The 66,006-nt window shown below is 49.5% G+C and overlaps 1 protein-coding gene across 1 annotated transcript; it reads left to right on the forward strand.

Moving 5' to 3' along the window:
- The first annotated feature begins 19,125 nt into the window (after positions 1-19,125).
- On the forward strand, positions 19,126-53,504 carry ITGA5 (integrin subunit alpha 5). The gene is made up of 30 exons (XM_036759854.1): positions 19,126-19,663; positions 27,720-27,850; positions 29,762-29,874; positions 29,964-30,084; positions 30,707-30,768; positions 30,853-30,898; positions 31,066-31,191; positions 32,100-32,144; positions 32,286-32,329; positions 33,785-33,841; positions 33,997-34,049; positions 34,560-34,768; positions 35,206-35,397; positions 36,173-36,218; positions 36,394-36,495; positions 36,723-36,778; positions 37,593-37,747; positions 38,295-38,432; positions 39,471-39,538; positions 40,522-40,672; positions 40,783-40,875; positions 41,247-41,326; positions 41,485-41,565; positions 41,659-41,764; positions 44,674-44,820; positions 48,252-48,332; positions 48,478-48,591; positions 50,713-50,814; positions 50,979-51,101; positions 52,373-53,504. The coding sequence occupies exons 1-30, from the start codon at positions 19,275-19,277 to the stop codon at positions 52,454-52,456; spliced, it is 3,315 nt and encodes a 1,104-aa protein (XP_036615749.1). The 5' UTR covers positions 19,126-19,274; the 3' UTR covers positions 52,457-53,504.
- The last annotated feature ends 12,502 nt before the right edge of the window (positions 53,505-66,006 follow it).

Consider the following 66,006-nt stretch of genomic DNA (forward strand, 5'->3'; position numbering starts at 1 on the left):
GAAAAAGATATAAAACCAGGGGTTGGCCTTCTGTTCTTTGGAGCTCTTACCCACAGCCATGGTGGCGCGTGTGACTCTGGGCCAGCCCTTGTTCTGAGCTCCTGGGCTGAACCTAGATGTTGGTAACTATGAATTGTATTGGGTCTGTCTGTTTGTAATTTGTTTAGGGCTCTCACTCGTGATGGTGCTGATGCAGAGACTCCGGGCAGCTGTAGCTAAGGAGCCCTCCAGCTCGTAAACCCAGATGCTGAGACTTTGTTGAACTCTGGTAACTATGTATTGGAATTTGAATCAGATAAGGTCTGTCTTTTGATGTTTGTAATTTGTTTGTATTTTGTTTAGAAGTTCAGGGTGCTAGATTTTTCCCCTGAACTAAGTGAATGATATTTGTATGCTGAATTAAAGTAAGCTTGTCAACCCCTTCACATAGCTTTCCTTAGTTAAGCAGATCAAAAGAACCTGTGCTTTTGCAGTGTGCTGGCAGCTTTCTGGGTGCCGGCTGTTGGTGGATCTTACACCCCCACAGAAGCTGCTAGCTGGATTGTTGAAACACTTACTAGCTGAATTACAACAAAAATTTTTGCATAACTTGAGGATAGGCTTAAAAAATGAGTACCATCATTTAGTATGCACAGCCAAAAATGTACTTATTCCAGCTGGATCACCTTATCTTTGTGAGGTATCTTTTTTCACCTGTGACAGCCATTAAGACCAAGCATTGAAATAAACCGACCTTAGAACCAGACCTTTGAATGGCTGCATCACAAAGGGTTAAACCAAGATGTTCAAAAGTAATTAAGCATATTCAATTACATTGCACTCCCAAATGAGTGAAAGTAATAATTGGTGATTAGTAATCATATTTTAGTGAGCGAACAAAGGTTAGCAAGATTAGCAATTAGTAATAATATTTTGAGAGCAAAAAGAGGTTAGTAAGATTAGTAATTGGTCATTAATCATATTTTAGTGAGAGCAAAAAGATTTTACACTATTAACAAATAAAATACTATTTTCAAAATATTGTTCTGCCTTGATTTCATCCTTTTTAAACGTCTATTTTTTTTAAATTTTATAAGATATGTAATTCTTAGTACTGTAAGTAGTAAAGTAATGTAGGGAGCTGGTTAGGAACTAGATCTGAGATTTCATCGATAAAGAAAGCTGCCAGTGAGAAACTACCTCGAGAAAAACAAGTCAAAACATTCTTTGTAACTTCTAGTCTGGGAGAGCTACCCAGAATTCAGAAAAGTGAACTGATTCCCCTGGGGTCACATAGCTGACATACATTCAAGACCCATCTTCCTGGTTTGGAGATGAAGTCTCTTGCCATCATGGTAATCTTACCAGGCCAAGCGCAATACTAACATGGTGCCTCTCTAGTTGCTTTGTTGCTCGGTCGTGTCCAACTCTGTGACCCCATCTGGGGTTTTCTTGGCAAAGACACTGGAGTGGTCTGCCATTTCCTTCTTCAGCTCATTTTTACAGATGAGGAAACTGAGGCAAACAGGATTAAGTGACTTGCCAAGAGCCACACAGCTAGTAAGTGTCTGGGGTCAGATTTGAACTCAAGTCTTCCTGACTCCAGGCCCAGGACTCTAGCCGTGTACCCACTCTAATGCCTAACTGCCCCTCTAGTACATATATTTAGTTTATGAATAAGCAAATACCCCTATATCGAGGTGGGGGCTCAAAAATGTTTTATAAATAGGGGTGCACGTCAAAAAAGTTTGCTAATCACTGGTCTAAACGTCTTTATTAATTTCTCAGCCCTGGATTGACCAGATTAGGGACAAACAAGCTAAAGATTCGGGTTCAACTCCCACCCTTGCCAATTACTGGCTATGAAACTTTAAGCAAGTCATGTGACATCTATGAGCCTCAGTTTCTGGAAATCTGTAAAATGGGGTAATAATTCTTATACTACCCGGCTGTGGTGAAGAAAACGCTTTTGTTTTGTTTTTTTTTATAAACCTTAAATGGTGTACGAATGAGGGCTAGTTTTATTGTTATAGGTCAAAATGGGAGCTGCGTTGGAAGCTAAAGAAATGCTTGAACTGAATGCATGTCAAAGGCTAAGGTGAGGACAAAAGCAAGGCCAACCATCGGGAGGAGGCTGCTGAGAGAAGATGGCAGCCGAGGGTGATTCAAGGCTTGGGGGGTGTTGAGGAGATCAGTCCAAGAAGGCATCCTGGGTTTGAAAGGAGGGCTGTTCCTTCCCTTCCCGGGCTGCGAACCCCCCTTTCCCTCAAGCTGAGCTAAGAGAAAGAAGGTGATTAGGGGTGGGGTGTGGGGTCAGAAGGGAACCAGCAGTCTGGGCTCTAAGCCAAAGGAAAAGGCCATTGTCTGTGCTGCTTTCTCTGTTTCCTGCACCCCTTCCCCCCACCCCAACTCCAATCCCAGGCCTGCAACTCAGTCTGGACTCCTGCCCCCCCTCCCTCCCATCTTGCTCTCACCACTACCCCCCCCCACTACCTAGCTCTGCCTCCCTCAAAGAGAAACAGGATCCCAAGGTCCCCCCACACACACCTCCCCTCCTGTCCCGCCACAGTTAAAGGAATAAAAAAATTTCAGACCCCTTACTCCCCTTCCCCCCACAGCCACTCCCAGGAGATCAGGAGGGATAAAACCCAGTCCTGAGCTTGGAGATCACTGGGGGACAATGTTTCCGGGCTGTCGGTGAGTATCCTAGTTTCTCCTCCCACCTACCCCCACCCCATGCTCCCAGCCCCAATCACCGGAAAAGCTAGGGTTTTCTTGCAGAAGAGAACAGCAGCTGGAAAGTGAGAACAGGGAGGAGTGTGTGTGTGTGTGTGTGTGTGTGTGTGTGTGTGTGTGTGTGTGTGTGTGTGATGGGGAGTGGGGGTCGTCTGTGTGGGTGTCTGTGCCTCTGAATCCCTCCCAGCAGTTTTATGTGTGTGAGAGACACATAGTAATTCAACCAGACTGGGCATGGGCCAGGGTCTGGAGTATGACTGGCTCTGGTCTTCCATCCCAATCAGCAACCCAGCCTGTGAACTCTTAGCTCTAAATGAAGACACCTACCCTCCCATGCCTGGTCCCCAATCTCCAAATTAAGCAGAAAGAGAAAAGTTAGGTCTTCTCCTCAGTAGCACCATATTCATACAGGCCACGGAAGATTAATGTTTAATGGCCCACTTCTTGGCCCCTCCCTTTCTGTCATCCCTGCCCCGCCCCAGCCCCCCAATATCTGCACAAACTTAGCTGACATACCCGCTCGGCTTTTGGCGGGGAGCTGAGCTCAGAACGGAAATGGGCAGTTGGGAGGTGTGATTTATGCCTCTGACTTCACCCCAGGCTGGAGCCCAGACCCACGGGACCTTCCCTGACCCTCCTCCCCCCAGCTCCCCTTCCACATGTTTCCCCTTCCTCCCTTCTCAGAATCCCAGACTCCTCCAGCTGATCAAAAGTCAAACCCCACCCTCCTCATCACCAGCCCCCAAAGTCCACAGAGTTTCCATTAAGACCTCTCCAGGAGGCAAGATGTTCCTGCCAGATCTCTTAAGCCCTGGACAATAGAAAGTCCTTCTGGACATCTAACTCCCATCCTTCAGGCTACAGTATCACTCCCATTCTGTCTTGTCTGGTCCTTTAGCTCATAATTCTACTTCTCTGCTTCTGTCTCCTTGGAAACTCCTCCCCGCCCCAAGAAGCTCCCCCACTGCCTCTCACGTCTCCTCAGAAATCCCCTTAAAACAATCCCACATCTATGGCTCTTCTGCATCAGGATGTCAGGGGCCCATTTGTGCACTTACACACACACACACACACACACACACACACACACACACACACCTTTTCCTCACAGACTTGCTGAGTCCCTGGCTTGTAAGGAGGACAGGGGGACCAGGAGCCAGGAGCTCCATGTAAATTAAGAGGAAACGTGTTCCAGGACCTCTTCTTTAACTGAGTCTTGGTACTGGTCATCCCCCTAGGCCTAGAACATCCTCCTCCTGCCTCTCCTAGGCCTACTAGACTCCCGACTTTTCTTCAGGATTCAGCTCAAATCCCACCTTCTGCAAGAGGTCCCCATCCTCAATGTCCCACTCTGAGATTACCTTTATACACACAGATGTTTGCTGTGCTCCCCATTGTATTGTTAACTCTTGGGGGGCAGGAGCAATGATCTAGCCTTTCTTTTGGTCTCCAGCACATTGAGGAATGACTGGAACCCAAGATAGAAATGCTCAATAAAGTTGACAACAACCGACCATGATGCTGTAGGACTGACGTTACCTCCTGATAGACAGGACTCAAGATGCAGAGTGAGACACATCTTTGGACATGACTAAGGTGGGAATTGGTTTTGCATAAACTATGATTATTTGTTACAAGGGTTTTATTTTGCTTTATTGTTGTCTTGGGGGGCAGGAAATCTATCCTGGAGATAGATTTGTCTTTGGGTGACTTCAATCTGGAAACTCAGAGTGGGGGGGCATTTCAGACAATGATGCAATGAATATCGGTAACCTCCTGAACCCATGAGTACTTCTCAAGCCACTGAGGTTCAGGGACCCCACAAACCAGATAAAGAGAGAAATACAGAGAAAGAGACTTATGAGGAGAGAAGAGAAAAGATTGACACCCCCCACCCAGGTTCTAGCCCATCACCTCTCCTTTCTTCACGGGGCTTCTTCCATCCTCTCCCAAACTCAGCCCTCTGGTTCTGGGCACCACACACCCCTCTCTCCTCTCCTTGAGGGCCCAGGCCCAGTAAAGGGAGGGGGAAAGAGAGAGATTGAGAGAGAGAGAGAGAGAGAGAGAGAGAGAGAGAGAGAGAGAGAGAGAGAAGGGTTTGGACATTTTAGGACAGAGGAGCCGTTATGGGGAGATGAGACAAATGAGGTTGAGGCAGCAGGGGAGGGGACCCAGAGCTCTCCTTGAGAGAGGAGAGAAAATAAATGCTTTTTAATTTTTTAAAAAGGAAAAAGAAAATATATTTGAAAAGTACATCAAAATAAAAAATAAATGCTTTTTGACTGACTGATGTGGGGTGGTGACTGATTCATGGCAAAAGCACAAATCTGGGAATCAGGTGACCTGGTTTTTATCCCAGCTCTATCATTTAAACACCTTGGCAAATAGTTTAATCTCTCTGGGCCTCTATTTCCTCATCTGTAAAATGGAGAGATTGTTGCGTGGGATAGAGGTTAGCCTAGATGACCTCTGAGGTCCCAGTCTAGTTCGAACTCTTACCCTCCCCCCACCCTTCTAACTGATTTTAGTTTTTGTTTTACAGTTTTAATTTATGAAACTCTCTCACCATGAGGGAGGTGATTCAAGTATCATTACATCCATTTTGCAGCTAAGGAAGTTGCATCTCAGAGACTCAGAATGGGAGAAGCCTATCAACTTTAGAAATCTAGTTCAGTCCCTATTGGGAAGCATGACTTGGCCACAGTCACTCCACCAAGACTCAGCCCACATTGGACTCTTCTCACCACACCATAGCTGCCTCTCTAATGGGGCCCTCATGCTTACAGGATGCTTTTCAGAGTTGACATCAATTATTTTATTTGACATCCACCCAACTCCTTTGAGGTAGGCAGGACAGCTATTATTATCCCCATTGGACAGACGGGGAATCTGAAGCCTAGAGACAGGTTATCGTGACTTGCCCCAGATCACATAAGTAAGAAGTTAACATCGCAGCTGGGACAGGAACCCAGGCCTCCTGACTCCCAGCCCAGAGCTCTTTCTAATACATTCTATTTCCTATTGAAGGCAGAATCCTCTTGGTTCAGAGGGACTCAGGGGTGTGCCTCCCTTACCCTCCCAGAGCTCATGCCTCTTGCCAGTCTCTTTGAATTAGAAGCTCAAACCTCTGGATTCTAATTTCTGTACAAACTGCTCTCCCCGCCCCCCAAGTGGCGGAGGGAGGAAAGGGAGGTCTGGGTCCTCATTCTTAATTCCCCTTTCCTGCCTCTCTCCCTAGAAGACCCCTTTCAAGCTGCCCCCAACCCAGCCCCCTAGGGTCCTGAGCTCATCTTGGTTACTTTCTGTTTGTTTATTCCCTGGCTCCCTCACACAGACGCCAGCTCCCCCCATCCTCCCTCCTAGAGTTCACCTATAGATTCACAGGATGTCAGAATTGGAAGGGATCTAAGAAAGTCTTTTGGTTCTTAATAAGGAGACTGTAGATGGATTTGAGGGATCTGTGAGCTTGGATGAAAAAAAAATTACATCATTATTTTCACTAACCACTAACTGAAGTTTAGCATTTCCTTTAATTATGAATTTTTCAAAAATAAGATTATTATAAGAAGGGATCTATAGGTTTCATCAGACTATCCAGAGTCCATGCCACAAAAATGGGTAAGAATACCTGATTGAGTCCATCTATATGATCTGAAAAATCGGAAGCCCAGAAAAAATGAAAGTATTAAAGATTAGGAGCCCAAGCACATGGGTCCCATCCCAGGGAAACCTCTCCCTGCCCTCAGAGCCCATAAAAACCCCACTTAATCCACCCTCCCCCCAGATCTCTCCCCAACCTCTTCTTCCTCTCAACAGTTTTTCTTTTCTGTTCTGTACTCCTCCCTCCAGAGGTTCCAACTAGCTAACCCTGTTTATTCTTCTACGTGTCATTTGCCTACGGGGATAGATTTATCTTTGGGTATATTCAATCTGGAAACTCAGAGTGGGGGGCATTTCAGACAATTATGCAATGAATATCGGTCACCCCCGAACCCATGAGTACTTCTCAAGCCACTGAAATTCAGGGACCCCACAAGCCAGATGAATAAATTCACCAAAATAGGCTGAGACAGAAATACAGACAAAGAGGCTTATGAGGAAAGAAAAGATTGACACCCCCCCACCCAAGTTCTAGCCCATCACCTCTTTTTTCTTCATAGGGCTCCTTCCACCCTCTCCCAAACTCAGCCCTCTGGCTCTGGGCACCCCCCACCCCTCTCCCCTCTCTCTGGGGGCCCAGGCCTGGGAAAAGGAGGGAGAGAGAGAGAGACAGAAGATTTGGCCATTTTAGGACAGAGGAGCCGTTATGGGGAGATGGAGACAAACGGGGTGGGGGCAGCAGGGGAGGGGACCCAGAGCTTAGATATTCCTTATTGGGAAAAGCCCCTATCCTGAGAGACAGAACCCAGACCTGGGCACCTAGCCAAGTTCAGGGAGCTCTCTCTCTGGGCTCCAGCCCCCTGCCAGTGGGGACTCCGCCCCACCAAACCAATGCCCATTAGGGGTCTCAGGTCTCAAGAGACAGACACTCACATCCATTTCTTTAAGACGCTTCTCTGGAGAATACCAATATAGATCACTATTCTTCCTGCCCAATCTCCCAAGTCAACTGAGATAAAATTCTCAACCCTTGATAGGAAGACTTGCCCTGAGCAAGTCCTCGATTCTCGGTCAAAGCAGTCTGTCATAATGGGTGTGTTTGGAGAGGGGGTAGGAGGAAGAAGGACTTCTCTAGGGAATATTCTAGGGCTGTAACCTGTCTTTCTGATGCTCTGTAGGTCCTACTCCACCTCCACTTCCCTGGATGAACAATTGTCTGGGAGAGACCCCTAATCTCCTGTCCCAAGGATGATCTAGGAAGGTGGAGGAAGGCGCCCGAGGGGCTCCTCAGTGTGAATGCAGTCAGCTTGGGGGGGGGAGGTGGGGAACGGTGCATGGCAAGCATAGAATAAGGGTGAGTAACTATTCCCGCTGGGATGGGGGGGCCGTGACTAATCAATGGTAGAAAACACACATTCCTTGACTTGGAGTGCAATGGTTGGAGGTGAGAGATGGGGGTGGGGACCCAGAGGGAGAGGGCAGAAGGAGCAAGGATGGCCATGTAGGGACACTGAGAGAGGAGCCTGGGGGCAGGGCAGGAGGCAAGAGTTGGAGGAAAGGGGTTCTCTTTCTAGTCCTGCCCCTTAGGACAAGAAGAGTGGGGATAAGCACTGGGCAGCCAAACCCCTGGTCCTAGCCCTGCCAAGGGGGAATCTCTGCTCTGGAAACCAGTAAATTGAGGGCTAGGCACTCATTTGCATGCACTCCAAATGCACAGCTAGCTGTCTGAACTCCCTCCTCAATACTCACAACCCCTCTCATCACAGTGTCCTCAGCCCCAGTTGACCAAGCTTCCTGGTAAAGCTCCCGACTGCCAGGAGCTGGTTGGGGGACTTGGGCAAGCAATGCAGAAACAAGATAGGGGGTAGAGTTTTTGTGTCAAGGACGGAGGACCAGCTCCTTTTGAGGAGCCAGGAAAGAGAGGGAACAATAACCATGAATTTCCTGCCTCTTCCCCCCACCCAAGTCTTTCCCCTGCCCCCAACTAGACTAGAAGGGTAAGAATTGGGGGAGGAGCCTGATGGAAGGAAGCAGGTCTTTGGGAGGCCCTTCTGAACCTTCTGGTTTAGTATCCTTCACCCTCATGGTGATCCAGGTCATCCTTCTGCCTTTTCCCCAAGACAAGCCAGACAGACACCAGAGATTTCCTCCCAATGTGAGGTCTCTGGAGAAGAGGCTTCCTCCTTCTGGAAGCTCTTGCCTGACTTCCCTTCCTCCACTGATGCCTCCCTTCTCCTTCCCCTGTCTCTGCTCACCTTGGCCCCTTGTGGAGTGTGAGGGCATCTGTCCAGCAGGAAGAGGAAGAGAGAAGGAGGGAACCCACTCACGCTCAGTACCTACAGATTGCCCTCAGTAATAATTATTCCTGGAATGTTAGATGGAAGGGACCTAGCGCTCAGCTAGCACCACTTCTTCATCTCATGGATGGAACCAGGAAACAAGGAAAGGAGCAGAGAGGAGAAGTAATCCGCCTGGGTCCGAAAAGCTAGTAAGTGGCAGAGCTAGGGTTTGAACTCAGTTCCTAATGACCTGGCTAGCACTCTTCTCAATACACCAGACTGCACCCTTGACCTCCCACTGCTAAAGACAGGGGCATCAGATCACACACACACACACACACACACACACACACACACACACTCATTTAAGCTACACAAATTATATATATGAACACAGGCACATGCAACCTGTAGATACATACATGAGGTGTTTGAGTGCAGGGTTACATGCAGAAACATACATGTATAGGATCCTGGGGGTATTGGAATTCAGAGTTGGAAAGGACCTTTACATAAAACCTAGTTAGCCCCATGGAAGAACATGTATAGACATGTAAACAGTGGGATAATGGAAAGAACCCCCAGTCTGAGAGTCAAGACGTGGCTTCTGCCACCTGTGTGAATTTGGGCAAATCCTAAAAGATCTTTCTAGGTCCTCTTTATAATTAGTTCCTCCCTAAGGTCACTTCTATAGTTTTAATTTCCTTCATGTTGAGACAGTCACAGGTCTGAGGAGGATCAGGTCAGTCAGTCAGTCAGTCAACAAACATTTATTAAGCACATCTATGTTCCAGGCACTGTGCTAAGTGAGCACTGGGGATACAAAGAAAAGCAAAAGACAGTCCTGCCCTCAAGGAGCTCACAGTCTAATGAGGAAGACAACAAGCAAATGAATATCTACAAACAAACTAGACATGAGATAAATTGGAAATAATCAACAGAGAAGACAGAGTGATGGGGAAAGGCTTCCTGTAGAAGATGAGACTGTAGCTGAGAATTGAAGGAAGTGAGGAAAGCCAGAAGGCAGAAGAGGAGGGAGAATATTCCAGGCCTAGGGGACAGCCAGGGAAAATGTTCTGAGGCAGGAGATGAGTGTCTTGTCCTAGAAACCCTATGGACAGACGATAGTCATCACATACAGACACACACAATAATCACATTGGGGCATGCATCCTCTACATGCTTTCTAACGTGACCAGGAAGGCAGACTGGCAGATATACAATAGGTATGTGAATTCAGTTCTTGATCCCCCAACCTGACCTAGCCCTGATCTGTCTCTAGATCCATTTCCTCAAAACCTGTTTTGAAGGACCCCAAGCCACTGTTTGCAACAACAGAGAACAGGGGTAGGGAAAGGAAAACAGATGCCTGGGCCCTTCACCCCCAAGTCTACTGGCCTTGACACTTAGTCATAGGATTAGGATTCTTGGAGCCCTGATCTTTCCCTGAGGTAAGGGCAAAGAAAATGCCCATAGTGGGAGTTGGGAGAGATGAGCTAAGCAGGCCTGAACTGGACTGGGGGTGCTGCCATCAGACTTTCCACCTCAGCCCCGCTACCCCAGGGATCCAGGGAGCCTTCGAAGGACCAGAGGGAATTGTGACTCAGGAGCAAAGCAGCCTTGGACCATTTTAGGAGGAGGAGGATGGGAGACCTACAAGGAAGGGGAGGAGATACATGTCTCTAAGGATCTCTAGTCCCTTCCATTCCTGCCCATCTTAAGAAAAGGGAAAAGGGAACTGAGAGAAGAAACAGCAGTCTGGGGGACAACACACCTAGGATGCAGATTAGGCTTCAAAAAGAAATTTGCCAAGTCGGAGACAGTTGTAACTGAAGGTTGAGATGGGAGCAGAGACACTGAGCAGAGGTAGAGAGAGGAGTAGATGGGGTCCCAGAGAAGGGGAGAGGTCAGTGAGGAGAGCCCAAGGATCTTGACTTCTGGTCACTCAAATTTCTTCCTAGGAAGGCGGTAGGAGTGAGTCCTAAAGAAGCAAAGAAACAAACCAAAACCCCACATTTCCCTTAGATGTTTCACTCTGTCCTTTCTCAGTCCCCACCTTCCCCCTCCCCATACCTCTCCACTTCTTGAAGGTCCCCCACGTCCCTACTCTCAGTCAATGCATTGCTTTCATTCCCCACCCCCACCTCAGTCCCTCCCTCTCTGTCTCTACTTCTGTCTTTGTCTCTTTATTATGTATGTCCCTTCTTTTCCTCTCCCTCCCTACTCCTTCATCCCGTCATTCATTCATTCAATACTCATTGGCTGCCTACTTCATGCAGGACATCGATCTAGGTGCAGTCAGGGTTCAAAGGAGGAAGAAACTAAGGCATCATCCCTCCAGTAGCATTGGAAAGTCTAGGAAGTTTTTAGTAAGAAGGACCTGGGGGGTGGGGTGAGGTCCAAGCCCTGGTTCTGCCCCTTCCTAGCTGTGTGACCATAAGCAAGTCACAGGGGATAGTGACTGAGGCTACCAGTTGGCACAGATAATGGAAGGCTTCAAGGAGGAGGCATGTGAATGAATGGGTAGAATTCAAACAGCTATTTATTGGGTAAGAAGATGGTCATTCTAGGCCTAAAGCAATATCACAGCAACTAGACAGAATGAGCTCCCACATTTGGGGTTGTGGAGGAGTCAGAGGTAGAGAAGTAGTGGGAGACAGGACCGGAGATTTAATTTGGCTTCATTCAATTAGCACTGGGGAGCCAAAGAAGGTTTTCATGCAGGCTGGTGATCAGTTCAGTGTTGTAAGTTAGGAAGATTAATCAGGCAGTGGTATATAGGCTAGATGGGAGAAGGAGAAGAAACTGCAGGCAGAAGATTCCCTATCTCACTGGTTTCTCCTCTTTTACCCCCTCCCTCTCTCTTTTGCCTTCCCCTTCCTCCCTGACTTCAATTGTGTTGCCTTTCTTTGCCCTGGTCTTTTTCTCAGATTTCCTCTCCATTCGGGGGAAGGGGGCAGAACCACGTTCCTCCCATCTCCCCAGGAGCACACCTGGCCATAATCTCCACCACCACCACCCCCCCAAAAAAAATCTCTCCCTTTCCTGGTCTCTCTCTCCTCCCCCTCTCCAGAGCTCCCCTTCCTGAGCCCCCAGCCCTGCCTTCCCTCCTCCCTACCACCCTTCCCAGAACATCTGTAAGCAATCCTCCTGCTAGGAGGGGGGAATCTCCTCCCCAGCCAGCTGTGGGGGTGGGGCTAGCTATAGCTGGCTGGGAGGAGCCTAAGGGGAAGGCCTGACCTTCTGAAAGAGCAGAGATGTACCTTTCCATCTCCACACCCAAACCCAAGAAACTGTTCCCTTCCTTAGGCTGTCTTAATCTTGGGCTGTCCTAAGATCCCAGAGCCAGAGCTGGAAGGCACATCAGAAGCGATCTGGTCTGATACCCTCATGTTACAGAGGCCAAGAGAAATCAAGTAATTGCCTTCGATCACATAAGTAGTGAACATCAGAAGTGAGATTTAACCCAAAACCTCTGACTCCAGAGGCGCTACTTTTGCCCAGGTACGAAGGCTCACGATATCCCCCACACACACACACACCTCCATCACCAGCATCATTATCACCACCACTCCTGGCCTGAGGGCCTAGGGTCTCCAGAAATCTAACAGCCAAGTCCTCTCTCCAGGAGTGGGGGCCTAAGAAGACAACAGACCCAGATCAGAGGCAGGAAAGGATGGAAAGGTCTCTGCCTTACCCCCACCCCAGCCCACCCCATCCCCCCAACACAGGCTGGCCAGCCTGAGCTCCTAGTGATAGCCAGTACTTACAAGGGGTCAAAGAGGCTTTCTCTGTCTCCTTTCCCAAGTCTTTGAAGTCGGGACCTGGGGCTGGAGATAAGAGCTAACCCTGTGAATGGGGTAGCAGTGGGGGTTGGGGTGGGAATGGGGGGTGAAAAAGTCTCCCAGGGATCTACTAAGCAGAAAAGGAAAAGAAAGTCAGGGGAGGGAAAGGATTGGTACCCTGGGGCTAGAAATATAATTTTTTTGCGTATTCAGACCAGAAATGAACTAAATATAAATGAAATGCAAAACAACTCCCCTTCTCCAGGGACTCGGGAGTCCTAGGGAGCCAGAGTCAGACCAGAGGGATCTTCGAGAAGTCTTTCATTTCCCCTTGGTCCTCTAGGACTGTGTTCTCACCCCCTTGGGGATGATTATGGCCTCAACCCACAGGGCATGCTTCATACCCCCTGAAACCCATTGTCCCAAGACTCCAGCTCTGACCTGAGTCTTGGGGTCTGTGAGCTAGGAACATTAGGAACATCTGTGATCTCCTCAGGGATCCATTCCAGCCTAGCCCCTGGTCCCCTAGCTCCCTAAGAGGTTAAACCTCTCAGTGGGGAATGGAGTCTATTCTTAGCTACACAGAGGATCCCTGGAAAACAAGTGTGTTCATTTCGAGGTGATGATGGACAAAGAGGAATTTGTAGCCAAGGAAGGAGTGAAGGAGTGTGTGTGTGTGTGTGTGTGTGTGTGTGTGTGTGTGTTTTTTTCAGGGAGTCTGAATTAGGAACATAAGCTGAGGGGGGGAGTGTCTAGGCACAGGGAGAAGATCCAGGCATTCCTAGAGTCTAGCCCAGAAGCTAAGACACTAGCAAAGCCAAGGGATATGGAGTAGTGCTGGCACCATCTCCAAGCAGCGGCACTGCATAATTGACCTTGGAAAGGGCGGGGTACTGGTAATACTTCACACCCACCACCCTAACCACCTTAATTCCACCTTCCCAGAGGACCACAGATTTAGAAGTTATCTAGCCCAATATTCTCATTAAGTCCTGAAGAGTTAAGTGACTTGGGTAAGGTCACATAGCTATTTAAGTTGACAAAGTCCGGATTGGAACCCAAGTCTTCCAACGTCAAATTAAAAATTCTTTCTATTATTCCACACTGAAAGAAGTTGAATAACCAGAGAGAAACACCTCCAATTATCCTAATCTTCCTTTGCTTAGTGCCCCCCTACCTCCACCGCACCCCCCACTTCCACCTGCCCCAGGGATGAGACTCTGCTCAAAAATCAGGGATGGGGGAAGGGTAAATTAATGAGTTGGATCATCTTCAGCCCTTCACAGCCCCAAGCGGATGTACTTAAAGATCCCAGTGTTCCAGGTCTCTCCCTGATGGGCTCCAGATGTGAGCACATCTGGGAAGGCCATCCCAGGAAGCTGGGTGATCCCCACCCCTTGCTCCCACCCCGGAATAGGTTTTTCCATATAGCTTCCAGACAGACCCCTGAGCAGAGAGATCCCATCCATCCAACCTGATCCTTCCCAGAACTCAATGAATGATCAGAAAAGTAAGGCCTATAGCTTAGAACCCAAGGGAAACAGGAACTGAAGGTGGGGATGTTTGATGGGAGAACCTGGGAGCCCAGGGGCTCCTCCATTCCTACTTCACTTCCTGTTTGTAGTCATTATATTCAGCCATGGAATCCTGCCACCTCCAAAACAGTGGAGAAGAAAGGAAGGAAGTTTAGGAAGACTGTTCATCAAATGGCTTTTTTCCTAGACTCCTGGCCTTTGTCCTTCTCCCACATTTTCCCCAAAGGCCCTGCCCCTTTCCCATCAATGTCCCCCTAGTCCCTGCCACCTCTCCTCTCTGCCCTCCTCTTTCTCCCCATCCCCAGGCTCTTCCCTACTCTTTCTGAGTCAGGGCGAAACTGTCCCACCCTGGAAAAAACTCCCCCTTGGGCATATGAGGGTCTCAAGTCTAGCCTATTTGGGAGAGGATCCTTCCACGCACAAGAGGATTCAGGCATCTTGACTCCCAGAATGCCTTTCTTCTTTCCCTGATTCTTGGGCTTTGGGGAAGCTACAGCACAGTCAGAGGTTTATTTTTAGGTCTGGAACGTGAGGCAGGGGTTTCTCCTGGGTCAGACAGGGTGGGAGTGGGGATAGGGACTGTAGGAAGTGACTCATAGATGATAGAGTCATCTGTTCTCCAAAACAGAGACCTGAGTCAGGGCTAGAGGCAGAGATAGAACCCAGTCATCTAGATCGTCTGACTTGCTACTTTACGTGCATCACTACATGTACCACTTCTAACCATAGATGGGAGTCAAATAAACAGAGGGACAGAGAAGGAAATGGATTTGCTAAAGATCACACAGATGGTAAATGACCATGTCAGGATTCAAACCCATGTCTTCTGGCTCCAACTCCCTTTCCATTATACTACCCAGGCTCAGGTCCCCACTAGGACCCTTCTCACTGTTCCCCCCTGCCTTCTTTTCCACCTTACTAGCCAAAGAACCAAGGTAGCCAATTTCTTCCTACTCCCACCAGCTCTCAGCCTCCAAGGCACTGGGAAGGTAAGGAGGATATGGTTATTTCACTTGGGGAAAGCTGCCTTTGTACCTCAGGCATCTTTTCCAAAGTTCCCTAGTAGAGGCCTCTGTGTATCTCTAGTCCACCCCACTCTCCCCCTCCAAGGGCCTGGGAACCAACTATTTAGAATTTAAAAATCATCTATATTGGATTGCATGCTGTCTTGAGGGGAGGATAGAGAGGGGGAGAAAATTTGGAAGTCAAGGGCTTGTGGAGTTGAATGCCATAAACGAAAAATAAATTAATTAAATTTTAAAAAATAGAAACCATCTAGTGCAATCTTGATAAAGTCTGAATCTGAACCCAGGTCTTCCAACTTCAAATTAAGGATTAATTTAATTTCTTTGGAGATCCTGTGTTTATTCCAACCCTTCTGTTTGGCAAGCTCTTTGCAAAAGACCCCAACCAAAAACCTGCCCAATTTATCAGCTTCCTTATGCTTTATAGAACTCTGGGCCAGCCCCCTGACGCTAGAACCCTGAGATTTAGAACACCCATCATTAACCCTCCCCAGTGTTCTGCATAGAAACTCACTATGCTGGATCTGCTGAAGAAGCATGTAGTAGGAAGAATATCTGGAAGTGTGGATGAAAATGTGGGTTAAAATCCTGGCACTACCACTTCTTATCAAGGTGACTACAGGAAATCATAGTGGAAAGAACAGTCAAAGACCTGGGTTTGAATCCTGGTCTATACCTGGAGTCAGGTGCAGCCTGGGGTCAGCCTCTTTTCTGCTCTGGACCTTTGTTTCCTGATGGATAAAATGAGGCAATTGGTCTAAATGATCCTAAGGGTCTCTTCTAGCTCCAAATCTTAGGATCTTATAACTTTCCAGGGTCTCGCTTTCTTCATCTGTAAAGTGATGCAGTTGGCCTAGGGGATTTCCAAAGATCCCTCCAGCTCTAATCTCCTGTGAATGTCATTCTGTGAACCTTGAGAAAAGCCTAACACCGTTTCTCCCCAAAGTCTCCTGTTGAAATTCACTCTCTTCTTTCTAGAACTTTGCTCTCCAAAGGTGGCAGGAGCCTAGAAACCTGGTGACAGCAAAGAACCTGGACAATGTCCAGCCCTTGCCCTTTAGGCCTCCCCCCCCCCTGCCCTCCCGGCCAAGGTGACTCTGATTAATAATAGTGTCAGTCATTACAGCCAATCATTGTCACCTAGAAGCTAAGACAGAGAGAGCCTGTGAGGCAGAACAGAGGGACCTCAGAGAGAAAGAAAGTGGAACACAGACAGGAGAGGTGAAGCAAAGACATGGAGAGAGGGCCAACAATAGGGCCTTCCCAGCACAGTGGGCTGGGGGGTCAGGAGATCTGGATTCTAGTCCTGACTCTGCCCCTTCCTAATTTAACTGCTTAACCTTGGTCCTTAGTCAGCCTACAAGCATTGATTAAGCACCTACTATGTTCCAGGCACTGTGCTAAGGGTTGGAGATTCAAAGAAAAGCAAAAGATGAGTTCCTGATCTCAAGTAGCTCCCAGTCTAATAGAGGAGACCAAATAAGACAAAGACAGGATTTACAGTAAATAATTAACAGAGGGAAGGCACTAGACTGGGGGGATGGAGGGAGATCAGGAAAGGCTTCTCATAGAGGATGAGATTTAGCTCATTTTCCTTATCTATCGAAAGCACTTTAAGGCTGGATGACTTCTCAGGGTCTCTTCCAGCTCTAATATTCTTGTGATTTTTCGGAAGGTCCCCTTGACTATCTTTCTGAGCTAGCCTCCAGCCTTGCGAAGGAGGCACACATGCCACCCCATTGAGGAAGGATGTCTTAGGGCACATAGAAAAGTCCAGGAACAGAGAAAGGGAGGGCCCGGCAGGACTCAAGGGAGGGGAGGCAGGAGGTGTTGGGGCCACAGGGAGAGGACTTATAAGGGCAGAGAAAGCCAAGAGAGGAGGGATATTGGGGAAAGGAACAGAGGCCAGCCAGGGAATGACTAAGGGGCTCCTGGTATAAACAGGAGCAGAGAAAGGGCAGGGAGCGAAGGCTGTTTGGCTTGGCCTGGGATTGGGGGCTGGGGGGTGGGGTAGGAGGAGGACCTGGACAGAACATTGTGTCCACTCCCCCCCCCAGACTCCTGGGAAGAGTTGAGTCACACTCTCATCCCCTCCCCCCCACCAATACACACACCCCAGCTCCCAAATTCTGGGAAAACCCGAAGAACCTACCTAAACTGGAGACTCAGAATGAGGCTGACTCATTTGCATGCATTTTGCATATTATTTCTAGGCTTACTGAAATACAGGGTCTCCACAATGCCTCTCCCCCACATCCCAACCTAAACCCCACTACTTAGGTAACTGAAACCTTCCAAAGTTCTTACTGGCTTCACTTCACATCTATTTCTGGACCCCCATCAGATGGGTAACCTCAGTTTACACTCCTAAGAGGGGGTGCTGGTGATTGCAGATGTGAGGCTGGGAAGAGGGTGCTTGATTTACCTTCATGCTGGGCAAATTGACCCCTCTTTGGGTTGCAGCTGGCCCTGGGGAGAGATTCAAGCAATGGATATCTGAAATAGCTGCACTGTTTGGGATAAGAGGTGAAATTTCACTAGTGAGGGGTGTGAAGGAGGGGATCCCTTCTCTGCCCATATTAGTTCTGGGCCCCCAACAGGGGGAATCTGTTGAAAAAATGGATCCATTTCCATCTGAGGGTAGTTTCTGAAATAGAGAGAGGAGCCCTGAAGAGAGAGGGAAGGTGGGCCTGAGAGGGATAAATAGGGGTGAGGCTGTTCTTCTAGCCTCCGTGGTCCCTGCCCCCACCCCCAGGTTGAGATAACGTCCTGAATTCTGGGAGGTGACATCATCGCCAAAAGCTGTGGGGGGTGAGGAGGAGGGGGCCTCCACTTTTCGACCCTGTGTGTTTCTGTTTCTGTTTCTACAGGGGGCTAAGAGATAGTATCCATAGCCAAAGCATTTAAGAGCCAGGAGATGGTGGGAAAAGAGTCCCAGGGATCCCTTTGGCCCTTCAGAAAAATTGCCTACAAACGCCCCTCCCCCAGGATGGGAATTTTAAAGGGCAGAGGGCTACAAGGATGGAAGGGTCACTCCCTCTTCCAACACACATTATTATACAACCACAATTCAATTTAAGTCAATTCAATAAGCATGTATTAAACAGCTACTATGTTCTAAGCACTGAGTCCACAAAGAAATATATATATACATATATATGTATGTGTATATGTATATGTATATATACACACACACACACACAATGGCTAGCATTTATATAGTACTTTAAGGCTGGCAAAGCAAATTATACAACCTCACTGGAAACATATGTATAGATACTTATATATGCATACACGTTATATATTAATAATTAATATATAATATATATTCTCAAATTAAACAGTCTCCACTCCCCTCTCAACAGTTCATTCTGCTGCTAGGAAGGGAGAAATCTCAAATTCCCAGAAGTAAAGGCATCAGATGCCTGGGGACTCAGCTCTTGGTTCTGGGCATTGAGTTTATAAAAAAGGTAATAGCTAGACTTTGTATAGCACTTTAAGGTTTGCAAAGCACAATAACTGGTAAATAGATAGACAATAGATAATTGAGATATAGATATAAACTCACTTGAAACATATACGCAGACAGATGCAAATATAATTTCAAATGAAACAGTCCCTGCTGTCCCTCAACACTCTATTCCCCTGCTAGGAAGGGAGAAATCTGAAATTCCCAAATGGAAAGGCATCAGATGCCTGGGTCCTCAGCTCTTGGGGGGAGCTCTGGCCCTTAAAGCAGCCTCAGATCTAGAGAAGCCCAGTTTCTTTGCCAAACCTGGTGCAGAGAGCCTGGCACCTAGAATGCCTGGGTCCCAACCCCAGCTGGCTTGGACCCAGGCATCTGGTGGCCCCGGAAGGCAAAGAGGGAATCCCAACTGGCTGAATGCCAGGGGTTCCCCTTCTCTCTACAGCCCAAGGACTTTCTCCTGAGGGAGATAGGAAGGGAGGCCACTGAAAGCGAGATGAAGAGATTAGAGGGGGGCCCCTCAACCCCACCCCGCTCCAGCCTGCTGTCCTCTACCCTCCTGAGGTGGTTCCTTTCCTCATTAGGAAATTCTCCTCTCCCTTTTTCCTACTCCTTTTCCTGTGCGTTTACGTTCTACTTCTGGAGGGGAGGGGAGGAGAGGGGAGGAGAGGAGGAGGAGGAGGAGGGAGAGAAGGAGGAGGGCGTAGAGGGGGAAGCAAGAAAGAGAAGAGGGAAGAACTCAAACCTACCCAGTCTAACCCAGTCCAGACCAGGCCAGCTCCACTGGGCAGCTAAGGAACAGGGGAGCAAAGAGGAACCCCACCTCTCCAGGGTGGGGGGCGTGGGCTCCGCGTTCCAAAGACCCAGGAATGCCCCCCTACCCGCCCCCCCGGGCGGCGCGGGGAGGGCTCAGCCGGGAGTTTGGCAAACTCCTCCCTGAGTTGAGTCATTCGTCTCTGGGAGGTTTAGGAAGCGGCTCCGGCTCGGTGGCCCCAGGACAGGGAAGACTGGGCGCTATGGGGAGCCGGACTCCTGGGTTTCTGTTGCACATTCGGATGCTCCGCTTCGGCCCTCGGACCGGTCACCGGCTCCTGCAGCTGCTGCTGCTCCGCCCGCCGTTGCTGCTGCTCCTGCTGCTGCTGCTGCAGTCTGGAGTCGGGGGCTTCAACTTGGACGGAGAGGCCCCAGCCGTGCTCACTGGACCCGCGGGATCCTTCTTCGGCTTCTCGGTGGAGTTCTATCGGCCCGCGGCCGAAGGGTGAGTGTAGCAGCGAATTGGCGCCCTGGCCCACTTGGAAAAGGAGCTGGGAGAAGTTTGGAGAGGCCAGAATTGAGATCTGCGGGGCACCAGGACTGAAGTTTGAGGATGGAGGGATTCGGTTAGTTTGGAAGGACCGGGGTTAGAATTTGGAAGCAAGAGGGTCTGGAGCTAGGAGGTCTGGGGCCGGGGAGGAGGAACTGAGGCTGAACTTTAGGGAGACCACAGTGGGAGGCGAGGGCTCGAATCCGAAAGGACTAAGGCTGCGGGGCAGGCTTCTAGATGAAGGAGAGGGAGCCAAATGAGCAAGGACCAGGGCAGATTTTGGAGAGCCATGGCTGGACGGCGGAGGATGTGTGTGTGTGTGTGTGTGTGTGTGTGTGTGTGTGTGTGTGTCTGTCTGTCTGTCTGTCTGTCTGTCTGTCTGTCTGTCTATTTGGGGGAGGGGCAGCAATGGGATTTGTGGGGGTACTGGAATTGAATGGGAGGGATGAGTTTGGAAGGACCAAGGAAAAAGTTTGAAAACGTGGGGCTAGACTGGGAATCCCCCGAGGCTACGATAGGATGGGGAGGGGGGAAGGGATGGGAGGGAATGGGGCTGAAGTTTTGGAAGACTTCGGTCCAGAGAGTATCCAGAGAGCCTGGAACTTAGAGAGGTGTGTGGGGCGAGAAAGCTGGGCAGGACTCTGACGGGGTCTGGGCTAGGGGGTCTGGGCTGGGCTAGTAATGGTGGGTGGGGAGAGGAAGGGAGCCGAGGGACTGGTGTTTAGGGACGGCTAGGAGGGGTAGTGGCCAAGCTGGGGCACCGGAGGCCAAGAAGACTGTTGTGGCGGGGCCAGGGGACCTGGAGTTAGACGGGGCCATTGTGCTGGAGGTGGGGGTGGGGGCCAGGGTCGGAGCCAGAGAGTAGGGAAAACTTCTGGGGGAAGTCAGGAAGTGGCGGCCTGGACAGGGAAGGGTGGTGGTGGAGGCAGCATAGGGCAGGGATAGAAGGGTCAGTCGGGCTGAGGGTGGGGAGGGGACTCCTTTCTCAGCCCCCCTTCTTCCTCCCTCCGCTAGTCTGCCGGCTGATCGCCGGGCTACTGTCGCCTCCTCTTCTCCCCTGTTCCCTCAGAACGTCCTGCACTTCCCTCCAGTCCCAGACCACTGAAGTCTTTGCGCTGCCCCTGGGCAGGAATGGGGGTGTCCAGGGGAGACCTGGGGCGCTGGGAGGCGCCAGGACAGGGGGCGGGCTCAGCCCCGGGCGGGTGTGTGTGTATGTGAATGTGTATGTGTCGGCAGGCGGGGCGCGGGAGGCAGCTTCCCTTTTCCTCTCACTTTCCGGAGGAAGAAAGAAGCTGATTTCCTGTAACCAAACAGTGGGAGCTGGACCTGGGGCTAGGAAAACCAGGGTTCCAGACATCTGTCTTCTCAGGAAGCCTTGGAAAGGGGCTGTGGGAAGGGAGGGGTCTGGGAGACAAGGCCTTGAGGAGGAGTGCTCCCTCCAGCTACTAACCTACCAAGATGACATGAAACCACCAGACTCTGGGTACCAAAAGAACTTGGTATCTTACACCCAAATACGTTTCCATCGTGTTCCACTCCTGCCATCCACCTGAGATGAGTGTGGAGAAGTACAGGGTTCTTATCTTGTCTCTGCAAGTGTGGATCAGAGCATGGTTTCTCTCTGGGACTGAGGAAGACAAGAGTTTGGGATTTCTTATCCAGATTTAGGGAAAGAGTGTTGATTGAAGACTTATGCCCTTCTTCAATGAACTCTTTTCTCCCTGGCCCCCCAGTCTGTGGGAGAACTGCCTCCCATTGAGCATAGCATGGAGTCCACCCAACACACACACACACACACACAGAGAGAGAGAGAGAGAGAGAGAGAGAGAGGAAAGAATGGGTTAATCCCATTTGGTGTCCTAAATGGGGGCTTCCCTGTTGTCTATGGGGAGGGAGAGAGGAGGGTGAGAAAGAAGAGGGGATGCTTAGGCCCCAGCTGTTAGTTCTAGGCTAGTTGAGGTCCACACCCACCCCACCTCCCCTCTGGCCTCTTGCCCAAACCCCATTGCATCACCCTGGCCTGGGACCTCTGCCAGGCCCGACTTCCCCCAACCCCCCCATCCTCCCCCACATCTCCAGTGGGGCAGGGAGAAAGGGAGCCACTTTCCTGTGGCCAGTGTTCTGCTGGGAGGGAAGAAAGGCAATGGAGGAGCTGGGAAGTTATATGTCTGGAGCTCTAGGGAGGAGATGAGAGAAAGAGAGCAGGATACCCGGGTTCTTCTAGGAGGAAAAGGGGGGGGGATGGGGTACATAGTTCCCAGGTGTGTTTTTAAAAGGAGCTATAAAGGAGAGAAGAGAAAAGGCTGAGCTGCAAAACAGGGTTCTTTGTTTCCTGTTGGGGTCAGGGGAGAAAGGAAAAGGAGGAAGAGCTTACACCCAGATAGCCTGATCCCCAAGGAAAGAAATGACTTTCTCTTCTTGCCTTTCCACCTTTCTCTCCCTCTCTCTCCCTCTTTCTCCCTCTCTCTCTCTCTCTCTCTCTCTCTCTCTCTCTCTCTCCCTCTCTCTCTCCCTCTCCCCCCACCTCTCTCTCTCATTGTCTAAAACCCTTTCTCAAAGCATGACAACATATCCCACCTCCCTGCCTTCTTTCAGCCCAGGTACACACCCTCTTGGGCCCCCAACTCTCATGAGGAGCCAGATGATTCCTGCCCTCTCAACTACATCCACCTTCCCATCACCCCCAGGGTCTTCTCTCCTGGTGAACCCTGAGAAAGGTCCCAGAACTAGGGTTTGGGGATGAAGATTCTGGATGGAACACTGGGCCTGGGCTCGGGCTCCTTTGTTTTTTGCCTCAGTCATCTCTATACTTAGTTTTACTTTGGAAGGATTTTTAGGGTGGGCTAAGCTGTGGAATTTCCCCTCCTCGTCCCCTCCAGGGATTAGAAGAACCAGGACTCAAACCCAACCATATACTGGTTAGTGTTAATGATGGGTCCTCAGGGAGGTGGACATCCACATTCCCTGGACACTGCCCAGTCTCCTGACCTTGTTCAGGCCAATGGAGTCAAACAATAAATAACCTTGTATTGAACAGGCTTGTTAATCAATAGCTTGACTGGGGAGAGAGGAAAGACATGGTTTCATGGTAAATTGGAAGGAGAATTGGACTGGAAGTTTGAAACCCTGGGTTCTAGCCTGAAAATTCCACCACTAACTTGGGGGGCCTGAAGCAGGTCACTTCATCTGCTAGGCTTCATTTTCCTGATATACGTTAGGAGTGGGAGAGGTGGGTTAGATGATCTGTAAGAGCTCTCCTAAGTGTAAGAGTCTTTATTATGATCCTAGAATTTAGAAGTTCTGGGGCCCTGGGATATAAGAAACAGGACCTGGGATAAGGAAGGGGCTAGGGGGTGGGGATAGGGAGGGTCAAAGGCATCCAGGACCACCCAGTGACTCCATACTTGAGTCATTGTGTGCAGACTTCAGGAGACTTCAAGAGTCCATCCAAACCTAGCTCTTACCTCCCTGAGTGTCACAGGCTTTGTCCTAGGAAGCACCCTGGCTAGGGAGCCCACCCACCTCTCTCCTGCCTTATCCCAAATTGTCTTCTCCAATGAATCCAAAGCTCTCTCCAGTTGGGCTGCTTCACATAGTAGAGGGGCTGGATAAATTGGTGGGGGAGAGGCCTCATCACCCATCCTTCAACTTCAGTGGGGCTATGGACCCTGTGGATACCCTGTGACCTGGTATTGCCCAGGCCTGACTTCCAACCCCAGCCTGCACTGTTCTCTGGCCAGTCAGGTGCCAGTTCTGTGGGAATCAGAGCCTGAGTTCATGCCAGGACCAACACTCATCTCAGAGGGCAGGGCTCCAGGGTTCTACTGAAAGACAGTTTAAAGTGCCCCTTAGTCATGCCACCAACCACCCAAGCAGCAGAGCCCAAGAGATCCAGGAAGAGGAGAGAGGAAGGTTGGGAGACAAACGGACTAGTGAGAAGTTGGAAACAAACAGGAAACAACCAGTAGTAAATATTTTCTCTCCTTGAAACAACCCCCCCATCGCCTTCCTCAGTTACTTTCCTTTGCCCCACCCCTTCTTCTGTCCCTCTAAGCCATAATTCCAGTTCTGTTCTTTGCTCTCCTTGAGCTTGTGTCCCAACTCTTAGACCCTTCCATGGGCAATGCTGGCTGCCCCTGGCTTTCCCTTCTGGCTCTATTCATGATTCTAACGTGCCTTGAGACTCAGGCTTTCCTCCCTGGACCCAGGACTAGGTATCGGGGTACTACGATCTTGCCCCTCAGAGGGACTTCAGTTGAGGAAGGAAGGTAGCCTGCCCTATCCGAACGCATCACTCGCTGCCTAAGCCTGGGAGAACAACTGGACCTTAGGGGAAAAGATGAGGCAGGGAGAGCTGGGAGGACAGAGAGGAGACAGAGACACAAACAAGCAAGCAAGAACTGGAACAAGGGCAGAGGGATGGAGCTACAGCAGGCACAGAGGGAGAGGAGACAGAGGTGCAATGGCAGAAACCAAGAGAAACATGGAGGGGAAGAAAAAGACCAGTGATGGGAAGGGAGTGGGGGTGACAAAGCCAAATGCCACATGGTGACAGACAAGAAGGGACAGGCAGGATAGTGGATGGAGAGACAAAGAAGCACACAGAGAGGAAAGATAGGACAGACAGACAGGCAGGCAGGATAGGAGACAGAGAGACAAAGAGGAACACAGGGAGGAAAGACAGGACAGGTAGGCAGGACAGACAGACAGACAGGCAGGATAGGGGACGGAGAGACAAAGAGGCACACAGGGAGGAAAGATAGGACAGACAGGCAGGCAGGCAGGATAGGGGACAGAGAGACAAAGAGGCACACAGGGAGGAAAGATAGGACAGACAGACAGACAGGCAGGCAGAACAGACAGACAGTCAGGATAGGGGATGGAGAGACAAAGAGGCACACAGAGAGGAAAGATAGGACAGACAGGCAGGCAGGCAGGCAGGATAGGGGACAGAGAGACAAAGAGGCACACAGGGAGGAAAGATAGGACAGACAGACAGGCAGGCAGGCAGAACAGACAGACAGTCAGGATAGGGGATAGAGAGACAAAGAGGCACACAGAGAGGAAAGATAGGACAGACAGGCAGGCAGGCAGGCAGGATAGAGGACAGAGAGACAAAGAGGCACACAGAGAGGAAAGATAGGACAGACAAGCAGGCAGGCAGGATAGGGGATAGAGAGACAAAGAGGCACACAGGGAGGAAAGATAGGACAGACAGACAGACAGGCAGGCAGAACAGACAGACAGTCAGGATAGGGGATGGAGAGACAAAGAGGCACACAGAGAGGAAAGATAGGACAGACAGGCAGGCAGGCAGGCAGGATAGGGGACAGAGAGACAAAGAGGCACACAGGGAGGAAAGATAGGACAGACAGACAGGCAGGCAGGCAGGATAGGGGACAGACAGTCAGGATAGGGGATGGAGAGACAAAGAGGCACACAGGGAGGAAAGATAGGACAGACAGACAGGCAGGCAGGCAGGATAGGGGACAGAGAGACAAAGAGGCACACAGAGAGGAAAGATAGGACAGACAGACAGGCAGGCAGGCAGGATAGGGGACAGACAGTCAGGATAGGGGATGGAGAGACAAAGAGGCACACAGGGAGGAAAGATAGGACAGACAGACAGGTAGGCAGGACAGACAGGCAGGCAGGCAGGATAGGGGATGGAGAGACAAAGAGGCACACAGAGAGGAAAGATAGGACAGATAGACAGGCAGGCAGAACAGACAGACAGTCAGCATAGGGGACAGAGAGACAAAGAGGCACACAGGGAGGAAAGACAGGACAGGTAGGCAGGACAGACAGACAGGCAGGATAGGGGACAGAGAGACAAAGAGGCACACAGAGAAGAAAGATAGGACAGACAGACAGACAGGCAGGCAGAACAGACAGACAGTCAGGATAGGGGATGGAGAGACAAAGAGGCACACAGAGAGGAAAGATAGGACAGACAGACAGGCAGGCAGGATAGGAGACAGAGAGACAAAGAGGCACACAGAGAGGAAAGATAGGACAGACAGACAGGCAGGCAGAACAGACAGACAGTCAGCATAGGGGACAGAGAGACAAAGAGGCACACAGGGAGGAAAGACAGGACAGGTAGGCAGGACAGACAGACAGGCAGGATAGGGGACAGAGAGACAAAGAGGCACACAGAGAGGAAAGATAGGACAGACAGACAGGCAGGCAGAACAGACAGACAGTCAGGATAGGGGACAGAGAGACAAAGAGGCACACAGGGAGGAAAGACAGGACAGGTAGGCAGGACAGACAGACAGGCAGGATAGGGGACAGAGAGACAAAGAGGCACACAGGGAGGAAAGACAGGACAGGTAGGCAGGACAGACAGACAGGCAGGATAGGGGACACAGAGACAAAGAGGCACACAGGGAGGAAAGACAGGACAGGCAGGCAGGACAGACAGGCAGACAGGCAGGATAGGGGATAGAGAGACAAAGAGGTACACAGAGGGGAAAGACAGGACAGACAGACAGACAAGCAGGCAGGATAGGGGACAAAAAGACAAAGAAACACACAGGGAGGAGAGACAGGACAGACAGACAGAGACTGGCAAGCAAGCAGACCAATTGATACAGAGAAGAGAAGCAGGAACAGAGGGCAGAGCAGGCTGCCTTAGAAAAGAGGAATAGAAACGGTGACAGAGAAACTGCCTGGTACAGAGAGGGAATTCAGAAAAAATTCTCCCTGACCACAAGCACTGTCCCTTGTCCCCCACCCCATTAGTAGATGGGAACAAATGTATGGCCCTTTGGGGGCACAGAAGGGCAGGAGCAGGACGAAGACTCAATGGCGATGCAGTGTGAAGGTGGAAATGTAGCCAAGAGCTGAGATGGGAAAGGAGCCTGCAAGACCCTGAGCCCCCAAATCCAGGAGCTCAGTGAGGAGTGAAATTGGGCAGGGAAGAAGCCACTCTGCCCCTTCACTTCCCCCTCCTCCCTAGCTCTTCTCTCTTCCCTCCTTTCCCATTTTCAGGACTCACATTTTCCTCCCATTCTCCCTAGGCTGGGAGGCTGGATGGATCCAGGCCTTGGGAGGGGTTTTGGCTTCAGGAGGCTGAGCAGAGGTGTCAATGTATTTATACCAGAGTCCTGGCTGGGTGAAGCCAGAGTCGGGTGTCTTGTAGGATGGGAGACAACGATCCATAGGGGATAGTTGGTCCTGCACAATCCTGATCGCCACAGTTCCTCCCCTTCTCCTTTTCAGGATTGAATTTTTGATTCCCTCTGGGAATTCTGGAGGAGGGAGTGAGTACAGGAGGGACTAGGAGGGTTGGGATGTAGGAAGGTATGTTGGGGGGGGGGCACAGGGTTAGTGACAGCAGCACATGGGGACTGCCTGGCTCCATCCAGCTTGTGTCTCTGGCATCTGCGGCATCTCCCAAGATATAAATACCCACCCAGTGGGCATCTGCCCCTCCCCAGCCCCAGGGTCTGGACTCCTGGGCTCTTCTTGCCTTAGAAGTCCATGAGGTCTAGAATCATAGGAGATGGATCAAGGAGCAAAGGTCTTAGAGAGAGATATGGTGGAGGGTGGGGGGTGGGGAAGAGGGGGAAGAGGGGGAAGATTGGAGAAGACAGGATAAGAATAGATGGGGCCAAGGAAGCAGGGTGGTATATAGTACAAAAAGGTTGGGACTAGAAGTCGGAATGCCTGAGTTTGATTCCTGGCCTTGCCAGTAACTAATTGTATGTCCCTTGGCAAAGAATTTCTTTTCTCTGGGACTCGGTTTCCTCTTCTGTAAAGTGGGGGTAATTTTTTTAAAAATATTTTGTAAATGGCAAAACATTATAGAAATGAGTTATCCTTTTAAAAGAAGGAAGTTAGACTGTAGCCTTATTTTAACAATCTCTAAGGTCTTTTCCTGTGCTAAAGTTCTGAGACCTAGAGATGATAAGGGGAAAGGGACAGGCGTGGGAGGGAGAAGGGGGTTGAGGAGGGCGCCAGCGCTGGGGAGCCGCCCCACCCCCTGATTAGCCCCTTCCCACAGGGTCAGTGTCCTGGTGGGTGCTCCCAAAGCCAACACAAGCCAGCCAGGGGTCCTTCAGGGCGGCGCCGTCTACCTCTGCCCTTGGGGCCCCAACTCTGCCCAATGCACCCCCATTGAGTTCGACAGTAAAGGTAATGGGTTGGGGCCGGGGGAAGGGGGCGGGTCTTGGGTGGGGATCGATAAGAGGGTGGAGCCTGGGGAGGATGAGTCTTGAATGGGGCCTGAGGGAAGGGGTGGGGCCAGACTCGCTTAGGGGAGCTGGCGGTGGTGGGAGGGGAGCCAGAGGTCCGTGGATGCCTAGTTCGATGCCTGGAGTGAGGCTGGGAGAAACCATGCCCTTCTTCCTTTCCGCCCCTCATCTTTTCCCTGGCTCCTTGTGTGGCTTCTGCCAGTGGCATTGACGATGTGTTCCCAGCCCAGCCTTGGCGAGGCGGGGCGGGCATGATTCAGAAACATGTGGCTCTCATTTCCCCTGAATCACCCACAACTCAGGGAGGCCAGAGAAGAGACAGAGACCCAGACAGTGAGAGGGACAGGAACAAGGAAAGCCATAGAGACAGGGCTAGCTGGGAAGAAAGTCAGCCAGAAGATGAACGGGCAATCGAAATGATAAACGAGCGATCGCAATGATTAACAGGCGACAAACGATGGGGGCGGGGGAGTCAAAGAGAACTGTTGGGAAATAGATATTGAGAAAGTAAGACAGAAACTGAAATAAGAACAGGAAGGGGAGAAATACAGAGATGCAAATTTAGGAGAAATCCAAAAAGAATTGTAAGAGAGACATATAGGGAAAGAGCTAGAGATACCAGCTGGGAATCAGACACAGGAGAGAGAGAATGTGGAGAGATGGAGATGGCAAGGCAGAGACACACAGAAAGAGGGCTGACCTAAGACACAAGGGAGAGAGGTGGAGAAGAAGTAGAGATGCTGACTGAGTGCTCTTTAATAAATTCTGCCCCAAAAATCTCTCTTTGTATCCATCCCCTTCTCTTAACAGACTCTTAACTGGTTTTCCTGCCTCCAGGTTCTCCCCATGCTAACCTTTCTCATGCATCTCAGATGTATTTGCAAAGCACTGCTTTGATCGTGTTACTCCCCTGCTCAAAAGCTTTCAATGGCTCCCGCCTTCCCTTCATGATCTGACTCTGAAATTCAGCTGTTCAGGTTTATCTACTATGACTAGCCTTTACCTCGTTTATGTTTCAGCCATCTCTCCCTGAGCCCTCACTGTTTCCCTAAGGCATCCTGTGTTTTCCTACCTCCCTACCTTTGCTCAGTACAGTCCTTCCTGCCTTCCCCTTTGCCCTCCTCACCTTCGGTGCATATTCCCATTTCTCGCTGGGCCTTTTAAAATCCTCCTCAACCATTATGGCTTAGCTTAATGCCACCTGAAGACCTTCACAAGTTACCCTGGCTGGACCATCTATCTTCTTGACTCTCCCTGTGGACACTCTTAAGCACTTTGTGTGATGGTTATTTGCAAATGTCTTATCTTCTAGACTGTAAGCTCCTTGAGGGCAGAGAGAGCCTTATTCACCTTCATATCCACCACAGGGCCCAGTATGTATACAAATATATAATATATATGAATATACAGAGATATAAGAATATATAAGATTAAAGTTTTAAAGATAAATAGGCACAGATAGTTGGGGGGGGGTCCAGTTGCACAGATCCTGACCTGGGGGATTTCTTCATTGCCTCTAAATTCTCGGACTCCCAACCCTAACCCTGGACAGCTTGGCTGAATAAAGGCATCTTGACCCCAACTTTATTGGAGAGGTTAGGGGAGGGGAAGCATGGTGGACAACTCTGGAAATCCCTCTCTAAATGGGGAGGTGTGAGTCAGACTAGGAAACTGTCTCTCAGATATCCTCTTCCTCCAGTTTGTCTGCCAGTGACTCAGGAAGGGCCAAGGCTAGAAGGTGCTTGGGGATCCCCAGCCAGAGGGCAGAGACTTCCAGTGGAACAGAGAGGAGTGTTGAAATTCTGGGCCCCAAGCTTTTCTCCCTTATGCCCATCTCACTCTTCCCTCTCAGGCTCTCGGCCCCTGGAGTCATCCTTGTCCAGTCCTGAAGGGGAGGAGCCTGTGGAGTATAAGTCCCTGCAGTGGTTTGGGGCCACAGTCCGAGCCCATGGTTCCTCCATCCTGGTGAGGGGCACAGTGGGCATGTCAGGGAGGTGGGGTGGGCTAAGAAGGGAGTAGAATCCTAGCTGAGCAGTGCCTCTTGGTACCCACAGGCTTGTGCCCCTTTGTATAGCTGGCGCACAGAGAAGGAACCCCTAAGTGACCCAGTGGGCACCTGCTACCTCTCTACAGACAACTTCACCCAGTTTCTGGAATACTCACCCTGCCGGTCAGGTATAGGTGGAAGGAAAATCAGAGCATGACTGGGGGGTGCGGAGGAGGTGGGGACAGACCTGGGACACCATATCCTTGAAACTCTTTCTTGCTCTACAATGACTAGGAAGCAGTTTGGAGCAGTGGAAAGAATATTGGTTCTGCACTAATTCATTATTGATGGAGTTGTGAACTGATCCAACCATTCTGGAGAGCAATTTGGAACTATGCCCAAAGAGCTATAAAAATGGGCAAACCTTTTGACCCAACAATACCACTGCTAAGGCTGTATCCCAAAGAGATCATACAAATGGGAAAGGGACCCACATATACAAAAATATTTATGAGACTATTGGCTCTGGAGTCAAAAGATATACCTTTGTGACCTTGGACAAATTCCCTCCCCTTTCTCTGCCTTAGTTTTTGGTTCTATATGATGAGGGGGTTGAACCAGATGATCCCTAAGGTCCCTTCTGCTATAAATACTACAATTCCCTGACTATGCCACCCTTGGCCCCCCATGCCCACTCCCTCCCTTCTCACCCTCTTCTCTTGTTCCTCTTTTCCTTGCCACATCCACTTCTTTCTGCCCCTTCCCTCATTGAGTAACCCTGTCTACATTGTGCCTCCTCTCTCCCTGCAGACTTCAGCTCCGCCACAGGGCAAGGTTACTGCCAAGGGGGTTTCAGTGCAGAATTCACCAAGGTAAAGAAGATGGGAGAAGGGCGGGCACAACCAGGCACTGGGTTCATTTCATAACTTCTGTCCCCCATTCTTCTGCCCATGCAGACAGGACGTGTGTTGCTGGGAGGTCCTGGTAGCTACTACTGGCAAGGTGAGCCCCGGCCCCTGACTCAGACCTTTGCCCAGTGATCCCTCGGCCCCTTTTAACTCTGTGTCCTGTTCCTGGTACTGAACTCCCTCTAGCTTTCCCCTCCCCTCCCCTCCCCTCTCTGATCCATCCTGCCCCTGCCTACCTCCTACCTTCCCCTTACCATCCAGGGCAGATCCTGTCGGCCACCCAGGAGCAAATTGCAGAGTCCTATTACCCAGAGTATCTGATCACTGAAGTTCGAGGGCAGTTGCAGACCCGACAAGCCAGCTCCACCTATGATGACAGCTACTTGGGTGAGGAAGGTGGCTTGGGCCTTCGGAGGGGGGATGCTGAGAAAGCTCCAGCTTCTCCTCTCCCCACTCTACGAATAGTATGAGGGCTCTGGTCCCTCCCCTCCCCCTCTTCTATCTACAGGCCTTTGCCTCTATCTACTCCATTCCTGGGAATGGCTGCTTAGGTAGAGACTTCTCTTGAGACATTGAAGTATCTAAGGCTGGAGTCAGGAAGACCTGAGTTCAAATCCCATTTCAGACACTTACTATGTAACCCTGGGCAAGTCACTTAACCACTTTCAGCCTCACTTTCTCATCTGTAAAATAGGGATGATCATAATAGCATCTACCTGCCGCTCAAGAGTTGTCGTGAGGATCACAAATTAAAGATATGTGAAATAAAACATATTAAACACCTCACAAACCCTAAAGTGACATATAAACACCAGCTATTATTCTTATCGAGTAGCAGTGGAAACAACCTGGTACAGTAGAAAGAATGCTGGATTCAGAAGAGACTTGAGATCATATCCCAGCTCCCAAATTTGCCTTGAGCAAGTGACTTCGCCTTTCTGGGCCTCAGTCCTCCCATCTGTAAAGTGGGCACAGCATTGGCACTACCGCTACACAAAAGTGTTATTCAAAACTTTTTTTGGAGGGGGAAAGGCAGGACAGTTGGGGTTAAGTGACTTACCCAAGGTCACACAGCTAGGAAGTGTGTCAAGTGTCTGAGGTCACATCTGAACTCGGGTCCTCCTGACTCCAGGGCCAGTGCTCCACTCACTGCACCACCTGGCTGCCCCCTATTCAAAACTTAACTCAATACTCTCACAACCAAGTAGGCCAAGTGGGAATTAGGGAGGAGTGGGGGGCAAAGAGGAGACTCCCAGAATAAAAACGCTAATGTCTCTGCCCATTGTGTCCCACAGGGTACGCAGTGGCTGTGGGTGAATTCAACGGGGATGCCACAGAAGGTAAGGATGCCACCAGGCCCAGGACTGCGGGAGATGAGTGGGGGAGGGGTTATAGGCCTCAACCCTGGAAGAGGCAAGGATTAAGGCTTCTAATGCCCTTTCCTTCCCTGCTTACCTAAGATGTTTCTTTGCTGCTTGCAGACTTTGTGGCTGGAGTACCCAAAGGGAACCTCACCTATGGCTATGTAAGACCCCTACTGGCCCTCACCCCATCCTGTCCATTTTCATTCATTCATTCATTCATTCATTCATTTCCCTAACATTTACTGAGTGCCTACTGTGTGCAAGGTACCATGCTAGGGGCTGAAGAGGATACAAAGACACATTCTCTGCACTCAAACAGCTGATAGTCCAGTAGGGAGAAAAATTGATAATGCACACAAGCATCTATCAGTAGAAGGCAGAGTGTGATCAGTGCCATGTTTATAAAAAAAGGGGGCAGGGGTGAGGGAAGAAATCACATCCCTCTGGAGGAAGCAGAGACGTCTCCATCAGGTGTCTCCAGAGCCGAGCTTTGAAGGGTAGGTAGGAGGTCAGAAGGCATGGGTAAGAATGATGGTGTGAGCAAAGATGAAAAGGGGTCCTTGTGTCCTGTTCTTTTGATATAAATGGTTACCAAGCTAGTTTAGTTGTTTTCCTTAGTGTTCAATGTTAGTTCTAATAAAACATTTTTAAAGAGAGATGGAGAAAGGCAAGTCAGTAATCCAATTTGACTAGAATGTAGAGTGTGTGAAGAAGAGTAGTAAGAAATAAAATCCCAAAGGTGAATGAGGAAGGAGTCTGAATTTTATCCAGTGGGCAGTGGGGAGCTATTGAAGGTCTGGGGATAAGGAAGTGAAACGATTAGTTATGCTTTCAGAAGTTTAATCTGAGAGGCAACATGGTATATTTGATAGAGCTCAGACTTGGAGTCAGAGAGATCTGGGTTTGAGTCCTGCCTTAGACACTTACTAAGCTCTAGAATCCAGAGCAAGTCACTTGACATCCTTATTTATAAAAGGAGATTAATGATGTCTAAGACCCCTTCTGGCTCCAAAATCTACAATCCTATGGTTTATGGTGCTATAATCTGGCAACGAGAACGGGAGACCAGTTGTTAAAATAGCATAGGTGAGCAGTCACAAGGATTTGAACTAGGGTGGTGGTTGTTGGAAGAAAAGGCCTCAGTTGCCTCATTTGTAAAATGATTGCGGATTGGACCAGATGATTTCTAAGGCCCCTCTAGCTCTGGCTTTTGGTGATATAGAGAGAGGATTAACAGAACTTGGTGAGTAGGTTGATTCAGGAGCAAAATATGATGTAAGTTTCAAGCCTGGCCACTGAAAAAACCATTAGTAGGAATAGATGTTAGAACAAGGAACAGGCCTCAAGGAGAGAGGAATGAGCCCTCCTTTGGATGCTCTGAATTTAATGGTCTAGCGGGACATCCAGGTGGAAATGTCCGGCAGACACTTGGAAATACTGATCTCAGCCTGGGAAAGAGTCCAGGCTTAGATCTATTTTTGTCACAGTGGCTCCTGCCAATGCCTGGGTGCCTGCCCCATGAGTCTTCTCCAGTCTTTCCAGGGAACTTTGGGTGGACTAGAAGTCCCAGTATGTGTGTACTGGGACCAACACCACTCTTTCCCCCCATTACCCAGGTCACCATCCTTGATGGTTCAGATGTCCAGTCCCTCTACAACTTCTCAGGGGAACAGGTGAGGACGGCTTTCTAACCCTTTCCTTTCAGCCCCAGCCTGCCAAACTCCCTACAACCTCTGGCCCCTCCCCAAGTCCCTATGGGCCCCTAGCTCCCTTTCTAGTGTTCTAGAAAAAGTGCACACTTATTACTCAGTCTTGTCCCCTTCCCCAGATGGCCTCCTACTTTGGCTATGCTGTTGCTGCCACAGACATCAATGGAGATGGGTAAGTAAGTGAAGGGGAAGAACCATCATTAGGATTTCTGGGTAAGCACCATAAAAGTGTGGGGGGGGGACAGAGGCTGTGGGACATTAGCCCCTACCCTCTGAGACCCTGGCATGAGTGAAGCTCCTGCTGCTCCAGCAGGAATGGAGGAGGGGGATGCAGGGAGGAGCACATTTGCAGATTGGGAGGTTGGGAGAAGAGGGGCTATTCTGACCTGATGAAAGTGAGTAAGTGCTGTTAGCTGCCAACTAAATTTCAGTCCCCTGGAGCACAACCCCAGTTGTCCTGACTTAGTTGTGTCTGGGGGGTGGGGTTGGGAACTGGGAGGGGGAGTGGGGGTTGCTATTTTCTTCCTGTCTTGGGCTCTAGAAAGGGTGGGTAAGGACCTGAGGACAAACCTCAGAGTTCCTCTAGTTCAGCCATGGATATCTGGCTTCTCCTGGCTCGGATAGAAAAGGGAATGGCCAGGAATTAAGGATCAGGAAATCGTGATTTTCCCTTCCTGGCCAGGCTGGACGACCTCCTAGTAGGGGCCCCACTACTAATGGACAGGACAGCTGATGGACAAGCTCAGGAAGTGGGCAGAGTCTATGTGTACCTCCAGCACCCATCAGGCATGGAGCCTATGCCCGACCTCACCCTCACAGGACTTGATGAATTTGGACGGTTTGGCAGTTCCCTGTCCCCCCTGGGAGACTTAGACCAGGATGGCTACAATGGTGAGAGTCTTGGGGTGAAGAGAGCCTAGACACTTGGATCTGAGGAAGTTGAGGGAACTTAGTTGGAGAGACTAAGAGCTCAGGCACCTGAATCTGGTGAAGAGTGGGATTTGGAGGATGGAATTGTTTCCTTGGGTGGCAAACAGACGTGGATATTTGAATAGAGACCTAGTCCTAAAGGCAATGAAAGGGGAAGGGGGAAGAAGTGTAGGAGAATGGACACTTTTATCTGAGAAGTTACAATGTCTGAGTTCAAAGGAAGGAGAGAGAGAGATTAGCTCAAGCATGTGAGTCTGAGAGCCTAGGTGGAACTAGGGATCAGATGCCCAGGTCTTAAGGGGACAGAAGAGTAGGTATTTAGGTCTAAAGACCACTGCTGAGGGCCAGTCTGGCAGCAATGTATGGTGGTAATAGGGAGTGTCATGGATGTATTTCAGATGTGGCCATCGGAGCCCCATTTGGGGGGCAGGCCCAGCAAGGAGTGGTGTTCGTGTATCCCGGAGGCTCCAAAGGGCTGGGCTCAAAGCCATCCCAGGTGCTGTTACCCCTCTGGCCCCCGGGGCATGCCCCTGATTTCTTCGGCTTTGCTCTTAGAGGGGCTCGAGACCTGGATGACAACGGCTATCCAGGTGAATGCAAACATTCCAGACACCTAGATTCTTTTCTCCCCTCTATCTGAGTCCAAACACCCACCAAAGAATGCTTAGATTCTTTGGCAAATACCGTATCCCCATCTCCCATCACCTCTCCTGCTGGGGAAATCAACCTCCAAATGTAATTCTCCACTACGGCCACCAGATGGCCACATCCCCCAACCCAGGCTCCCTGAGAATTTCAGATGGGGGAACCCTAAATCCCCTCAGCGAGGATCTCTTTGTAAAAAGCTTATTGATAGGCGTTTCTTTTTTTATGTCCCTGTTACATCCACTGATCCGCCTACATAATCCTTGTCCTTCACTAACAAGCAAGCGCAGTCAAACAAAACAAGATAGGCACCTTCTAACCATCCTGACACGTGCTGGTTGTGTGACCTTGGATAAGTTGCTTAACCTCTCAGTGCTCAAGGAGACTCTCCAAGATCCAGAGAAGGTGGCATTCGACATGGGTCAAGGGAAGGTTCCTGTTACCTGTCTCTATCCCAAGCAAGGCAAATCAATGCATTGCTTATGTGTGAAAATATATGCTACATTGCCCATCCATAGTGTACCAGCCCTCTGCTGAAAGTGAAGGGCATGAGTCCTGTCTCCTGAATTCATGATGGTCCATGTGTTGAGTTATACTCTGACATCCCTCTTTGTTATTTTCCATCACATTATTTTGTAAATGGTAAATTGTTGTGCCCAGGAGAGATTTTAGCTCGGGGTTCACTCATTCTCTGTATGTACATGTGTGGTTTTCTTGCAGACCTGATTGTGGGGGCCTTTGGTGTGGACAAGGCTGTTGTGTACAGGTATAGCAGGGAGGTGGGAGACTTTGGAAAAACTGGGAGCTTTGGGAGCCCAGGTGACTGAGTGGGAGGTGGCTGGAGTCTAGGATTCTGAACCCCTGTTTTCAAGGGACTAGGGAGCAGAGTAGAGGTCTGACAGTCCTCTTCTTCTTCTCCCTGACCCTGAAATCCCAATCAGGGGACGCCCAATCATCTCAGCCAGTGCCTCCCTCACCATCTTCCCTGCCATGTTCAACCCTGAGGAACGAAGCTGCAACTTGGAGGGAAACCCCATGTCCTGGTATGCAGCTGGGGGAGTAGATCCTGCCTGGGCCTAGGCTGAGAGTCAAATCAGTTCTGGGGACTAGACACTTGGGTCTGTGCCTTGGGGTGAGGCTGGAGGTAGATTTCCTGGGTCAATGTTGTGCCATTGGGTATTGAGAAGACAAGATGGGGGCCAGCCTGGGGGAGGGAATTGAGAGGACTGAGTCATTCTTTCTACACCAGTCTCCTTCTATCTCTCTCCAGCATCAACCTGAGTTTCTGTCTCAACGCTTCTGGAAAACACGTCCCAGACTCCATTGGTGAGAGTCCCTTAGGGCCCTGGAAAGGTGGTCAGTCAACAGGCATTTATTTAACACTATATGCCAGGCACTGTGATAAGTTCTGGGATACAGAGAAAGGTAAAACATAGTTCCTGCCCTCAAGAAGCTCATGTTCAAATGTAAGAGACAACATATAAATAACTGTTAATCTACAAGATATGTACAGTGTAAATGGGAGATAAACTCAGAAGGAAGGAAGTGCCAGTGAGGGGACCAGGAAAGACCGTCTATAGAAGATGGATTTGAGCTGAGTCTAGAAGGAAGCCAGGAGAAGGGCTTGAGGAGGGAGAACATTCCAGGCCTGGGGGACTACCAGTGCAAAGAAATGAATGAGGAAGTGAATGTAGCTCCTTGAGGGCAGGGACTGACTTTTGCCTCTTTTCTGTATCCTCAGCATTTAGCACAGTGCCTAACACATAGTAGGTGCTTAATAAACATTTATTGATTGGTTGAAAAGAAGACCAGTGTTGCTGGATTACAATCCAGAATACGTAGAGGGAAGTAAAACATAAGAAGGTGGGAAAGGCAGGAAGGGGACAAAGCTTTAGAAGCCAAATTGATCCTCTAAGATAACAGCACAGACCCTGGAATCAGGACACTTCTTAGCTGTGTGACTCTAGGCAAGTCACTTAACCCCGGTGGCCTCAAAAAAAAAATCCAAAAACAGAGAATAAAATCAGCTAGCAAAATTGAGAAGCAGAGAGACCACGCTTCCAAGTAGGGAAGGCAGGGAGAAAGATTCATCCAAAGGGCTGAACTCCTGCATCCCAATGACTCCCCCTCCTTTGTTTAGGTTTCACAGTGGAACTCCAGCTAGACTGGCAGAAGCAGAAAGGAGGCATTCGTCGGGCACTGTTTTTGGCCTCACAACAGGCATCCTATACCCAGACCCTATTCATCCAAAATGGGGCCCATGAGGAGTGTCAGGAAATGAAGATCTACCTTCGGGTATGGCCATACCCATTCAGAGTCCAACTCACCGGGTGGTCCTAGAAGGAGATGAGATGGATGCCCTTGGGCTCTCCTGGGGAGGGCAGAGTCACTGAGTGAAGGGGGTGGGAGGGTTGGGGGCGGAGAGACAGACTCTGCATGAGGGAAGAAGGGAAATGACCAGGAGGCAGTTGGGGCAGTTGGTGGGAGTGGAGAGGGACTACTGTAGTAGGAAGGGATTAGGGGAGTAGGAGAGTGGGATCTGGGGTCCCTGGATTCTGGAGAAGAAATATCCCTTCAATTGCAATAGAGTAACCATCAGCCAAGTCTCCAAGCGCCTTGCAACATTCACAGTAGGCTAGATAGACTGGTTATGCTTACGGGAAAGACCCTACGGTCTATCATTCCCTACACGGAGCCAGACCTCCAGTCTCCCAGCTCCCCGTCAGGCTGCATGGGGAGGGAAAAGGAGGAGGAGAGGGAAGGAAGGTGCAATTCCTAATAACCAGGAGCTGGGGCCAAAGCGCACATCTCCCTATTCAATCCTCTCTTCTCGGGTCCCCAGAATGAGTCAGAATTCCGAGACAAACTATCCCCAATCCACATTGCCCTCAACTTTTCGCTGGACTCCAAAGCACCTCCAGACACCCATGGCCTCCATCCAGTTCTTCACTACCAGAGCAGGAACCGAATTGAAGACAAGGTGTGAGGGGATTAGGGGTTTAGAGGGAGCAGAGCCTCCACAGAAAGTAGATGGGAAGAAGAGGGCAGGAAATGGAGGGATGGGATCTCTTGAGTCAGGAAGATCTGGGTTCAAATGCTGACTCTACTGCTTTACTATGTGAGCTTTGGTTTTCCCATTTGTAAAATGAGGATAGTAATATCTGTAGTATTGTTGTGAGGGATTGTTGTGAGACTCAGATGAGATAAGATGAGATAAGCAGTTGTAAGCTATTAAAACTTTAAGCAAAAAAAAAAAAAGCAAGCAAAAATAAATAAATAAATGAATGAAAAATAATAAAAAAACAAAACAAAACCAAAAAAAAAAAACTTTAAGCACTAAGCCTTGTGGGACACCCTGTATACATAAAGCATTTTGTAGCACTGGCCCTGGAGTCAGGAGGACCTGAGTTCAAATTCGGCCTCAGACACTTGACACACTTACTAGCTGTGTGACTTGGGCAAGTCACTTAACCCCAATTGCCCTGCCTCCCCCCCTCAAAAAAAATTTAAAAAAAAAGTATTTTGTAAAGTGCTATATAAATGTCAGTTACTATTATTATTATTTCTATAACCAATTAATTAATAGAATCAATCTTATAATATGCAACTAATTGTAATTATGCTATAGCATTATATTACATAATGTACAATATAGTATTATATTAGAATATAATTAATATAATTAATAATGTTAATGTGATAATTTTATAATATTGGTGTTATAATATATAATTATGATAATTATATTATATAATATATTATGCATTATATGATGTGATTATTATAAATTGTATGACATTTTAACAAAGATGGTGGTGATGATAATGATGATGATGATGGTAACATAGAAGACAGCCATGAGGAAGGAAGAGGTAGAGTTTAGGGAGCTGGCATAGTGGAGAGGGGGAGGAGCTGGGAGCCCATGGGAGAATGCGGTTGGGCTTTTCTGGGGAGGGGCCAAGTTAGAAGGGTGTATCCTAAACTCTCCCGCCCCGCTCCTCTTCCTTGTCCTCCTTAGGCTCAGATCCTTCTGGACTGTGGAGAAGACAACATCTGTGTGCCCGACCTACAACTAGAAGTGTTTGGGTAAGTAGAGTTGAAGCAGGAGTACCCTGATGCCGGGGGCTCCCTGTGCCCAAAGGGGCTTGGAAGGTGAAAGGCAGAGGATGGTGTGGTGCTAGTACCCTGGTGCTGGTAAGCGTAGAAGGGCTTGAAGGCAGGATGCTCGGGTCCTCGGGGTCCGGGGTTGGGGAGAAGAGAGAGTACGGTGTGGGTGCTGTTCTGGGGATTAGAAGTTTGGCCTCTGCTAATTGGGGCCTAGGGCAAGCTTTTGACCTCAGTTTCCTCATCTGCAAAGTGAGAGGAATGGACCTGATGTCATCCAAGATCCCTTCCCGCTCTAAATGTACAGTGCTGTGCATGGTTCTGGTCCCTGAGTTCCGGCCCCCAGGGCATATTCAGTTGGGGGTGGGAGCAGGGCTCAGTATTCAGAAGAGCCTGTTCCAGTTGAGTGTGGTGGTGCTGGGAGAAGGGGAAACCTGTCCCTTAGAGCATTGGTTCTCAAAGGGTGATCCCCTTACCCCCTCAAGTTCGGAGTCCCCTTCAAGTAGTCCACAAGGTCAAAACTATTTTCAAAATAATGCCAAGAGCTCTTCGGGATCCTCATCAATTTTTAAGACTATAAAGGGGTCCTGAAGGTGAAAAGTTTGAGAATTGTTGCCTTATGCTCCCCAGGCACTGCCCCTAATCCCTGCCTCCTCCTCCCCACCCCTGGCGGGAGGAAGGGCAGTAGAGGGGGCAGGTCAAGAAAGCAGACCTGCCCTAGGTGTGACTCTGAGGCCCAGACCTTCCACTAATGATGGATAGGGTGGGCCATTTTCCCCTTGTGGAGCCTAGTTTTCCTCGTTTGTAAAAAGAGGGAGCTGAGTCAGTTCGGTCCTGCTCTAGAGCTGATTTCCTGCCACCAGGAAGGACTATGAGGCAGGGCCTGGGTCTCTTGCCAGGATTTGGGGGGTTTCCACTTGACCCCTGAACCCTCATGTGTTACACTGCCACCTCCTTCCTGCCAGGGAGCAGACTCAAGTGTACCTGGGTGACAAGAACGCCCTGAACTTGACCTTTCATGCCCAGAACATGGGAGAAGGAGGAGCCTACGAGGCTGAGCTTCGGGTCACCGCCCCCCCAGAGGCTGAGTACTCCGGACTGGTCCGACACCCCGGGGTGAGCAGGGCTTCAAGGCAAGGGAACTGTGCGATGCCTGAGCCTGGAAGGGGCCAGGGTGACTGAGGCTGGAGGGACAGGGTACTAGCGCTGCTACTCTTTTCCCTTAGAATTTCTCCAGCCTAAGTTGTGACTACTTTGCTGTGAACCAGAGCCGTCAGCTCGTCTGTGACCTGGGGAACCCCATGAAGGCCGGAGCCAGTGTGAGTGGGAAGGCTCTAGGGGCAGGGGCGGAGGTGACAAGAGCCAGGACCACTGAGAGGTCAAGGGAAGGGGCTCCAGCACAGTATTCTTCAGGCAGGCCTCCTTTAATAAATGTTTGTTGATTGATTAGTCAGGGGAGTGGGACAGGGCCAGGGGAGGGACAGGGGATTAGAAAGGAGAATGACAGGCCAGAGCGGTTGAGGGAGGGAAAGAAGGAGGAGGAGGGACAGGAAGGAGAGGAAAGTTGATGAAAGAAAAGGGATTGGGCTAGACATTTATGCAGCACTTTGAGTTTTGCTGAGGGTTTTACATATATTCCCTCATTTGAGCCTGACCAGTCTGATCCCTCCTTCCTTCTCTTTGGCTACAGCTGTGGGGGGGCCTTCGATTCACTGTCCCTCATCTCCGGGACAACAAGAAAACTATCCAGTTTGATTTCCAGATTCACAGGTAGGGAGAGGGTCAGGGCCTGTGGGAGTGAGGAGGAGAAGAGAGGGACCGAGCCAAGGAAGAGGGTGTCTGTTGGACCAAAGGCCTCTCTGCCCTGGCTCACAATCTTCTATTTTCTTTCTCCTCCCTTCTTTGTTCTTTGTCCTGCTCTCCTGCAGTAAGAATCTCAATAACTCTCAGAGTGAAGTGGTTTCCTTCCTGCTCTCGGTGGAGGCTCAGGCCCAGATCACCCTGAACGGGTTAGTCACGGGGCATGAGTTGGGTTCCAGTTTGGGGACTGGGCTGAAACTTCCAGAGGTATCTGGGATCCATACTAACCCTTCTCTCTTTAGGGTGTCCAAGCCAGAGACAGTGCTATTCCCAATAAGTGGCTGGCAACCCCAAGATCCACCCCAAGAAGAGAATAGTGTTGGCCCTGAGGTCCACCACGTCTATGAGGTGAGAAGAGAGAAAAAGCAGGGGAGATGGAGGGGTAGAGAGGGGAGGAGAAGCCAAGGCAGAGAGCTGAATCAGGAGCTTAGAGATCATTTAGTTCAACTCTCTCGATTTTTTTTCTTTTTTTAAAATTTCTTTCACCAAATCAAATGGGCATTTCCATATATGCAGTAGAACAGAAAATGATGATTGTACGTGAAGCTGCAAGTGTCTGTTAAGTTCCTCTTACTCCTCTTTTTAAGTATAAAATGTTTTTTTTTTTCAAAATGTTGCATTCAAAGCTGCTGCTTCTTGGCCTTCCTTCTGTTCTCTCCTCTGCATTAAGAAAAAAGTCTGAATGACATTTTTCTTTTGTATTTCCCTGCCCTCCCTTTCTCCACCTTATTCTCCCAATCCCATACTATTCAAAATAGAAGAAAAGAAAGAAAGGAAAAATTAAAAGTTCCAGTAGCAAATACATATAATCAAAGAAAACAAAATCCCACATTGGCTGTGTCCAAAAATGCGCATATTGAACTGTCAGGGGACATCATCATCAGTCCTCTGCGATCATAGTTGGTCTTTGCATTGGTCAGAGTTCTAAAGTCTTCCAAAATCCAGTCCTCTCATTTTGCAGAAGAAGAAACTGAGGCCCATCTTTAAAATGAAAGTTTGGGACTTGAGATGATCTCTATAGTATCTGATAGCTCTAAACCCTGTGGTCCTGTGAATGGCACACAGGAGAGTGGGGGGTGACACAGGGGGTGGTGTGGATGACAGGGAAAGGAAAAGGGAAAGGCTAGTGAGTGCTGGTCAGAAATTAGAAACTGTGGCCTTCCTTAGGGGAACAAGCGAGGGTAAGGAAGAGATTTAGCTCAATTGGCTTGAAGGAGGGCTGTGACCCTGGGAGTGGAGAGGAGGGGACAGATGCCAGGAATGTCTTGGGCCACTGTTGGTATGCTGCAGGGGCTGGGGGGCATGAGAGAGAAAGCAACAGATATAGTAATTACCTATGTAGCACTTTAAAGTTTGCAAAGTAAAAAAAAAAAAAGGAAACATTGTCTTATTTGAGCTTCTGAAAACAATTGTGAGAAACAGGCATAACAGGTATTTTATTGCCATTTTACGGTTGAGGAAACTGAGGCTCAGAGATGTTGTAGATGGGTGTTGGTTGAGAAGTAGCACCTCTGGTATGAGGGCTCATCATCCACCTTTGGGGTCTACCTGAATGACCCAGCTCTCACCTGTGGCTCTAAAAAGCTGTAGCATGCACAGCAGCCACTCCCTGGTAAACCATCCCAGCAGACAGGCTAAACTAGGTTGAGGGTAACTGACTATCCTCAAACCTGTTGGTGACGTGGGGGATATCTGCCCCAAGCACATGAAGACTTCCCCCTGGCAGAATGGGCAAATGAGAATGCTTTGTTCCGAAGGCCACGAAAGCAGCTGAAGCAGGTGCTGTGGAGTGCTTAGAGCTTATTCTTCACTGAAGAATCAGATGCCATTGTCATGCACTGCATCGGCCATCTCTAGTCATCCTGACTTTTGTTCTGCTACTGGACTTCTATGACTCTGGAAGAGACAGCACAACCCTGCCTCACTCCAGTCCAGTCCATAAGCAAGTCAAGCCATCACCCTGTGCTGTCATTGGTCTCTTCTTTGAAAACAAAGGATAAAATGCATCAGATAGGACAAAGAAAAGAGCACGATACAGTGGAAAGACCATTGGATTTGGGCTCAAGACACCTGGCTCCAGATCTTGGTTCTGCCACCTACTATCTGCATGACTTTGGACAAGTATTTCATCTCTTTGAGCCTTTCTTAGTTTCTTCAGCTATAAAGTTTAGAGATGAGCTTAATTGACCTCTAAGCTCCCTTTTAGCTCTATGATCCTGTAACCATTGAGGTTGCGAATGTGGGAGACTGGGAGGATGGTAACACCCACAACAGAAATAGGATTTTTTTGAGATCCAGTCTCACTGTCCCACCAAAGTTGGGTTTGCACTGATCACTAATGGGCCTACTTCCACCACTGAACATCAGCGTGGAAGTGTTGACCTGCTGCATTTCTGACCTGGGCTGGTGCATCCTTCCTTAGGCATCCTGATACCCCCAACTCCCCTGATGTTCATCATTTTTGGTGTCAGACTTGGCAGAAACACCCTATCAGCTTAGCCCATTTCAGTTCACAATTCCTGAGCTCAAGCAAAACACTAGCCTCATCTTCCCAGGTAGCTCGGGCTATTACGCACTGCAGAAATAAGGATGTTTAGAGGCGAGGTCTATTTAGGTGGGAAGTCCTGTTCTGGATACACTGAGTTTGAGATGCCAATGGGGCATATAACCAGCACACAGCTAATGATAGGGAATTCAGGAGAGAGGTTAAGATTGGATATGTACATTTGGGAGTTACCCTTGCAGAGAGGACACTTGAACTTTCTCTCAAAGCAGATAAGCTCACTAGGTGAGAGAATGTAGAGGAAAAAGAAAAAGGGGGATCAGGACAAATTTTTAGAGGAAACCTAAGTTTCAGGAGTAGGAGATGGATGATGAACCATCAAAGGAGGCTGAAAAAGACCAGTCAGGTAAGATGGAAAATCAAAAGAAGCAGTCTCCCAGAAACTAAGGAAGAAGAGTGTATTCTGCAGTGAGGGTCAGCAGTATTAAAATCTGCAGGGAGGTCAAGGTGGATGAGTCCTGAGAAAAGGCCACTAGATTTAGTCATGAAAAGTTGTTGGTGACCTTGGAGACTGTAATTTCAGTAAAATGGGAAGAAGTCAGCTGGAAAAAGTTGAGAAATAAATAATCATTGGGTGGAGGAGAAAGGGACTTAGAAATATGTACAGCTTAGTAGTGCCAAGGTGACCCGAAGCTGAAGTCAGTACCAGGACTGAAGTGCCCCCCACTAATGGCTCCATTCTTGCTTTCCTCAGCTTATCAATGATGGTCCCAGCTCCATCAGCAGAGGGACCCTGGAACTCAGCTGTCCACTGGCCCTCAATGGTCAACAGCTCCTCAATTTCACTGCAATCTCAGGGCTTAGCAACTGTACAGTTAGTCCCAACTCACTGGACCTGGTGGTAAGGAAATAGGCAAAAGGATCAGAAGGAAATGGGGGGTTGGGGGAGGGATGTAGCATGTGAGCCCTGGGGAAGAGATCTATGAGAGAGGACACTAATCCATTCAGTTTACTTCATGGTCATTTATTACTCTGCCTGTTGTGTGTAAAACACAGTGGTAGCTGTTGGGGAAGAAGCAAAGTAAGATGAAGCCCTTGCCTCCATGGAACTTACCGGCTTGAGATGAGATGTGATAGATAGATATTATAGAATCACAGAATTTTGAGAGTTGCAAGGGATCTCAGTGACCATTTGGTCCAACCCACACACAAAGGAGTTCCCCCTCTAACATACCAGGTGAGTAGCTGTCCACCCTGTTTCAAAGAAAGGGACCACAACCAGTTGAAGGAACTTAACTCCACTCTTGGGTACCATTTATTGTGTGAAAGTTATTCCTGGCACCAGATTTAAATGTGCCTCTGTGCAACTAAATAATACTAATAGCCAATATTTATATGATGCCTACTATGTGCCAAGCACTGTACTAAGTGTTTTACAAATATTATCTCATCTGATCTTCACAACCCTCATTTTTACCTATGTTGTGAGGTAGGTGCTATTTTTTATTCCCATTTCAGAGTTGAGAAGACAGAGGCAAACAGGGTTAAGTGACTTGCCCAGGGTCACACAGCTAATAAGTGTCTAAGACCAGATGTGAGCTCAGGAAGATGAGTCACATGACAGCCCTTCATACATTTGAGCACAGCTGTCATATCTTCTCCAGACTAAACTTATCCAGGTCTATCTGTCCTGACCTCCAGGCCCTTTGCCATCCTGGGGGCTCTCTTCTACACCCTGTCCAGCTTATCCATGTCCTCCTTGTGTCCAGAACTGAATCCACTATGCCAGAAGAGGTCTGACCAGAGAGAGTACAGTGGAATTATCACCTCTGTATCCCTGGAAGCTCTTCCCTTCCTAATGGAGCCCAAGATATGCCACGGCACACTGCTAACTCACATGGAGCTTTTGCAATTCACTCAGACCCCAAGAGCCTTTTCAGAGCAACCTCTGTCTATCTGTACCTCCCTCGTCTTCTACTTGGGGAGGTGTTCTTTTGTGTCTGTGTGCCAAATTTTATATATGGAATCTACAGAATTTCATCTTATTAGATTCAGTCTGCCAAGATGCTTTTGGATCCTAACTCTATCATTAACTTCATGTCATCCACAAAGTTGATGGACATACCATCTATGCCTTTATCTAAGTCACAGATAAAATGTTAAACCATTCAGGGCCAGGCCTGAACCCTGGACCCCTTCACTGGAGACCTTCTGCCATGTCGATGCCAAACCATCAACAACTGCTCTTTGAGTCTGGTCATCTGACTAGCCCTGAGTCCATCCAGTTGTATTTTCATCTAATCCATACTTTTCCATGTTTTCCAAAAAAAGAGCATAAGATATTTTATCAAACGATTTGCTAAAATTGAGATAAACTATATTCATAGCATTTCCCTGATTTGCTACTTTAGTAATCTTATTTTTTAAAAAATACACATGAGAGTAGTCTGCCATGATTTTTTTTATTCTGGGTCTCCTTATGTTACTTTAGTTGGAAGTACAGCATTTATTCATGGGTCCAATACCACTTCTGATCAATAAGGAAGTTTTAACCTATTTTCCAGCCTAGTCCAACTGGGCTAGGTCAATTTAGCTCAGATCTCAGAACTCAAGAGTTCTACCAGCCTCAGACTCCCCCAGTAGCAGAGATTTCAAGCATGTGCTACCACACCCATCGTAACTTGTTCTCAATGAAGTCATGTTGGTTCATTGCCACTGTCACGTCCCTTTCTAGATATTAGACAACCATCTTTTAATATCCTTTCTAGAATGTCCCCAGGACTTAACATCAAGCTCACTGGCCTGGTGGTTTACAGACTATTCTCTTCCCTTTATGAAAAATTAGGACAACATTCGCCCCTCTGCAAAGTTGTCGGACCTCCCCTGTTGTCCGTGATCTTCTGCATATTGTTGACAGTAGCTCCAGGTTCCATCTGTCTGTTGTTTTGGGACCCAAAGATGTAATTCATCTGGGTCACTTGACTTGAATTCATCAAAGGTGACAAAGTGTTCTCTTGCCATCTACTTATCTTGGGTATCAAATCCCTGTTTGCCATTTCTAATTATGCCATTTCCAACGATAAGGTCATTCTCCTTTGCTGAAAAAACAGAAACGAAATAAAGATTGAGCTGCTCTGCCTTCTCCCGACGTCAGTTATCACCATCCCATCTATCCTCCCAGCAGAGAAACAAAATAGAATGCAGTTCTGCTTTCCTGCTGGTGTCAGTTATCCTCCCATCCCCCAGCCCTCCTTTGATCCTCCTTTTTTCTCCCCAGATAACTTTAAAAGTTATTTTTGTCGTCCTTAGCTTCCCTTAACAGCCTTAGCTCACTCCAATACTTTTTATGGGACTTACATTTACATGTACTTTACTTACATTTACGCTCTTACGTTCATCTTCTGTTATCTGGCTTTAATTCCATTTTTCTGTACATTCCTTTTAAAAGTCCAAGTTGGTCTGTGAGTTTCCTGTGCATCCACATTGCTCTCTAGAGAAGTCTCATGTTTGTTCCTCATTTGAATTATTTCCACTTGTGTCTTCAGGATTTCCTTCTCAAGCATCTCTCAGGCCTCTTGGGCTGACTTTAGAAATATTTTAGTCTATGAGATCATACTTGTCTTTCCTCTGAACCCAGCAAAGCTTGCTTTCTCAAAATTCAGGGTATTTATGTATCGGATTATTTCCCTCTTATCTATCATTATCTCTAGGACTCAGTGATTACTTGCCCTCCCAGTTTCTCATCCTTCCCACCCTAGCAAGTATTTCCTCTCTATTAGTGAGACTCATGTCCAAAGGATTCTCCCTTGATGACTCCCCCACCTTTTAAAGATTGAAATTATTGCTAAGGCAACTCAAGAAGTTATCAGACAGTTTTTATGGATTTCATGTTTTATTCTATTTTCTATTTATTTATAGTTAAGTGCATAACGGAATTATAAGTAGAGTGCTTTGTACTGGGGGAGGTCTTTGCAGGATGGGAGAGAGGAATTAAGGAAGGCTTCCTGGAGGAATTAGTGGTTGAATTTAAAAGGTGAATTCGGAAGGTGAAGGGAAGAAGGGAGGATATTCAGGAAGAGACACTAGGGAGACGCCAGTGAGGCTGGTAGGAAAAGAGCAAAGTAGGTAGACACTGTTGGGGATCCTGGAAGGAGTCAACAAAAGTAGTTAGCAATGAAGTGAACTGAAAGAAAGGCATTCCTATGCTCATCGAGACACTTGAACAAGGCTTTTCTAGAACAGAGATCCAGGGTAAATCAGTCCTAAAAACTGGGTCACCTCTACAGAGAAAGGGGAAGGAATGGAGTCTAACTTGAGGTTATCTCCCTCCAGCTGGAGTCTGAGGAGCCCCAGTACCAGCGGCAGAGGTGGGAGACCTTAAGCCGGGGTACAGCCCCTGGGCCTCGAGTTCTGGTAAGTTTGGAATTCTGGGAACCCTAGGTTTCTGGCCTGATTGGGGGAATACACTCAGGACCTAAGAGCTGCTGGAGGGCATGGAGCCAGGGGTTAGATTAGGAGCTAAATGTCAAGATTTCTTACTCTTCTAAACTTTCCTCAGAAATGTCCTGAAGCTGACTGTTTCGAGTTGCTCTGTGAGCTAGGACAGTTACACAGGCAGGAAAGACGAAGTCTACAATTGCACTTCCAAGTACAGGCAAAGACCTTCCTGCAGGTGAGAGCCTGATGCCTGACTTTTTTCTCCCTTCTTCTCTGTCCCTGTCTGTCTGTCTCCCCTTCCCTCTGCCCCCCGCTTCCTCTCCCTCTCTGTCTCCTCCTCCCTCTGCCCCCTTCCCCTCCCTCTGCCTGCCCTTCTCCTCCCTCTCTGTCTCCCTCCCCCACTTCTCCTTCCTCTCCCCTTCCCCCTTCCTCCCTGTGATTTCGTAAGTCCAGCTCCCAGTCAAGAACTTTCTGGCATCTTCTCTGCAACTTACACTGCTAGAGATTTGCCTGGGGCCCAGAGAGGGACTCAAGCCCAGGTCTTCTAAGGCCAGCTCTCTATCTACTACCCCATGTTGACCTTTATCATGAGTTTAAAAAGTGTTTTTGATACACTGGCATAACAGATAGGGGAATGGATAGATAAGATAGCCTTGGAGTCAGGAAGACCCAGGTTCAAGTCCTGTTTCTGACACATATTAGCTGCATGATCGTGGTCAGATCCTAGAGCCTCGGAGTGCCACAGGCTGGTCCCTAAGACAATAAATTATAGCCAAGTTGCCAGGATAAAGGAATATTTGACATTCTGTAAACCGGTGAAACCAAGGGTCCAAGGCAAATTCCCAAAGTTGAGGTTTTTTTCCTTGCATCACATTATTTTCCCATTGTACACCTCTCTACATTGAATTTCCTCTTGTAGCCCCCCAAAAGGCAGATAATCAAAACCCACCAGCAAGGAGGCTTTATCTGGCAACAGATGTAGCATTCAATCCTCAAAGCCCCCGTATCTTTAGTACAAGGAAATATGGTCCAAGACTCCAACTCCTGACCTTTCATCTCTAATTAACCCCACTCCCCCAGCCTAGGGTCCTCCAACCTCCATCTCTTCTTTCCGCTTCTTCAAATTTCCAGCCCTAATATTTACCTCCCCAGCCTTTCTCCTGCCTATTGTCCGAGCTATGGGTCCATGCTGCCACCTGGTGGGCAAGATACGTATGGCAGCCTCTCTTTCCTCACCTCTTCAATGACAAAGAGCCAGAGAGAAACTCACAAGGGATAGGGAGACAGAAATTCAGAGCAAGGAGACAGGTGGATGGGGAAACACTTAATCAGACCAAAAGACACAGGAATGGAGATGTAGACATGCTTTGGGAGACAGTTCAATACAAATCAACATTTATTGAACACCGACTGTGTGCCCAGAACACTTTGCTAGGTCCTAGAGGGCATATTTGAATATATGAAGGACCCAAGATTCTGTTGGTGTGAGTTTTTCCTGACCCAACCAGCAGCAACTCTCCTATGCCTCTGTAGATGGCCTCTTTTTTGCCCAAAACTTCATCACCCTGTGGCCAAGCTGGTCCCTGGATGACAGAGGCAGTCCCTCCATCAGAACCATTCCAGGTTGGACCTACCAGAGTTCCACTGGCATGACCTTCAAAAGCTCCTGGTTACCTCCATGCCACCATAAGGTGTCAGGGGAAGACTCAGGGTGATATGGGAGGAATGGAGGGGTCAGATACAAAGCTTTAGCAAGACAGGCTCTTGCACTCTCACAGAGGGAGTACAGTTAGGTAGTGTAGTGAATAGAGTACTGGCTCTAGAGTCAGGAGGACCTGAATTCAAATCCAGCCTCAGACACTCACTAGCTGTGTGACCCTGGGCAAGTCACTTAACCCCCATTGCCTCCCCAAAAGATCTAACAGGGAGATATGACACAGGTGCAGATAAACAATTACAGTGCAAGGTGCAACTTAAAATGCATGAGAGAGGGTCAGGCAAAGTTCTGAAGGAGGCCTGAGATGGGGCAAGATCTTTACTGAGAATATCAGGCAAGGCTCTGTGGACAGCATGACTTTGGAGCTGGTTTTTGAAGTATGGGTTGATAGACACAAGGATACTGTGAAGGAGGGACAGAAAGCTGGAAAGACAGAAACAGTGCCTCACCTATAAAATAAGATTTGCCTAGATGACTTCTAAGGACCCCTTTCATCCTGTGATATAATGACGTGAAGAGACCCACAAAACCACAGAAAATAATCGAGAAGCAAGAGATCCCTCTCTCTACCCCCTGGCAGACCCTGAACTTATGGGGTAGGGGAATAGGGATGGTCCTGACCTTTCTCTTCTCCTACAGTGGGAACATCAGCCAGTGAGCCTCCAGTGCAAGGCAGTATACAAAGTACTGAAGATGCCATATCGGATCCCTCCTCGACAGCTGCCCCAGAAGGAGCTTCAGGCAAGTCAGGGACCCAGGCCTCAAGTTGGAAAGTACAGGGAGGAAAGCAGAAGAGGGCTTGACTCACATCCCAGGCCTAGGGCCCAGGCGAAGGCTTTGGAGTCCAGGTGTAAGTGCAGGAGAAGCCTGGAGCCCCTCTAAGACCCTTTTCTCCTCCCATCCAGGTGGCAACTGCAGTGCAGTGGACCAAAGCAGAAGGCAACCAGGGGGTCCCACTTTGGATCATCATCCTTGCTGTGTTTCTCGGCCTCCTGCTTCTCGGCCTCCTGATCTACGTCCTCTACAAGGTCAGCGGCAAGCCCACACAAACTCCCTCTGCCCCCCACCCCAGGCAGAACTTTCCAGCCCCCCAGCAATAATCTAACAGCCCCAATCATGACTACTCCCCTGTAATAACTATGCCCACATCCTCTGTGGGGGCCACGGCCACACTTTCAGCCACAGCATCTGGAAGAAACCAGTGAAAAGGGCACTGGCTTTCAAGTAGGGCCTTGGATTCAAATCCTGGCTCTGTGACTTGCTACACAATAAGTCACTTAACATATTGGGGCCTCAGTTCCTCATCTGTAAGATGAGGGAGCTAAGCTAGATGGATGGCTGCTGAAGTCACTTCTGGCCTTCAATCTATGATCCTAGGATTGCAATCAACAGTGTGAGATTATCTCGTGGGCTTACGGGCATGTACCTGGTGATCACCAAAAGCAGTGGGTTAGCTCAGGCACTCTTGTCCTGGGATGTGCTCAACTTACACAGGACATATAGGGAGTCACTGATCCCGTGTTGGGGACTCCAATGAGATGGGGGGGGCAGGGGTTGGGAGTAGGGGACAGGGACTTTGCACAACACTCACAAAATGAAGATCAGGAGGAGAATGATAGAAGAATATGACCAGAATCTCACCACTTTTTTTGTCTGTCTTCCCCTCTCCCTCTGCCCGTGAGATATTTCTGCTAACTTTCAAGAAACCAAGGAGAAGTCCCCAACTAGATAATCCTGCCAGACAATCCAAGCAAGAGGAAGGGGAGTTGTGCTGAAGGGATCTTGATGCTTAGGGATCCCAGGGGCATTGAGTTCATTGCTTTGAATCTCTCAGTCTAAGATCTCCCCCTAGGACCCAGCTATCCTGCTCCCCAGCCTCAGATAGCTCTTTCATGTGTTTCCTGTGACCCCATACACTGCCATGGCCATCTCATCTTCACGATCTTCATTATAGGCTCCTAACTGTCTTACCCTATACCCTCCATCCCACCCAGGCTGATGGGGCCCTTCTTCACTTGTTTTTTGGAGGGGGAAAGGCAGGGCAATTGGGGTTAAGTGACTTGCCCAAGGTCACACAGGTAGTAAGTGTGTCAAGTGTCTGAGGCCAGATTTGAACTCAAGTCCTCCTGACTTGAGGGCTGGTGCTCTACTCACTTTGCCACCTAGCTGCCCTTCCTTCCTCACTTTTACAGGCAGTATTCTGGAGTCAGTAGGGGAGAAGCTAAGGGGTGCTAGGGGGATATATTGCAGAGGGGAGAGATGGCTGGATCCTCACTTCTTTCTCCTTTCGTGCCCCCAGCTTGGATTCTTCAAACGTTCCCTCCCATACGGCACCGCCATGGAGAAGGCTCAACTCAAGCCCCCCGCCACCTCAGATGCCTGAGACCTCCCCCCACCACCTCAGAGGCCTGAGACCTCCCTGCCCCAGACTCCTTATCCCAAATGCCCTGTCCCTCCTCAGCTGACTGGGGCAGGGGGAAGTAGGTGCTTCCTAAAGGTGCTTAGGGTCAGGGAGGGGGGAATTTGGTCTTCCCCCACCCCGGCTCACAGACATACTTGAAAAGTCAGAGCTGGGGGTGGGAAAGCAGGGGACCCTCTCCCCAATGCACTGTGAAGGACCCAGATTATGGGGACAGACATAGGACCCTGCAACCCCGACCCCCTGGAGACTTGGGACAGAAAGTTCTTAGGAAATGGCTCTAGAACCAGAGCTGGGAAATACAATGCCAGATTCCTTGAGGACCATCTGTAATTCTACAGCTTCAAGTCCCCTAACAGGGGAGTCCTGTCCTTAGCCTTGTGAGAGACCCAAGGGCCAGAGAATCATCTGGCCTACAAACCTGGAACTCTGTGGAGGGTGAATGCTCTGGGCCCTCTGGAGCCAGCCCCAGCCCTGGGGAAAGAAGGAACACAGACCTAGGAGGGTGAGCCCAGGAGCTGATTTAGAAATGAGATGGCCCATTCTGTGGACTCAGCACCCAGCTCGAAATGGAGCCAGAATTCAGATGAAGACGGATCTCCAAAGTGGTCTGGCACTGATTTAGAACCCAGGGCTTTCTAGGACTACTTGAGGATTCCAGGCAGGCTATGACTCCAGGTTAGACTGTTGTAGCAGCTCACCTGGAGGCAAGTCCAGGACCTGACTCAGGAGAAGTTGGAATCCCAGGAAGCCCAGGGTCCTGATGAGAACTCCAATAGAGGCAGCTGCCAATCTGGAACTTCAATTTGGCCTCATCCCAAGGCCTAGGAGCAAGAAGGCCTGCCTGCCTGCCCTGGGCCAGGCAGTAGTTCTCCAAGCAAGAGTGTTCTTACAGCTGTAGTGATGCTGCCTCCTCCCCTTCCCTGCCCCTCTTCCTGGCCCTGGGGACATCCGGGGACTTATTTAAACTCTGTTGCAAGTGCAATAAACTTGGCTAGGGGCCACCACTGACCACAGGCCCAACTCTGTTGCCTCTACTACTCTGCCCACCACACCCCACACCCCAACCTCCCTATCCTATTAGGGGCCCTGGTCTCACTATCTATACCTGGCCTCTTGTTTTACCTTCTCCCTGGGAATGGGGCTTAGTGTGCAAGAGCTGATGGACCCGGGTGCCTGGAGAGAGACAAGCTGCCATGAGGAAAAAGGGAAGGAATCTTCTTGGCCAGGAAGCTTGGGTTCCGGAAGGCCCAGGTGGGGAGAGGTGCTCAGGCTGATCAGGAGAAGTCATTATCATTTCCCCAAACATCAGAAGGATTAACAAGACGCTAAAAGTCCAGGGGAATACTGGGAGAAGTTGAGCCAGGGAAGAGAAGGCTGAGGGGGTAACTGAACCTTTCAATTCTCCAAATCAGGGGCGGGGAACCTGGGGCCTCAAGGCCACATGTGGCCCTCTAGGTCCTCAAGTTCAGCCTTTTGACTGAATCCAAACTTCATAGAACAAATCCCTTTAATGAAAGGCTTTGTTCTGTAAAACTGGGACTCAGTCAAAAGGCCACACACTGTGGGGCCGCAGGTTCCCCACCCCTGTTAACCATATTGTTGAAGGGGGTGGGATTCTCTTTTCTCTATCTCTCCTTTGGGCCTGTAGCAGGAACAGAGAAAATGATCTTAAGATGAAGTTGAGATTAGCCTTGAGGAAGGATTTTCTGTGATGAGACCTAGAATTGGAAGGCAGCTGCCCAGAGATTTTCAGCTATGTCCTTCTTAGACTCAGGTTGCAATGGCAGTATGTAGCCACTAGGGGGCAGCTTAGTCACAAACCCATGGGACATGACGGCCTGAGGGAGGCTGTTGATTCCCCACCAAGTTCTGTGGTCTCTGACCCAGCTCCCCACTCCAGCCCAGCAGCTCTTGTATGTCCTCAAACATCCCTCAGGTGAAGTGATGCTCTTTTCCTTCACCTCTCCTATACTTTCCAACACTTCTCAGACTCAGGAGTTCCTTCTCTGGGTCCCTGGGATGAAGAAGAATTGCCAACTGGGGGACGTGGGGAGGATGCATAGGAACAAGAAAATACTTCCAGTTGGTCCATCCGAGTCCCTCTTCTCTTGGGGAATCTTCGAAAGTGTGCAGGGGGAAGGGAAGAGGAGGGACCTCTCTCCCTGAGGAGCGAGGGAGCCCTCACACCCAAATGTGAGCTCTTAACTAACCCAAGCCCTTACCTCTGGCCCCCAACCTCCCAGATTCTATGGGTGTTTGCTATTATGTGGGGAGTCTCTCCTAAAGGCAGATCCAGGCTGTCTTGTGTGTTCGAGTAAGTGATTGGAGATAGGCAGACATGAAAGTGCCTGTTTGTGTGCATCGGTGTGTGACCTGGGTTGACCCAATGTGACAATTTTATTTATTTATATATGTGTACCATGAGGCCCAGAGAAGATCAGAGTCTCTCCCAAGGACACACACAGCATGTCGTAACTAACTTTGAATTCAGATCTAGAAGGGATCTTTAGAGATCACCTAATGCAACTTCCTCTTTTGATAGATAAGGAAAATGACGGGATGTGATTTGCCCAAGGTCACAAAAGTATGTAGTAAATAGCAGTCAAGATTCAAACCCAGGTCCTCTGGTTCCTGTGGTCCTATGTCCTTTCCACTACTGCATCAAGTAATCAGAAACAGATTGCAAACTTTAATCCAGTTCAAGGTACAAATAGCTTCATCCATAAATCTTAGATTTAGACTTTACCTTCCCAAGATCTCTAAGCACTTAGAGAATGAGTGGGGCTTCCCTTCCAGAGGGCTGAGTAACCCAGAGAGCCTAAGAGAGGGGAGGGGCTGGAGTTTGGGATGCCTGTGTCCCCACCCTCTCTGTGCCAAAGGCCAGAGGAGGAAGAGACCAGAAAGCTGAGTAGTTGAATGTTAGGGGGGTACTGCAGAGGGAGCGCCAGCTGGCCAGCAGGAAGCTGATCTGGGGGTCTCGGGTTTCCCGACATCAATTAAAGCAGCCAGCCAGGCTCATTAGCAGCCTGGGGTGCAGAACTCATCAATAATAGATCCACCCCCATACTTCCCCCCCAACCCCAGCCACTCACCAAGGTCACCCCCTCCCACTTCCACCCTTTCCTCCCCCTAACAATCATTTCTCCCTAGAGTGAGATGCCCTTCCACTCCAACAAGAGCCCTGTCCATTGTCTCCCTGAGTGACTCTAATGAGGTATGGGGTGAACGTGGATTATTAAGATCAAAGATCTCTCTGTCTCTCCCCGCTCTGAATTCATCTCTATCTCTACCTGACAAACCACCACAGACATCCTGTGCCTCAGTTTCCCTTCTAGAATAACAATAGCTCATGTTTCTATGGCACTTTAACATTTAAAAATATGTTTTCAGCACCTATATTATTATCCCCGTTTTACAGATTAAGAAGCTGAGACTTGAGGGTTGTGACACAACCAAGGTTCAAATGTTAGGTCTTCTTACTCAGAGGCAGTGCTCTCTCCATGACATCACCCTGCCTTTGGAAGGCTACTGTGATAGGGGTGAGGTGGAAGGAGGAAGGAAGGGTAGTTCTGGGCAGGCAGTTCCCTTTTCTTCAACCTATAAAGATAAGGAACCAAATTTATTTCCTCCTGGAAGCCAGCCAGACAGCAGAAGCAGGAGAAGTCGGGAACAGGTGAGGACTGGGTCTAGATAACCTTGTCAGGCTCCCAGATAAGAACCAGGTACCCAGATTCTTCAAGGTCCCTCTGGCTCCTAACCTCCACCACCTGGGAACCTAGATTCCAAGTCTCTGTCCTGAAACCTTTTTCATCCTCCTTGAAGCAGGACAGAACCCAGTTGTCCAGGACTCCAGCTTCCCAGTCCTGTCCTGTCCTTGAAAGGGAGCCTGCCTGTCAGGGAGGGAAAATAGATCTTTTCCCTCCCCCATCAGATCGATGAGAGGGGATATGGTGAAGGAGATCAAAGTGTCCCAAAGATGGGAACATGAGCATCTGACCTCCCATCGATCAACTCTCTGGGCCCTTTCCAGCTCTAAGTCTGTGATTACTAAAGTCCTGAGATCCCATGCCCTTCCCTCCTCTAGAACCCAGGAGTCTTGGCTTCCAGCCCCTTCCCCCTTTCTCTAATCTGTCATCATTCCTGTCACCCTCCCCCAGACTCATTCTGCCTTTCCCAGCACCCGAAAGAACCCAGCTGAACCTTCTGACTCAGGCTATCCAGAGAATGGACTCAGCATTGTGGGACTTAGGGGCTAGGGCTAGACGGCTCTCTTTTTACCTCCTCTTCTTTACTAAGGACAGGTAACAACAAGTCCCAGACAGTACTAGCTTTACCCATCTCCTCTGCCTCCCTGAATCCCTGCTCAGATTGCAGGACCCTGGTATGGTTCCGCTCCCCTCTCAACTCCACCACACCCTGCCTCATCCCTCTGCCCAGAACTCAGGTGTACTGGGTCCAGCTCCAGATCCTCTGTGCCACCCCCCTCCCCACCCCCCACGCACTGAGATCCAGATAGTTTGCTTAGGCTCAGATCTTCTATCAGGACCCAAGTGCTCTGTTCACCCAGCTTACCCCAATACACCACAGAATCCTCTTCCCCAGGCTCATCCCTTCATGCAGGACCCAATTATCTTATTCCCCAGCCCATTCTTCCCCTCAGGACCCCAGGCATCTCATTCCCCAACCCATTCATTCAACCCAAGGCCTGGATGTCTCATCCCCAAGCCCTAGGTTACACTGCCGACATTCAGGTATTCTTTTGCTCAGGGCCAGAACTCCCCTCAGGACTTAAGTGTTCTATCCCACAAGAATCCTATCATCCTGTTTACACTGCCTGTTCCCCCTATGCCAGGACCCAATTATCCTATCTGTACTCCAGCCCCTTTTCAGGACCCAGACATTCTTCAGCTCATTCATTACTCCCCCACCCCCAGGACCTAGTTGTCCTGTCTTCCAGGCCCAGATCTCCCTCTAGGGCCCAAATATCCTGTTCCTTAGTCCTGAGTCTACACACTAAAGGTACCCTTTTGCTCAGTCCTCAGACTGCCCCCAAAACCCAGGTACATTTTTACTCATTCCCAAATCCCATCTCAGAAACCAGTTATCATGAACTCCAACCTATGCTGTCCCAGGGCCCAGGTTTCATCCTGTCCCTGGCCTTATTCTGCAGCTCCCCAGGATCTAGGTATTCTATCCCCCAGGCCCAGACCTCTTTTTACGAACCGTTTATCCCATCCCCCAGACTCAGATCTTCCCTCCTCCCATCCAGATTTCCTGCCACCCAGATTTAGGGCTCAAGAAAGAAACAGAGAGAAAACCTGAGAGACAGAGCGAGACTGAAAAATAGTCTGAGAGAGAGACAGTCGCCTGGAGAGATGGATGTGAGGCACTGGAGCCCCCTCCCACATAGCGCCTCCTCCTCGGTCGGCCTCCCACGTCCCGGCCCCCTCCCCCTCCTCGCAGTGCTCCCTCCCTTCCTCACCTGCTCTCAGCCCCAGCCCCGCCCCCGCTCCGCCCTGGCCCAGCCACCAGCTCCTCCCCTGGCTCCTCCTCCCCCCCCCCAACCCCGCCAGATCGGCCCCCGGGACGGAGCCGCGCGGAGCCCCGAACGCCTGGGTCCCCAGCATGATCCTCGGTGAGTGGCCTCCGTAGCTCCAGTCTCCGGACCCCTGGGTGTCCCCTGTGGATCTCCGTTCCCCCCAGTCCTGGGCTTCGCGGTGACAGCAGTCTCCTGTCAGAGCCTGGCTCCCCCTCCCCCCACATCTGGCTCCACATCTGTGCCCCCCCCCAAGAGTCCCCTTTTTCCCTACCGTTCACTACTAAAGGAGATGGGGGTAGGGGAGAACGAGACTCCTATAATGAGTGTGCTGCATATTCATGAGACTCATGAATATTCTATGAAGGCAGTCAGGGATTGAGGAGGGGGATTGTTTGGGGGCCGGGAGTGGGGGGAGGGGGACGGGGTGAGAGAACTGCACCGCCACTACCACCTCTCCAACCCACATCCACACCCGCCTGAGCCAAAGTAGAGGGGGAAAGGAGGAGGCTGGGAGCAAGGGTAAATTAAGGGAGATTAGAAGGGGGTGGGGGGTTTGGACCTAAAAGAGACAGGGCAGAGTGGGGAAAAGGAGGACATTGGGTTGGGATCGTGGAGAAAATTGAGTCTGGGAAGACTATGGGTATAGTAAGGGAAGAAGGACTTGGGTGGGGGGGACGGACCAAGGAGTAAGAGTGATGGGCCTGGGGCCTGGGTGCTTCCAGGGGGAAGGGGCAGGGTTTGGAGGGCTGGGAAGGGGGTCACCAGGGCTTGGAGCGTTTTGTGGGGTAGGGCTGTAGGGAATGGGAGGAGGGGTGGGGAGCTGCCTATCCCAAAGGCCTGGGCGGCTCAGATCCTGTCTTTGCTCCTGTCTCAGCAACCGTCCTGGTCCTACAGGCTGGAACCTGCCCCACTCACTCCCAGTTCCATGCGCTGGGAACCTGTACCCTCCCCACCCCCCTTCTCCTCCTCCTCTTCCTACAGTACTGCCCAGGGTTGGGGCAATCCAGGCTTTGAGGGGGAATGGGTAGAGAGAAGGGGGAGGGGATTCTGTCTGGCCTCTGACAGCCCCATAGCCAACAACATCCCCATCCCTGGTGACCTACATCGAAAGGAGCCCTGGGGGATGGGGGTGGGGTGGGAGTCTGGCTCAGTCTTGGTCCTCCTCTTTATCTCTTGTTTCTGACTTTGTTTCACTCTGTTGCTTTCCTCTAAATTCCCGAAGGCCCTGCTCTGACCTCTGATCTCACCCTGACCAGGCTGGTTTCTGACCGTCCCCCCCCTTTTAGGGAAGCATACCCCCACCCCCACCCCAGCCACCTGTAACTCTCACTCCCTAACCTACCCCCCCTACCTTGCTGACACTTGGACTCTTTGCTCCAGGCCTAACAGCTGCCCCCCTCTCTAGCGGCAACCTTGCCACTTCCTTTTTTCCTCTCTGGATCTTTTTTCCTTCTCTCCTCCTTCTCATCCTGTCTTTCTCTTACTCTAACCCACTCTGTTTCTCTTTCCTTCACTCCCTCTTGTTCTTCTGTCTACATCTCTCCCTTGTCTCTCCCCCTCTATCGTTTTCCTCTTCCGTTTCTCTCTACCTTTCCTTTTCCGTCCCCCGTATCTCTCTCCGTTTCTCACCTTCTCTCTCCTTTCCTCTTCTCTGTGGACTCCATTAGTGGAGGAAGGAGGGACTGTCCTAGGCAGCAGTCCTGAAATTCCTCATCCTCTTAGGAGTACCCCTTTCCCCAAAGCTTAGGCCTCCAGCCCACAGGTTCAGCATTCCTCAGGCCTATGTGACCCCACACACCCTTGGCCACTGTGGGGGCCCAGGGATTCAGTGACAGCAAAATTCAGGTCCAAGATAAGTTGGTTGAAGTAATTCTTTTCTTAATGCCCAATAGAGCCCAGAGAGAGATACCTGGGCTTAAGAATGGCATAAAACCTGGGGCAATATCTTGGGTCCAGATTTCCTCAGAGCTCCCTTTCCTCACATCTCCCAGGAAGACACCATAATAACCCCTTACCCCGTGCCAAACGTAACAACAGTGGGAAAAAGAGGGAGGGAAGAAGAGTAGTGGGGTAAGGCTGCCACACCTGCCAAGAAGAAAAGGGGGGAGGGAGAGAGAGACAGAGAAATCCCAAAGTCTGAGCTTTAGGCTCTATAATATAAAGCCTCTATTCTGGGCCCTAGATTCCGGGTTGGTTTGGTTATGGTGGGGCTGAATTCGAGTTTTGTTTTGAGGGAGCTAGAGACTCTAGATCTAGGGTGCAGTTCTGTTTTTAACTCTAACCTACAAATTAAGATCTTTGATAGCTCTTGAGTTCTGACACCCTGACAGAAGGGGTTCAGAGGCCCCTCTGCCCTTCACTGTTTAAGCCTGGTTCCCCTTTCCCCCCAGAGGACTCTAAAACCCATGGCCATCCCTCCCCATCTCCCATTTCCCTTCCCCCAGGGGTGTGTGTGTGTGTGTGTGTGTGTGTGTGTGTGTGTGTGTAGCAGGGAGGGAGGAGGGGAGCTGTTATTACAGATGATGGTTTAAATAGTTGCTCATAATCATCCCCCTATCCCTTTCATCTTTAACTTCAAAGCATTTTCTAGCTCTTAATCTGCCTCCTTCCTGGAAAAGGGAAACTGAGGAAAAGGAGAGGGTGCTCTGGAATTCAGACAAAGAAAGAATGACCCAAGAATTTACCACTCCCCCCAGTCCCCCCTTTCCCACACACTCCTTGCCTAAGAATAAGAAAACTTGGGGAGAGTGGAAGTAGGAAGTGAGTTCAAACCCCTAGGACTTCCATCCTAGACCTCGGTCCCCACATTCACCCCGCCAATTGCCAAGTCTCCTAGAAGGTGATCCCCTCAGGGGTCTTCCCTTTTAGGTCTCCAGGGTTACTGGAGCTGCCCCCACCAAACTCACCGATTTTTGTCTTTTGAAGTCTCTCTCTTCCTTCCAGGCCCAATTCAGATGCTATTTCTTCCATGAAGTCTTTCTTGAACTAATTCTCTGACTCTTCTCCCCTTCCTTGCCCCTTCCTTCCTCCCAATAAAAGCAATTTCTTCTTCCTCAAATTTCTTTTAACACTTTTCACATTTTCCCTTAGTTCGTAGTTATTTGTGTCCATGGCTTTCTCCACTATCAGAGTATAAATACCTTGATGCCAATCTTTTAATTTTTTTAGTCCCCAGGGCCTAAGCCGACTGATTTTGTATATAGTAGGCTCTATGTACATTTGTTGGACCAACTAGAATGCTATCCTTACCCAAAGCCTTTGACCTTGACCTCAACCTCCAGCTTCACCCTTGAAACTGACTCTGTCCTCTGCTCCTTCTGAGACCCTAACTCCAATGTTCCAGATCTCAATATTTCCTCTGCTTCTCCCTGGTTTGGGCTCCACCCCCACCCTTAAAATTAACCTCTCATTTCCTCCCTCTGATCCTAATCTCATCTTGAACTCTGCTCTAACCTGAGCCTGATTGTACCCTAATTCCCTCTCTGTTCCAGTTATCTCTGGCTTCTAATGCTAACTTTCCTTTTGGTGCCCTCATGGCCACTAGATTTTTTCCTCTTTCCCACCCCTCCCCACCCGAGACTTTGCACCAACCCACTTTTTCTCAGTTGGAATGAGTGGCCTTGACTCAGGACTGGGGGATGTGTCTAGTGGGCAAGGGGAGATGATGATGCATGGGGCCTTAGTACCTGGGTCTAGAAATTCCTGAGTTCCTAAGCTGAGAGGGGCTGAGGGATGGGTTTCAGCAAGACTCAAGATGAAGATGGGATGAGGAGGACCAAACATATCTTGAAGCTAAAGGTAGAAATGAAACTAAATTAAAATGTAGGAGTAAGGTTGGGAATGAAGACAGACATCTAAAAAAAATTCTGAGATTTCCAGGATTAGACTATTGAAATTAAGTTTTTACAAGCCCTTGTTGTTAGGTTGTATCTGACTTCATGGTCCCATTTGGAGTTTTCTTAGCAAAGATACCGGAGTGATTTGCCACTTCCTTCTCCAGCTCATTTTCCAGATGAGGAAAGTGAGGCAAATAGCGTTAAATGACTTGCCCAGGGTCACACAGCTAGTAAATGTCTGAGGGCAGATTGGAACTCAGGAAGATATTCTTCCTGACTCCAGACACAGCACTCTACCCAGTGCACCACCTAGCTACCTTTTCAAAGAGGGCAGGGCTCTCTCTGCCCCAGGGCAATTACTCTAATGAGCGTCTCTTCCTTGCCCCAGCCTTGATCCAGTCCCTCCCTTTAGCTGCAAAACCCCTTCCCCTTACAAAAACCCAAACCTTCCTCTCAACCACCCAGCTGGACACCAGAATGCCTGGGTTCCCTATGTCATTTCCTCCCTTCCCACTCAGATTCATCTAATCCAATCAAATCCAATTTGATTCAACAAAAATTATTTAAGCTGTTACTAGGTGGGAGACCTTCCTCAAAATCAATCCTGGATTTGCTTCCTCCCTTCCCCCAGTGTCCTCATGAAAAGGAAAGCAGTCCTCCATCCCCAGGAAAGAGGGTCTTTTATTCGCCCCACCCCCAACGAAACCTGAGGGTCCTGGATGGAGCAGGCTCAAAAGAGAATGTCCTGGAGTGGTAGAAAGAATACTGGTTTTAGAGCAATAGGACCCGGTTCTGAATCCCAGCTTTACCTCTAGTGACCTATGACACTTATCCTCCCGGGACTCAGTTTCTCCATTTGTAAACTGAGGGAGTGAAACCAGAGTCCAGAGACGACCTCACAGGCCCCTTCCAGCTCTATTATCCTAAAGGGAGGCATCTCGGAGAATGGGGCCAAGCATCCCTGCCCCACCCCCCTTTATTTAGAATAGCTCCCTTTTCTATAGCATGGCCAGCCCACTGCTTTCCTCACAAATCCTTTTCCAGAGGAAGCCCAGGTATTATTCTTCCCTCTCTTTACAGATGAAGAAACTGGGGCTCGCAGAGGTTAAATGACAGCTATTAGATAATCCCACAGCTTGTATCAGAGCCCAGGTCTCATGACTTCAAGTCCAAATGCTCTTTGCACGGTGTTTCTCTCTCTGTCTCTATTCACCCCTTAACCCCAAGCCCCCCACCCCAGCCCCTGTCCCACACAAATACATCATGGCACGGGTGCAATCTGACAGAAAGGGGGGAATAGTGTTGGATAGGTACGGCTCCTTTCCCCCTCCTTGGGAAACAGTGGGCACTCAAACGTTCAGAAAGCATCCCTTCCCCTTCTCCCCAAGGCTGGCAGGAGAGCTGGAGAGTTCAGGGTGCAAGCCCCTGCTGTGAGGGGGATGGTGTGGATGTGGGTACAGGTTTGCACCTCTTCCTCACCTCATCCTGAGCCTTCCATCTTAGGGATGGTGTGGGGTGAGGGGAGAAGGAATAACTGAGAGGTCCGCATTCGAGTTCTGGAAGTCAGGGCAATGGGCACGGTGGCTGGCCAAGACGCAGCCTCCAGTTTCCATGTGGGTGTTGAGAGGGAGGAGTAGAAGTGATTGCTCTCAGCCATCTGTAGTGGGCAGAGGGTGCAGAGGGAGGGTGCCGGGGGCTCTGGGAGAGCTCGGGTTTCTAGCACCATTCCCTGCTGCCACTCTGGGCTAGTTAATGCTGTCCAGGCCTGGTATACCAAGGGATAAGGGAAAGGGGGAGGGTGTGAGAGCACGAAATAGGGAGAGGAAGTGACCAAAGCACCCCCGCGTCCCACCAGTCCTGTCTTAACCTCTGTCATTTTCCCTCTCAGTCTTCCTCTGTCACCATTTCTCCAGTCTCTGTCAATCTCGTTCCCTGTATCCATTCCCATCTCTTTCGTTTAAAAATATTATTATTTATTTTAAACATTTAAAAAATATTTTGAGTTCCAAATTCTCTCCCTTCCTCCAACCCTTCCCCCAGCCACTGAGCATTCTCATCGTTTCTTTTTTTTCTCCTCTCTTCAGATCTGAGGTAGCCAGGGGCATAGAACCCAAATGTTCGATCTCTAGCTGCTAATCTAGACAACTCGAATATCCCAAGCATCCACTTTCAGCACACCCCCCAAGCCTGACTCCAGACTCTAGGAGACCCCCTGTTCCCCCCTGCACCTCTGAGATGGAGCACCAGGACTCAGGAATCCTGGCCAAACAGTCCTAGCTTAGAGCAGAGGAGATGCCCCAGGACCCCAGGGACAAACTCCCCCTACCCTGAGCTGTGCCTGAGTCCTCCCCCACCCCCTCCCTCTCTCCTCTGCTTCCCCTAATCCCTACTCCCCCGCCCTCCCCTCTGCCCCACTTTTCCAGGATCCTGATTGGCTGATTCTCTTGGCCAGGCTTGGGGGGGTGGGGGGATAGGAGAGGGAGGGTGTCAGGGGCAGGACCCAGGAAAAGGGAATTTGTCAGGCCTAGAGCCCTAGGGGGGGCTGGGGCCAGTGCCCTGGGGCAATGGGCACGAGTTCCATCAGGTATGAGAAAAAGAAGGCTGGAAGAGGGAGGAAAGGAGGAGTTTAAAAAGGACCCAGGCGACCCTTTCCTCCTTTGAAAGAGAGAAAGGACGGGAGCCAGGCCCTCAATCTCCCGATTCTACATTTGTTCCTGGGAAAAAGCAGGTGGGGGTGGTCGGTGAGCTGCTAAATGCTTGGAGCGCCCCCAGGCCAGGCAGCCCAGGTCAGACAGAGGCCCCGAAGATCTCCCCAGCAAGGCTGCCTTGGTGGGCCTCAGTTGGGCTCTTTTGATAGGCTGGATTGGGGTGGAGGGGCAGGGTTCGGGAGGGCTGGGATTTTCATTTCCTCCTTTGGTTCAGACTTAGGCATTCCCCATTCTGATTGCCCTGGACATGCTTCCTCCTTCAAAAGAGAAGCAGGAGATGCCTGGGTGAGAGAGACGGCAAATGGGATTGGGGGGGAGGGGAGGGAGGAAAAGGGGGGGGGGGAATGAAGCTGAAGAAAAGTTTACACGTGAGGTAAGGACCCTTCTCTGAGCCTTAGCTTCTTGATTTTGTGTGATTTTAGAGTGATGTCGATTATTAGTTAAGCTTTGTAATGAAGGAAGGGGGAAAGGAACACACATTTATTAAGTGCCTGCTGTGTGCTAGACCCTGTGCTAAGTGCTTTATAAATGTTTGAACCTCACAACAAGCCTGGCAAGTGGGCACCATTATTATCTTCATTTTACAGTTGAGAGAACTGGGGCAGACAGAGCTTATGTGACTTGCCCAGGATCCCATAGCTAGGAAACATCTAAGACTGAATTTGAACTCAGGTCTTCCTGACTCTAGGTCCGGAGATCTATCTATCCACTGTGCCATCTAGACATTACTTAGGTGCTCTTCTGGGCTACTGGGGGATTCTGCACCCCCTCTGCCCCCCAAACCTGAGCCTCCAGTTCTCCTTTGGATCAGTAGGCTGAATCAGAGCCGTCTTTCTCCCTAATTAGTTTTCTTAATAGAAGTACAAAATGAGAGAGAGGATATTTCTGCCTTCTGCCTAGTCAGATCACATCTTTCTTTTCAAATGGGAAGGATGCTAAGATCAGAGAATTTTGAGCTGGAAGGGACCTTAGAGGTCCCCGAGTCCAAGGCCTTGATTTCACAAATGAGGACTCCAAAGGTTAAGGGCACAGTGAGCAGAGCTAGGATTAGCACTCTAGACCACTGACTCCAAACCAGTGCTCCTTCCTATCACACATGGAACATGGCATTCGGTTCTGCAATGTTCTTAGAAAGGATATATTGTTAAGTTGGAGGCTAAGGGGCTCAAAATCACACCACAAGAAGGTCATTAGGGAAAAGGTGTTAGATGAGTTCTTCTTGGGTCCAGAAGGCAAAATGCAGAGGAATAAGCAGAAAATGCATCGAATCAGACTTCAGCTGCATAGAAGGAAATACTTCCCAACAATTGGAAGCTCTCCCAAAGTGAGAAGGACTGAGTCACCTCCCCCTCCCCCTTCCTATCCCCAATATCCCATCACTTCCCCCTTTTACTGGAGAAAAGGGTCACCTGGGCTAGGACCTTCTTT

The sequence above is a fragment of the Trichosurus vulpecula genome, chromosome 5, assembly GCF_011100635.1.
Source record: "Trichosurus vulpecula isolate mTriVul1 chromosome 5, mTriVul1.pri, whole genome shotgun sequence".
Classification (NCBI taxonomy): domain Eukaryota; kingdom Metazoa; phylum Chordata; class Mammalia; order Diprotodontia; family Phalangeridae; genus Trichosurus; species Trichosurus vulpecula.

Bases quoted from the DNA above. Each gene is read 5' to 3' on its own strand.
- ITGA5 (XM_036759854.1), top strand. From the start codon at position 19,275: ATGCCCCCCTACCCGCCCCCCCGGGCGGCGCGGGGAGGGCTCAGCCGG. The intron at 40,876-41,246 runs GTGAGTGGGAAG...CTTTGGCTACAG, and splicing joins CCATGAAGGCCGGAGCCAGT to CTGTGGGGGGGCCTTCGATT. The intron at 48,333-48,477 runs GTAAGTTTGGAA...AACTTTCCTCAG, and splicing joins CCCCTGGGCCTCGAGTTCTG to AAATGTCCTGAAGCTGACTG.